At 39.5% G+C, this 60,948-nt stretch overlaps 4 protein-coding genes across 6 annotated transcripts; 1 reads left to right on the top strand and 3 right to left on the bottom strand.

Moving 5' to 3' along the window:
• The first annotated feature begins 1,237 nt into the window (after nt 1-1,237).
• On the top strand, nt 1,238-23,747 carry zgc:112980 (uncharacterized protein LOC503706 homolog). The gene is made up of 19 exons (XM_055221623.1): nt 1,238-1,325; nt 2,255-2,379; nt 5,221-5,329; nt 5,464-5,557; nt 5,949-6,099; nt 7,583-7,691; nt 8,557-8,682; nt 9,256-9,318; nt 10,650-10,772; nt 11,114-11,272; nt 12,705-12,758; nt 13,219-13,436; nt 15,449-15,528; nt 18,862-18,951; nt 19,831-19,911; nt 20,591-20,695; nt 21,788-21,890; nt 22,572-22,650; nt 23,726-23,747. Exons 2-19 carry the CDS (start codon nt 2,262-2,264, stop codon nt 23,745-23,747), a joined length of 1,884 nt encoding a protein of 627 aa, XP_055077598.1. The 5' UTR covers nt 1,238-1,325; nt 2,255-2,261.
• A 1,824-nt stretch (nt 23,748-25,571) lies between these two features.
• On the bottom strand, nt 25,572-39,476 carry LOC117376714 (guanine nucleotide exchange protein SMCR8-like). 2 transcript variants are annotated; one of them, XM_055223990.1, is made up of 8 exons: nt 39,285-39,476; nt 38,668-38,897; nt 35,742-36,154; nt 33,901-34,397; nt 32,245-32,478; nt 30,044-30,367; nt 28,572-29,055; nt 25,572-27,429 (listed from the first exon to the last, which is right to left on the bottom strand). In XM_055223990.1, the coding sequence occupies exons 2-8, from the start codon at nt 38,854-38,856 to the stop codon at nt 27,039-27,041; spliced, it is 2,532 nt and encodes an 843-aa protein (XP_055079965.1). In that variant the 5' UTR covers nt 38,857-38,897; nt 39,285-39,476; the 3' UTR covers nt 25,572-27,038. The 2 variants fall into 2 exon arrangements, with proteins under 2 accessions (XP_055079965.1, XP_055079960.1); XM_055223985.1 differs by having other exon boundaries at nt 39,222-39,456.
• A 1,736-nt stretch (nt 39,477-41,212) lies between these two features.
• Nucleotides 41,213-46,369, bottom strand: LOC117374924 (uncharacterized). Its single transcript, XM_033971151.2, has 3 exons — nt 46,304-46,369; nt 43,812-43,955; nt 41,213-43,442 (listed from the first exon to the last, which is right to left on the bottom strand). The coding sequence occupies exon 3, from the start codon at nt 43,436-43,438 to the stop codon at nt 41,963-41,965; it is 1,476 nt and encodes a 491-aa protein (XP_033827042.1). The 5' UTR covers nt 43,439-43,442; nt 43,812-43,955; nt 46,304-46,369; the 3' UTR covers nt 41,213-41,962.
• A 3,189-nt stretch (nt 46,370-49,558) lies between these two features.
• alkbh5 (alkB homolog 5, RNA demethylase) lies at nt 49,559-59,855 on the bottom strand. 2 transcript variants are annotated; one of them, XM_055225152.1, is made up of 6 exons: nt 59,476-59,855; nt 57,684-57,982; nt 53,805-54,247; nt 50,750-50,830; nt 50,520-50,630; nt 49,559-50,148 (listed from the first exon to the last, which is right to left on the bottom strand). In XM_055225152.1, the coding sequence occupies exons 2-6, from the start codon at nt 57,960-57,962 to the stop codon at nt 49,995-49,997; spliced, it is 1,068 nt and encodes a 355-aa protein (XP_055081127.1). In that variant the 5' UTR covers nt 57,963-57,982; nt 59,476-59,855; the 3' UTR covers nt 49,559-49,994. The 2 variants fall into 2 exon arrangements, with proteins under 2 accessions (XP_055081127.1, XP_055081124.1); XM_055225149.1 differs by having other exon boundaries at nt 59,826-59,845.
• Between the last annotated feature and the right edge of the window lie 1,093 nt (nt 59,856-60,948).

The following is a 60,948-nucleotide window of genomic DNA, read 5'->3' as shown; positions in this document are numbered from 1 at the left end:
CAAAGGATAGACCCAGAAGTGCTAAATCATATCTGAAGGAGCAGTGCAAGAAATGCAAATGTTCAAATCCATTTTATTAAAGCTTTTGTCACTTGTGGTTACTCTTCCCACTGAGTAAGTTTACAACTAAAATAGGAGTAAATATGCTGCTATAGAAAAGTGGTTTCTTTAAAGTTTTTCACCTAAATGTAGCTGAGTACTACCCACCTCTGTATGACGTTAGTGTGGTTGCATAAAATTAGGGTTGGAAAGTAAATATGCAAGCTACTGTAAATGTGTAAAGATTCAGGTAGTAAGGTGTAATTATTTACACTGAGTACAAGTGTAATGTTTTGTAAAACAGATTTATCCTTTTAAAATGGCATTCAACTATAAATAGTACTCTAGAGGACAATATAAGATTTTTAGTCATAATTGTACACAATCCTTTCCACCACTACATAAAATTATTTTTGAAAAGAGGCCAGGAACATGCCATACCTTAAAATTGCAGTCTAGCATTGCTGAGGTGAACACTAATAGTCAAAACTGAGTAAAGTTTGGACAAGTCCAATAGATGTAAATTAAACCAACCATTCACATTCATATTACCATGCACTTCAAATACTGACAGCAAGACAGGTGTGAGAAGTGTGGTGCCCAGCAACGAAACAGAAGTTGTGGGAGCTGGAATACAACTGCCTCTGCATCATAAATGGGCAAACCCAGGTCACTTCCCAGCATCCTCTGTCCTCTCTTCACTCATATACTTTAAACCAATGGTGAAGTGAAAATCCTATATATGAACAAAAACAGATGAACATCCAAATAAGCAAGCTAAAAGTATAATGTACTCTGAGAAGTTCAATTTCATGAGCAAAACTAAAAAGGACAGGAGCATGTTGTCAGTCACCCCGAGACCAGCAGATGTCAGCAAACTGAATGCTTTGTTGTTGTTGTTGTTGTCCAAATGTTTTTATTAGGAACGAAGGCAAAAAGACAAACTACAATGAACTCTACAGTTTAGTTGTGCTTATTTTGTTTTTCTTCAAATGCACAAGCAAAATGCAATAAAATTTTACAAAATAGAAGCGCATGGATATGGAAATATCTACCATGTGTGCAAAAAATAAAATAAATAAATGAACATCCCTATTATTATTATTATTATTATTATTATTATTATTATTATTATTATTATTATTATTATTATTATTATTATTATTATTATAGACACGGAAGTCACGAGGAAAATTCTTACGTCATTTCCGGTGTGGGTTACGGCTCCGCGCGCGAAACATGTCCACTGTTTACTTTGATGTTACTGAAGTTTTTTAGCTTTAAAGGTAAGTCTTTATTATAGAGATGTTTAATTTTCAGTAATTAGTGAGTTGTAATAATTTTGCGTGTCATGTTGTTGTGTTTAGCGAGGTTTTTTTTTTTAAACGACTGCCTTGTAAAACTTACCTTTGGGCTGACTGAAATAACATCTTTTCCTTCTTTATATTGACAACAATTTGTTTAAGTTTAATGTAGCTTGTGTTATTGATTTAGTTCTCACTTAAAAATATAGGCCCAACCTAGGTTTAAATCATATTTAAAACAAATCAGAATAAATCAGTCAAAATTACGTGAATCGAAGCCTAAACTAAAACGGGACTAGACCAGAATTAAACCAGGATTAAGCAGTAAGACATTTAAAAAGTTGTCATCTGTGTATTTCTAATCACTTTTATTTTGAAATATGGACGTGAAATTCCTACAATGTCACTTACTTTTTGTGCAGGTTATTATAACAATGTAGTAACCTATGCAAAAAAGTCAAAGGCACAGGTAACGTTTTGGGGAATAAGAAATCCATCACCATTTTATCTCTACGGAAATGTTACTGCTTTGCTTTGAATGTTCCGCAGTATGGCAATAAGGTGTTTTCTGTTGTTCAAAATACCATGAACAACTCCCTTTCTTTTACAATGAGTGAGATTGCCTCTCCAAAGGTCTGACCTGTAACTTGACAGTCTCCATTGAGTTAAAGCTGTACTCATTGTTTGTGTAGTTTTCTTTGCTCACTAAAGTGTTATTGGTCTATCTCTACTCTTTACCTAAAAGAATTCTTGACCTTCCACACTCCAACGCAGCATCTTCACAGCACGGAGAACCATGGGAGAAAGGAGCCTTCTAGACCAGACCGCAGCTCCACAGCTCTGGAATTTCTCGCCTCAGCAAACACACATCCCTATGCCTCTGTAATGCTTTTTCCTTGTCTCTGTCGAAGTAGACGTATGATGTGCAGCACAGTGGACAATGCAGAGGTCATCATTCTGAGTGATGATGATGAGCCAGAGGAAGAAGAGGCGTCTGTGCTGTTTGTGGAGGTGGAGCCTGTCAACAAGAATATAGGTAACGCCTAATTCCTATTCCTTGTGTTTGATTGTTATTGTGATTTGAATAATCATAAGTGACAAATGTGCGTATGACAGGTTAGACTTTTCACTTCACTAAAACATAGTTAATGATGATGGGACTTTGCACTTTTATGGGATCCAAATCTGTTGGATCTATTCATGTCAAAGAGCCATTCAAAAGACTGGCTCCTCCTCCTTTGTTTATCTGACAGAAGCCAATGTGAGAACTAATTTTATTTACAAACTAATCACAGAGAAAAATGACCAAGGCTAAGATTTGTTTAAAATGATTCAACCTGAGAGTGTGTTCACCAAACGAAATTATGCATAATCTAAATAAATGTTACACTACAATAATAATAATAATTTAAAAAGCTAACTGTTATTAAGATGCCAAATATGTTTTTTGTGCACAGTGCTCTCACTCCTGTCACCTGCTCTGCTTCTGTGCTGATTCTTGTGTTGGTTCAGTGTTAATCAGTACAAAAACTAGAAAGAAAAAGGCTCAACTCTTTTTCAAAAATGTGATCCTGCTCCAGCTGTTCATGTTAAAGAACTGTTCAAAAGAGCCCACTCAATCCCAAATGTCACATTACTAATAGTTAACATAATTTTCAAACTTTGCAAAAAGAGTCTTCTTCTGAATTCTGTAGTCTAACAGTTTTGTTGAAGTTCATAATTTTACTGAGTGTTACCTAGCAACCATAAAGCTTGTCTAATTCGCACAATAGTCATGATTTTGATATGACTTTTATTTTGTCAAATGAGTGATTAAAGGGCCCATATTACTCCATCTTCTGATCTATGTTACAATTTTGCCTCCTCATCAAAAATATACCTGGACTTTTGTTTATATGTGTGTATGTTAAACACACAAATCCTGCAAATTTAGGAGAATTCATCTTTCAAACAGAGAATATTTTGTTCCACCTTGTGATGTCACATGGTAAAACAGGAACTTCTACACTGTGTTTTTAAATTCCATGCACTGTTATGGCCTTCTTTACCATAAATCTTTACTGTTAACGATCTCTTTAACCCAATCTTCGTAATACCATCTGTTGTTATGTATGGGTGTATCTCTTGTTTGGTAGCCCTTGGAGCCTACGGGAAGATGTGTCCAGTGGCCTCGAGCCACTTGAACTAGACAAAACTGGTACTATTGTTTTGATGACACTGTATGCATGTTCATTTGTCAGCTGAGGGCGACACAACACCTCGATAGGGACAACAGCTCTTTGATGATTGAGCGCACAATTGATTTAATAAACCAGACTCTTTGATTCAAGACAATTTCTCTGTTGATTTTATATTAAGTTTTTTACTACTAAAAATTCCACAACAGCACCATCACTAGAATAATGTGGATAATTGGAAACCTGGAATTGACAATCTCTACTAACCAACTACCGCTTCATGACAAGGTGGAACAGACAATTCAAAGCTTTGGAGATGTAGACAGGCTAATTATTATTCAAACATTTGTTAATGAAACAAAACACAACTCCAGGTATGTTTTTGATGTAACAACATTCTAATGTGGCTTAAAGCTCACAAGAATCGATTTTGCACAATGTAAGACCTTTTAACAGGGAGAAGATTCCTTTTTATAATTCAGCATTACTTCTTGTATGTGTGTGTGTGTTTAACTTTGTTTTTTCTAGTTATCTTCACAAATTGCCTCTGAACTAATGTAAAACAATGATACATATTCATCATATAGGGCTGGGAAAAATGTATTAAATCAGTTTTGGCTCATTCATAAAAGACTTCCCCAATGGTCAATAGTTTAAATATGCAGTTTTAGTAGGTGTTATGCAAAATCGACTTTTTGGAGCTTTCTGCCATGTTGTAATGTTGTTTCCTCATCTCAAACATGCCTGAAGTGGTTTTATCCATGCATGTTTGAGTAATTTAATGATCTCTCTCAGGCACTATTCCAACCCCCCTTGTTGGTCAGCTTTAAGATTCTGTCCAATGCTCAGCCAACAAGCCTATGTCACCCATGCTCCCACATATATATATATATGTGTGGGATATATATATATTATATATATATATATATATATATATATATATATATATATATATATATATATATATATATATATATATATATATATATATATATATATATATATATATATATATATATATATATATATATATATATATATATATATATATATATATATATATATATATATATATTTTTTTTTACAATATCAATAATTGTGTCAGCCAGTCGTGCGATATTCATACTTTTTCTGTATATTGTGCAACCCTAATCAGAGTTGGGTAGTACTCTATTACATTTACTCAGTTGCATTTACTTGAGTAACTTTTTAAAGAAATTTTACTTTTCAAAGCACTTTCCTAGCAGAATACTTTTACTTGTACTTGAGTAATATTTTCATTGTAATAACAGTAGTGAGTAAAAGTTATGGTTCCTCTTCCGTCTGTGAGTAATTCTACAAGTGACAAAAGCTTTTTGTTGACAATATGAAATGATTTTAACGTTAGTGTTTTTTGCACCGCTCCTTTAGATATGATTTAGTTTGTCTTATTTTTGGGTCTATCCTTTGATAATATCAGATTGTGTGCATGTTTTTATGTTTTGTCCTTCAAATTATGTAAGCTTCAAATTATAAATCAGATGTTACGTTTGAAAATTACTCTGAAGTGGCTCTTACTTGAGTACCGTAATTTCTTGGACCACTACTTTGAACTTCTACTTGAATTGTATTTTTTTGAGGTAATGTTAGTCTTAAAATTTTTGGTTACTCTACCCACCTCTGGCCCTACAAACAATACTCAAACTCCTCCTTTATTTCAGACAGTGTATTATCCAGCAGTGCCATGGAGGAGGACATGGTGGTGACATTCTCTCGCTGTGCTGACGTACTGCCCCACGCTCGCTATGACTGCCCCATACAGCCCTTTATGTACGTGCACGCACACACACAAACAGTATCTATCTAGTTTCAATTGTTTTAGTATCAATTAGTACCCAATTTCCGATACTTTTGACAACTCTACTGTATATGAACCTGTTTGTGTGTTTGGCTGTGGAGTTCAGGGCGACAGAGTGTGAGATCAGCACTCCCATAGACAACAACCAACTCATGTGTGAACAGTGTTTCTGCTACATCTGCGACAAGCCAGCCTCACAGGTGGGTCTATTTAGCGCAAAACCTGTTGTATTCTGAAGTCTTAAAGGTTCTTTGAAATTCTGATATTCTTTGAGTTGGTTTTTGGTGTAAAATGTTGGAGTGGTACCAGCTATGTCTATGTAAAGCAATACTCGCTCAGGAGTATGCCATATTTTGTGTATGAAAACAATAGCTTTCAATGTTTTTGATTGTCAGTTGACTAGGGGTTGGCAATATTGACAAAAATGATTGTCTTGGTTTTATTTAATTTTTATTATCTAGATGACATTGATGATAGATAATATTTTAACAATACATCAATTGTGATAATATCCATTATTCAATACCTCCTGCTTGTACATGAATTGACACATTTGAGAGGGACAGAGACTAAAGTGATTGTGTGTCCCAGTGTAAGGTGTGGACTTACAGTGGAGTGTGTCACTGCAATAGCCACAAGAGAAGCACCTTCTGGAACAATCAGAGGAACAGCAGCCTGCTCGGAGGTCTGCAGAGCTTTAACCTGACGCTATGTGAAATCGACTCACATCTCAGGCACGCAGGTACCAACTCAGGAATATCTCAAGCACGCACGTACCACCTCAAGAACACCTCAAGCACGCACGTACCACCTCAAGAACACCTCAAGCACACGGGTACCACCTCAAGAACACCTCAAGCATGCACATACCACTTTAACGACACCTCAAGCACACAGGTGCCACCCCAGGACCACCTCAGGCACACGGGTACTACCACGGGAACACCTCAAGCACACGGGTACTAGCTCAGGACCACCTCAGGCACACAGATACCACTTCAGTAGGCCTGTCATGATAGAAAACACAATGAAACATGATGTATTGCTACAGAGAAATGTTATGATAAAATATAATGTTGAAACTACTTTATGCCACTGACACAAAGCAGGATAATCCCAGTAAACTTATTTTATACTGAATACACCGTATCATTAAAAGGCTTGAGCTGCTACAAATAAATAGCAGATTGAACCAATAATTAGCCATAGAATAATTTATTTAACCTTTAGAGCTCAAAACTTACTGTATTACAAATAACAAAAATCTCCCCATTATTGCAAAGAAATTGTACACGCGATAAATATTGAGCCTCAAAATGTATTGTTCCATCTGTCATGTATTGATATTGTAATTACAAGCCTACACCTCAGGCATGCAGGCACTGCTCTCGTAAGCTGCAGTCTTAGTGTTGACATGGACTGTGTCTATCTGATTTGAGTTAATCCACCCATAATTTCACATCTATGAAACATTTCACATCTATGAAACTCTGAGAGAAGACCCCTGGTCCAGACTATTCACTACCAGCCAAAAGTTTGGACACACTTTTTCCTTTACCGTATTTTCCGGAGTATAAGTGGCACCAGCCAAAAAATGCATAATAATGAAGAAAAAAACCCTATATATTTCACATATAAATTGCATCTGAGTACAAGTCTCACCCCCAGCCAAACTATGAAAAAAGTGTGACTTATAGTCGAGAAAATACAGTATGTTTCTTCTTTATTTACGTGACTGTAGATTCTCACTGAAGGCATCAAAACTATGAATGACACATATGGAATCTAGTAAGCAAAAAATACACTCAAAATAACTCAAAACTTGTTATAGATTTTTAATAATAGCCACCCTTTTTCACTTTTAGGAATTCTTGACTCTGACAAGGCACACCTGTGAAGTGAAAATCATTTCAGGAGACTTTATCATAAAGCTCACTGGGAGAAGTTCAAGGGTTTTCCACATTGCTAACAAAGCAAAGGTGGATACTTTGAGTATTTGAATATAAAATATAAACAATATTTGAGTTATCTAACTCCTTGCTACATAATTCCATACATCTTGCTTCACATATTTGATGTCTTCTGTGTATATAAAACACTGAACAAGATGATGTGTCCAGACTTGACTGGTAGTGTACGCCTTTGTAAAGTAAAACATGTGGTGAGCTGGCAGCCATCACATCACGCTTTTTTACCTCTTGCTTAATTGACGGGTTTCTTTTCAGAAATATTGCTGCAGAGGTTCAAAAAAGAGCTGACTGTAAGATTCTCTGCCTATTTGAGCGGAAAACCAGCAGAAGAATACAGCCCCACAGCACAAGGCCGGGTCCATGAGTAAGTATCAGTGCCATTGTTATAAATCAGAATCAGAAGACTTTTATTGCCATAGTCTGTGAACACAGTTCACAAACTAGGAACTTGCTTTGGTGAAAAAGTGCAACATAAACACACTGAATAAATACAAATACAAATACAAATAAGGGCATGCACAAAGTTAAAAAGATATGCTTAAAAAATTGAATGAAATACTTAAAGGGAGAAAATATATACAACAGCAGCATCAAAACAACAGTGTAAACATGGCTTATTAAAGTGACCGGTGTTATTAAGTGTCCAGTTTAGTGCAGATATTATAAAGTGTTCATGAGACAAACAGCAGAGGGGAAGAAACTGTTCTTATGGCGAGAGGTTCTGGTCCCAATGGACCGTAGCCTCCTGCCAGAGGGAAGTGGCTCAAATAGTCCATGTCCAGGGTGAGAAGTGTCAGCTGCTATACGGCCTGCTCGCCCCCGAGTCCTGGAGACGTACAGGTCCTGTAGAGATGGAAGGCTGCAGCCAATCACCTTCTCAGCAGAGCGCACAATGCGCTGCAGTCTCTGTCTGTCCCTGGCAGTGGCCCCAGCGAACCACACAATGATGGAGGAGGTGAGGATGGACTCAAAGATGGAAGTGTAAAACTGCACCATCATCTGGACCGGCAGCTTGAGTTTCCTCAGCTGCCGTAGGTGGAACATCCTCTGCTGGGCTTTCTTAATGAGGGTGCTGATGGTCGGCTCCCACTTGAGATCCTGGGTGATGCAGGTGCCCAGGAAGCGGAAAGAGTCCACAGTGGTGATGGGGTGAAGGGAGATGCAGTGTCTTTTGTAACACTAATGTTCAGATGTACAGTCCTGCATGTGAGTGTATGGTTGTCTTACAGTTATACTCCGGTGTACGAGTGTGTTGGCTCCTTCCTGGACCTGGCAGAGAGACAGGACAACAGAGCGGGGGCCATCATGCAGCTGGGGGCCGCAGAGGCCTTTGTGTCTCACTACTTTGTGTCTGGGTACTGCTCTCTCCATATACACAACCAGTCAGAAGTTTGGGCACGCCTTCTTATTCATCTGCCTTTCTACATTTTATATACATATGAAAGACATCAAATATATGGTTTAACATATATGAAATTACGTAGCAAAGAAAAACATTTAAATAACAAATATTTTTTTATATTTTATATCCAAATTCCTCAAAATAACCACCTTTTGCTTTGTAAGACAGTGCTTCAAACCCCTGGTCTTCTCTCAATGAGTTTCACAATGAAGTCTCCTGAAATGGTTTTCACTTCACAGCTGTGCTCTTGTGGTCTAGAAATGCCAAGTGTCCAAAGCAGTGATCAAAGCAAAGGGTGACTAGTTAAAAAAAAACATTAATATCTAAGTCTTTTATTTTAGGGTTATTCTATTCCATATGTGTTTGTTCATAGTTTTGATGCCTTCAGTGAGAATCTACTATGTAAATAATCATGAAAATAAAGAAAAAGAAAAAGTGCGTCCAAACTTTTGACTGGTAGTGTATATTCTCACAGACCACTATAGCTTAGATAAGTGACTCTAACATAGTTTTGTCATGTCCACAGCACATTTGCACTACAGACTCCTATGTCTAATGCTGCTGTAGCAAGAACAGAACTAATTAACAGGTATGCAATTTCTCTCATAGGACTCTGAAATTTTAGTATCATAGCAACACTACTGCAGACAAACTTAATAAAAACAATCTTTCTTTAGACAATAGAATGTGATTTTCATTATTAAATCATAGTAGTTTATTTTATATTCCCATGTGTCCTTATATCTGTTTTAATACCTCAGGTGTCCAGTTAGGTTCCATAGTGGTCCATGGGCATATACTAGTCTATGTGTCTTATACTTCTGATACAGTTCAAGATTTATCTAAAGCTATTTAGAAATGGTTAATTTCTGTCCTGTGAATTTGACTTTCTTAGTATTAATACCTGCTCAAGTGAATCTAATTTTGATTCTAGTTTTAGTATCTGATTTTGGATACTTTTGACAACTCTAGTCTACAGTCTGATCCTCTATATACGGTTGTGTCTCTTGCCTCTATATAAAGGTTGGAGCTATAGTGAATTTTTATTTTAATTATTTATTTATCAATTTTTTTTTTTTTTTTTTTTTCAAATTTCAAATATTTAATACCTATAAAAAAGGGGGGCTTATTTAAAGAAGACATATTGTGCTTGTGTCTGCTATATAGTTATAATCTATGACACCTATGGATCATTATGCTGTAATTTGCACATTTTGAATCACAATATTCATCTAAAATGACTTAATAAAAGAAACAAGTCCGCTGACTTCCTTGTTAGAAAACTGCAGTGCCCAATGGGAGCTGACGTCTGCGTAAACATTGTCTCAGCTGCCGGCACCTTCTATGGATTGCTGCACATCATTTTTTTTTTCATTTGTACCAAAATGACTATGTAACGCTGCCAAATCCTACACATATCACCGCTTAAGAAAATAAAATTGGAGACTGAAGTACAGAGCAGTCGGCGTGTGCACCAGGGGCAGTGGAAACGGGTAGATTGACAATATGCCATCTTGAAAATAAGCAATTAAAGATTGCACAAACAATCACAAAATACTCCAAATACAACTTTGAGAGGGTAAATGAGAAGAGAAAACAACTATAACATGGTTAAAAAGCTCTAAAAAGTCGATCTTGCAGAATAGGTCCACTTAAAAACAAGCTTGTCATGAACTCTTTCAAACGTTGACGTTTAGTGCAGTACTTCCTTGAACCTCGAGCGAGACATTTACAGGCAACTTTCAGAACATTTCAAACTGATTGGTAAAAGAGAATTGGATTTATGTCTTAAGTATGAGCCTCCAAAAATACAGACATCCAGGTTTGTGACAATAGTGCTTGTGTTGTTGACTCACAGCTGCTTGTCAGTCTGCCCATGGGGGTAGAGCACATTCTAAACGTGAACTCTTATTATTTCAGAGTGATCTTGTCATTACAAAGACAAATCGTGATGGGCGAGTTCACAACAGAATTCATCCACAAACTACAGGAGTTCTACAAGAAGCTGTCTCTGCCCGCTGAGCTCAAGAGCCTCAAGACCAGGTGTGTGTGAGGCACTTCTTACTGTAGTGTGTCTGTACTCTGACTGACCTACTCCTCTCTCTCTTCTCCATCCTTTCTTCCTGGTATCCTCTCTTCTCTCTGCTCTCCCCTCTTCTCCCCCAACTTGTTCCTCCCTCTCTCTCCTTTCCTCTCCTCTCTTTCTCTCTCCTCTCAATACACTCCCATCTTCTCTCTACTCTTTTTTCCCCTCTTCTCCCTCCTCTCTCCTCTGTCCTATCCTCTCCTCTCTTCTTTTTTCTCTCTTTCCTCTCTCTCCTATGTGTCTCTACCCTATCTTTTCTTTCTCTACACTCCCCTCCCATTCTCTCTCCCCTCTGCAGCCTGTCTGTCCGGCCCTGGGACGATGTGTTGCTGGGCTCTGTGCTCAGGGGACAGAACGTGTGTGGCTTTCGTAAAGACCGAAAAGGCAAAAAGGATGTCCTCCTGGAGCACATTTATGTGGTGCAGTTGAGGACGGAGAGACTGCAGCACGAAGGCAGGTAGGAGCAGCTCAAGAAGGCAAGGCAAGTTTATTTGTATAGCACGATTCGTACACAAAGTAATTCAAAGTGCTTTACAGAATAAGAAAGACATTAAAATCGCACAAATCAAAACATAAATAATTACCATAAAATTAACATTAAAACAGAAGTGTGCAGAATAAAAACCTTACAGTCATGTGCACAGCTAAACAGAACTTTTTTTTTTTTGAGCCTGGATTTAAACATTGTCAAAGTCTCACATCTTCAGGAAGACTGTTCCAGGTTTTAGCTGCATAAAACTGAAACTTTGATTCCCCATGTTTAGTCCTGACTCTGGGCACCAGCAGGAGGTCTGTCCCTGCAGTCCTCAGAGTGTGGGCGCGAAGGTTTTTCTTCTTTATAGGGGGGCATGATAGAAAATAATTGAGAAGCACTGCTCTATACAAATCATCACTACTGTAGGCCTTTACTTATAGTCAGCCAAAATTTGTATTATTCCACTAATCATTAGCAGTGTTTCCTATTAATTTTTATCATTATAGTTAAAAAAAGATGTACAAAAAAAAAAAAAATGATACAAATTGAAGTTTATGCTTCCATTGTTGTCATAAACATAAAGAAGTAACCATATTTAATTTGTAATCACTGCTTTTTTGATCAGAGGCAATAAATGACATTTATACTCCAAAAAATGTAAATAAAATAAAAATGATTCAAATATAGATCACTTGTGCCATCATAGTCTTAGTATAAACCTGCTGGAAACACAACATAAAAAATAAAAATAAATAATAGATAATAAGGATTTATATGGGACAACAGCAGAAAGGAGTAGTGAGTGAGTTAGCTGATGATTTAGTATTTTGTAGTATATAAAAAAAGGCAGATTTAACTCGAGATTCACAAGTTCAATATGTCTTTATAAACATTGTTAATGTATACTTTTTTTGCATGAACTCCGGTGCAGGTGTATAGTAGGGATGCACCAATGCACTGGTATCGAATATTGGCTTTCAAGATATCGGTTCAGCTGATACTGCATTTTGGTGGATACATTTTTTACCTTATGCTGTTTATGTTTAAAGTAAATGTTAAGGATTATATTTTCAATCTCTGCTCTAGTATTGCCTGATATTAGGTAGTGGCAGATACTTAAAGCCAAAGTATCAACATTGGTATCAGAACAGAAAAAACTGGATCGGTGCATCCCTAGTGTGTAGTCTTGATAGTAAAGTTTGGGTCAGACACATAGAGATGCATAATAGTATTGGCAGTTTTAGTCGACTAATCCAACCAATGGACATGAAATCCCCAGATTTGAGTGGCTGTAGTCGACTTAAGTACCAGGTAAGACCCCATGGAGGCATTTAGTTCTCTGCAGTTATTTAGGTAATACATAGTCCATGGTAATCATGCCACTTGGTTTGTTCTAAGGCATCTGTCTGTGCAGGTACAGAGAGCTGTGTCGCTACCTCCGGGTGGTCCAGACCGATGACCCCAAAATGTAGGTTTTCCACAGATCTACTTGCATACAACTAAGAATTCATCTTTGTAGACAGAAGATCTTTATTACATATTGCTCGGGATTCTTTTCTTTATTACCTTACATATGCCTCTGCAGGGCTCAATAGTAATGACGCATTGGCCAATAAATTAGCATTTTTATTGTTGATCGAGTTTCAAGTTGACACTTGTAAGTTGTCATTGTAATCTGTTGATTTGATTACTGTGTACAATGATTATCAAAGCCTATACATAAAATTAATATAATTACTTTGACTTAAAATATAATTTTGTTTCTATTATCTTATGAAATTGTACAATCATATTTTCAACTAACACTTTACAAAGCACAGTCGCAGGTACAAGTTATCCAAAATGTTCTCTGAGTGTGTGAATGTCTGCCATTCCATCACTCTCCCTTCAGTATGTTTTTTACCAGCATGTGTGTGTCCTGTGTCCAGTTTCCACCAAGTGCTGGACCTGGTGCCCTTCTTCCTGTGTGTTGACGGACAGCTCCACTCTGCCCTCCAGAACCTCTTGATCTCACAGACCTCCAGCCTCTCACCCCGGCTCTTCCTGTCCTACCTGTACATCTTTAAAATGGCTATGGCTCCGATGCAGGTCCTGCGTGTGCACGCTGATCTCTGCTCCCCCAATGCTGCCTGGAAACCTATCCCAGGTCATAAAGAGCCTATAGTTTAAGACTGAGCTGGAGGGCAGGTTTCTATGGTTGTTTACCTATTAACTGTCAAAATGCAGATAATTCAAGATTGGTTATGGTTAAATTCGCTATACCTTTTTATGGTCTTAAAATCTGAAAAACTGAACTAGTTCAGTAGCCTGTGCTGCTACAGTTTTATAGATGGTATTACAACCAAGCCGGGGTTGCCAGTGCCTTAATGTGCAGATAGAGGACACATACAAGTTTTTCTCATTCTCAGTACATGGACAGGCCTCATGTGAAACCTTAGAACCTCCAGAATTCACTCACTGAGCTGCAGAGGTCGCACTAACACTGATTAATGATTGGCTGCAGGTGCTGTTGTTTACATAGTGATGATTCAGATCAGAGAGAATCCTGGAGTTCAGTATTGAAACTGGCAGCCCAAATGAGAGACTCATGTGATTCTCATTATGCTTCTAATTGGATAATCGTCTTTTTAGCTGCATGTAGGTGTTTATATTTCATAATGCCTTCACTTATAAATGTAACATGTTAATTTACACCCAAATATTTTTAAACTTTCAAAAAAATGTATATAGTTTTGTACTGTCCATCAGTTAAGCATTAGTAATCTAATCTTTATGCTAAAAATACCATGTTAATGGTGTCCAAATGGTGTAGCAGTGAAGCTGGATGATAATGGGCCAACAAGCTTTGTTGCGTGTTTGTGCGTAAACATTTAAAATGCAATGACATTTAATATGTTCTAAACATTTATTATTCAATTTCATTGTTTTAAAATATTTTTACATTTAATTTGCAAACAAAATAGTATTTGGCACACCACAGTTTGAAATAGAAATCCATCACTTTGCTCCATGCTTCTTTCCTCCTCTGCAAAAAGGTTCATTACTTGGTTATAAGAGTCCTCCTTTAACAAGTCTTTCTCTCGATGGATATTGTGGCCAACGAAGAACGGCATCCTTGGTCTGTTTTGTTGCGGCTCTATGTCTTTTTAAGACAAACAATACAATACAGGCAGTTTCTTACAGCACAACCACATAGTCATTCTTTACAAGTGTACCTGTCCTTATTAAAAGTGCGAGTGTTCTGTCCAGTTGTTTGAAGTGATCCCTTAAGCTCCAGTGCAGGTCTTTCTTTTTTTTTTTTTTTTTATAATATCCCGTTTTGCTTGGAATTCCAGTTTGGAAACATTTTTGAGCCTTAGATCTAGATCTGTCTTCCCTTGTTTCACCCATCATTGCACTCGACTCTAGCTAGTTTGTCGTTGGTGCTTTTTTTTTTTTTGCAGAACAATACAAATATCAAAGCTCAACCCCTTCAGTAAGGCCCAGGCATTGTGAGAGGCTAGCCTCACCTCGGAATATTTCAATGTGTCTTAAATCACATCAACACGGCTAAAAATACACTCACACTAAATCACATTTTATTAAGCCATAGGAACTTAATATATTAGATGAAGTGTATAAAAATATATTTTCAATTAGATAGAGAGCCTGTCTGAAATCAATCTAGCTTTGGTCAGTTATTCATTGATTAAAATGTCACTTTGCCCTCGAGGTGCAGCTCGCCTAACCTCTTGCCTCGTTTGCCTATTCAATCACCTAATACCCACATTGGCATAGATAAAATATAGATAATCAATCTTTATAGCACAAATGAACACCTGCCTCCCCTGCCCGCCTGTTGCTGGTAAAACTTGTTTAATTTGAACATGTCATATCATATCTGGGGATACAGATAGGTCAGGTTTAATGGAATTTTAAATCTAAATTTTGCGTACACATCATTTTAAATAATCTTTCAGCACCGGTTTGAGGAATCTTAAACATTGTCTTCATGCCATCAGTATTCCTTTTCCAAATCACATCCCTTAAATGATCCCTCTCTGCTGCTCCTGATTTGTGAGCGGGGTCAGTAGAACTTTTAACTATCTATAAACCCACCATGTATCCATATTTCCTGTGCTTAGACTCCTGTCACTAAATCGTGTTGTTGTCGTGCAGGTGCAGTTCCTCTAAAGCGCCTGGACTTGGTGAAGTTTGCTCTCAAAGCTCAGGCCTACTGCTCTGACATTATCAATGATGTAAGCCTATTACATTTTTTTTCATACTTAAAGGAGCTGTACCTGATTTTTACTTTCTTAAAATGTGAAAAGCAGAACTAGTTCATTTTAAAAAGTTTGCAGTGGTCCATAGTTATTCCTCACTTACCTTTTGCATTCTGGGTATCCAAATTATTCACTGTGATGAGTTTATAGGTGCTTTTCTCAATGTTGAGAGAGCAAAGCAGAGTTTTACCTTCATTGTAAAGCTACCAGCAACAAGCATGCTAACCATGCACTTCCTGATTATCGGATAAGAATACACTTTCTAATTAGATGCACAGCAGTAGACATATTTTGAACTCAAGATACAATATATCTGTACTGGGGCAGAAATTTACTGGGCCTTAAGTGTATATCTGAAAATGCATTTTTTTTTGCTAAAAAGACAACAGATCTCACCTGTAACTTGGCTTGAAAGCACCATCTGCTTGTCTCCTTGGAGATGGATACGTTTAATGCCCCACTGTGGAATTTTCTGAACAAAACAATAACATCTCAGTGAGATAAGCAGCATTATTGACCCTCCAGAAATTGTGATGCCACAATAGTATTTTACGGAACAAAATTGAGATCCTGTTTATTTTAGTTGAAAGTGTCATAAACACAATATATCAAACAACAACTATCACAAAGTTTACCATTTTGTCTGTCAGCAAATTTCATCACATTTCCTATTTATTTATTTATTTATTTATCTATTTGATTGCATGTTATTGAACAAACATGATTCAACATTAACGTAAACATGCTGGATTATAGCCAAAGGCTAATTTCCATCCTCTGTCCCAAAGGCTGGGGTACTGAAAGGGTCAACATAAAAATTGCACATTCCACATGCTGCAGTTCCCATTATTCCACCACACAAAATATTGCACATTCCATTCATTGCACAGTCCCCATTTTTTCAGTCAGTCTGGCCCATTCAAAACATTTACATTCTATTCCCACCACCTTCATATTTTGCCCATACATGCAAATATGTCTCTATAGAAAAGTTAAAATCTACGACGGAATATAAGGGTCACTTAAATTAAAAAAATATGCGGGTGCTATGAGAATAAAGTCGTAGCATTTCGACATTAAAGTCGTAATATTATGAGAATAAAGTCGTATTTTTATGAGAATATAGGCTGCTGTTCGTGAATGCGTTATAAAGAATTTGGAGCATTTTGTTAAGATATAGCAATTTCTTCCAAATCTGTCTGGTTCCTCCGACTAAACAAACTCAAATGCTGGCAGTGTCCCTTCAAAGTACTTATACTGATGATAGTGTGGTGATGGTGGGCTAAAAGACACAGTATTTCATCCTGCGTAAACCCCAGTTGAAAGTTTATCTGAACAAAATGCTCCAAATTCTCCAAAACACACAACGCACTGGTCACTCATTCACACACAGCAGCCTATACTATACTATGAAATTACAACTTTATTCTCATAATATTATGACTTTTTCTCATAGTATTACGACTTTTTTCTCGTAATGGTATGACTTTTTTTCTCGTAGCGCCATTTTTTTTTTTTTTTCAATTGACCCATATACTCCGTCGTGAAAATCACATTGCCTCTATAGATGATGCATGTTTGGTTTGACCATAACCAGTTTTTCATTTGTGCTTTAAAGGAACTGTACATGGGACATTCTCTCAGGGAGACTATTCCACAGGTTCCCACCTCGGACAGATAATACATTCTGACCAAAGGTGGTCTGTCTGTGAGAGATCAGCAGGTCTCCTCTGGCGGTGGCTCGTGTAGTCCTTACTAAATTGTCTTTATATTTAATGTACTCCTTTAACGGTGATGGTGCAAGGGAGTGTAGGATCTTATAAATTAGGCAAACCCTTTTGAGATTGACCATGTGGTTAAAGTCCAGTAGTCTATGCTTTTTCAGAACGTGACAGTGGTGGTGGGAAATTATTTTTTATCAAGTATTTTTAGGCCTCTTTATAGAGGTTTTCAATGGTATAGAGTGTTGTGCGGCAGACAAGAGACCAGACAAGAGTAGTTAAAAAATAGTCTATGTGGGAGATTATCATAGAGTAGAAATAGGTTCTAGCAGCACTCATGTTTAAGTTATTCCAGATGTCACAGAAATTCTGATTATTGAATTGAATTACCTGTGATACTTTTTTACGTGAGTTTTGAAGGACAATGTTGGGTCTAGGATAACTCCAAGGTATTTAAAGTCTGGGACCAGATGAACTTCTACTCCGTTAAGACATTTGATTGCTTTAGTTTAGTATGAAGTTTTGAGACTATTTTTGTGGTGTTTAACCAGAGTCAAGAGTCCTTAACCAGTTATGCACAGACGCCAAGGCAGCTGTGAGTTCATCATCAGCTTGCTGAATGTTTTTGGCTTGAGTGTAGAAGATTGCATCTTCTGCATACATCTGTGACAATACCTAAAAGTTAAGTTGTTACTTATTCATTCAACCATCAGTGGTTTTAAGTAGGGACAAAATAGTTGATTAGTTTATAAGCTCCATTGTAAACAAACTTATTAACACACATTATGCCAAATTGACTGTTTTGAGCTTTTAACCATGTTGTACCTTGTTCCCTCATCCAACACGTACCTGTAGTTGTATTTTGCTTCATTCATGCTTGTTTCATGAATCTTTACTGTCTGAACAAAACACAAAGTCTGAACAAAACACTTCCAGTATTGTTACATCAGAGGTAGTTTGCATAGTTTTTTAAATCTATGAATCATTGCCAGATTTGTTTTAAGCATTTCTGCCTTCAAACCGCATTCATGACCTTTTGTCGGGGCATTTTTGTTATTAGCCAAGATAAGATTGGTAACTGCTGACCATGGATAGAGCCTTGCACCAGGTAAGAGTATGAGGTGCGCCCAAGATTTTGACTTTCTCAGTCACATCGCCTCTTGCTCCCCGCATTAAGTCACTTGCCCTTCAGAGTACTATCACAATCGGCTTGCATTTCACTACTGCACATCTCATTAGGTTTGTGAAGTTGTAGTGTGTTGTTTAGTATCATGATTTTGTGTATTTATGGAAAATGGCAGTCCGTGGGCATGGGCTTATGGGTCTTGTATGGGCCTGTACAATTGCTAAATTACTCAAATATATATGGATGACATCTAAAACATCTTCAGGCATGTTTTTGATGATGATGATGGTAGAAAGCGCCAGAAGTAATTTTTTCACAATACACCCAATTTAAGATTATTTGTCTTCTTTAAAGCATTGGCTCACCCATACTGCCCTTCTTTGATTTTTACCATAGAACATCACATCATAAACAGCCTATGTAAAATTGTCTTATCTTTCTGCCTTTGTGTGTATGTGCCAGAGTCAGTGCTGGATCAGCGTGCTCTCGTTGGCCAGTTCTCCTGCTGGATTGGTGGGTGGTCTTCTGGAGCCCAGTGCAGAGTACCTCCTTGTACGTATCACCATGAGGGTACTCTCTCTATTCTGGTCCTCCAAGTCCTCTTGGCCCTCACTCACTGCATTTACATACACAGAGAAATTAGTGTGCTAAACTGCCCCAAAACCTGGCAGACCACTCTTTTCCCAGTTTACTGCATGTCAAACATCTAAATAGGTGTGAAGTGAGGCTGCGAGGCATTCAGGTGCTTTTAGTAAGTTAGCATTAGCACTAAAACTTTGCAGCTACACTAACTAATAAAAACACCTGTCATACATATAACCAACCACACTTTTGGCAGAAATAGATAAGCAACATCTCATTTATGTTGATAATTTGCTACGAGCTGCATTAATCACAAGTTATTTGCTCTGCAGCACAAATGTAGCCTACATTGAACATTAAGTTTCGGTTTCTCTTGAGTGGAGAGGCCATAGCTTGTCATAGCTGCCGATCTAAAATGAGTGCGTTCAGACTAAGGAATTGGACTACGCTGTTATCCGAGTACGTACTGGCTTCTTCAGATGTGTTGTCCGGTTTACTGAGATTCAATTCAATTCAATTCATTTATTTTTGTAACGCCCAAAATCACAACAACAGTTGTCTCGAAGGGCGTTCATGTTTTGGTTGATGGGGGAAACCGGAGTACCCGGAGGAAACCCATCCAGACACGGGGAGAAACATGAAAAACTCCACACAGAAAGGCCTGGTGACCCGGGGATCGAACCAACCTTCTTGCTGTGAGACATGAGTGATGCCACTCAGTCACCGTGCCGCCGATTCACAATTTACCTCAACCATAGTTCCCGGGTTTACATGCATTTAGAAAAATGTGTTTAATTTGGACTAGGTCTGGTGTGCATGTAAACATAGCACGTGTGCTTCATGTTGCAGGAGTCCAAAAATCTTATCAAGTCCATGGTGCTACAAAGCAAGGAGACCTGCAACTTCCACATCCCTCGCCCCTTCCAGGAGGTGAGTGTGCTGTGAAAGACGTTCTCCTGCCTTCTCTAAGCAACGAGGGCTGGGGGAATTAATACAATTTGAATCAAGATAAAGTTCAGTCACTAAATTAATTTTAACTGAGAAGTCTACAGTCAGTATTCAGCCACCAAAATCATGTGGTTTGGAAGAAATGTTTTGTTAAACATTGCAGAATTTTGATCACTGCAATTTAAGTTCAGGAAATTGAGAATAGCCATTTTTTTTTATAAAATAAAATAGATTTTGAATATTATGACCAATATGTCTGGATTAAAAAAGTTTCCAATAATATACAGGTTCATGCAACCACACAGAATATAGACTACATATATCAGGCACAGGCTACCCCTGAAATCTAATTGGGCAGCCCACACAAAGGGGCCTACACAGTATATTGAGGGTAAAAAAAATATATAATTATTACTTATAATATTGAACAAAGTTATAACAAAGAAAAAAATGACCTAAATATACAAAAGTATGAAATGTAAGGTCAGTCATCTTTAAGTGGGGTATATGTTCCATGGATTGGTGAACACAGCCAAAGCTCTGCGTTGTAACCAAAGGCCCTCAGTAGAGTGTAGTTTACGTGCTTAGGAGGAGGGAAGAGGGGTTACAGTTAGAGCCAAGCTCTCTGGATCTCACAGCTCCACTGCCCCCATGTGGACAGGTGTACCCAGACCAGGCTCTGCTGCTGCTGCTCACTGAGGCCCTGGCTCAGAGGATCCAGACCGGCCCTTTCAGCCCTGTGCTCCCTGTGCTCCGCTGCTTTCAGGTACTATACTGCAGTCGCAATTTAGCTACAAGTACACGTGTCAAGATTATTCAGTTAAAGTAGGGGTTAGGGTTAGGTATAAATCTGTCTAAATTGTCTCAGAAACTCTTTGGCTCTTTTTGACATACATTAGTGTTCTAGCCAGTACCATAGCTTTAAACAGAAACGTTAAGCTGTCACATTTAGTACACTCGGATTTCTCTGTGCAAGTAAACAACTGAATTCAAATCGTCTTACCCCCAAAATTTCTCAGACCACTCTTGTCCCAGTCTACAGCAGGTCACAGAACTGGAAAGGTGCTAAGGGGGTTTACAAGGCATTCAGATGCTTGTTGTAAATTGGCATAAGCACTAAAACTTTGCAGCTATAATTAACAATAAAAACTTTCATACATATAATTAATGATACTTTTTGATAGAAATGGATGAGCGACATCTCATTTACATTGAGAATTCGATTTTTAGACATTCTAAGAATTGCATTACTCCTGGCTGTTTTTTTACACCTGCAGTTGAACACCTTTGCTAGTCTGCACCAAATGTTAATCTGTTACATGCAGCGGGTATCCAGGTCGTACCGGCTTCTTCAGATGTGTTATTGTGATCTTTGAGGTTTGATTCACGAAACCTCAAGTGTAGTTCCCGAGAAAAATCTGTTTAAATTGGACTGGGCTAGTTATCTGGTTTTCCTAGCGTGCATGTAAACCCAAAGCCATCCCAAAGCGTCATATATATGGCATAAGGCCAAGGTCATTTATAAGGGGTGTTATGTTAGCAGTACATTTATCAGAGAAAACCTTTTCTACCTTTAATCAATAATCATTATTATTCAGATCACAAAGTAAATGTAACAAAATTAAGCCCCATAAAAAGTACACCTAAAGTAAAGTAATAATGTCACTATTTATGGTGCCTATGATTGTGAATAATCATAAAATTGTTTCTTCTCACAATAATCATAACACAAAAATGTGACATCCCTAGTTATTAGGACCAATAGCAGCTTTATTACATAAAGTCACCTCTAAAGTCAAGTACAGATATTGCAGGTCTTTCCCTTGTTGTATATTGAGTGTGCTGTGTCTGTGCCTAGAACAACATGTGGGCTTTGCACTGGCTGTGGGACAGTCTGTCGTCCTCCGAGCGCCTCAGCTCCTTCATCGCAGAGGTGACCCAGGAAATTGACCAGAGCGCAGGTCAGGGTGCGGAGAGGTGTTCATATTTTTGTTGTTATTACTTTATTTGATAAATATTTACCACAGGTACTCCTACCATAGTCTTACCTCAGGTAAATGCCAGTTTGTGAGGATAAGTTGAATGGAGAGATGTTCTGTCTATGTCAGTACACAAATTTCCATAAAAAATGAAGGAACAATTTAAATGTGCAAGGAACATTTTCTGACCAAGCCAAGATATTTAAAGTGGAACTTAACACTATTATTATCTCTACGTACGCATTTGTTGGGTGTTGTTTCCAACCAGGGAGTAAAAGTATGCTACTGTCAAACTAATGATAATAATCACAATGCCTTCATACTTGGGTGAAGTCTTGAATCAGGTTCTGTTGTCATGTTCTTAGGCAAGTGTTAAACTAATCTCCGACCCTCAGGTTTCAGGTTTGGGAACAAGTGGTCTATTAGTTTTCTCAATGGTTAGACTAACAACTGCACCACTAAGGAACACTAACTGGGATATTTGGTTACATCTTAAATACAGAAGTTCTTAGTTTTTAGTGAATTGTCATATGCATATTATGTACTTCATGTCTACCTCCCTGAGTTGTCACAATACTAAAATTAAGTTTGATTGTTTGATAGTATCTATTAGTATTGGTATCTGTTTTTTGACAAACCTACTCTCCTCTCTCTATGTTGCAGACAAGTCGCTGGGATTTCTCCACATGTTGATACCCCCCTCCAAACTAAAAACTCCAAACTCCAAACTCAACTTAGATCAGTGAGTATTTACTCAAGGGACTTGGCTACCCCTTTCTACTGTTATACCAAAAAAGTTTCATCCAGATGATTCATTAAAAAAATGCACAAGATCATCCCATATCTTGGTTATTCTAGCTAGAGGTGGGTAGTCCTCATTTACATTTACTCAGTCCCATTTACTTGAGTAACCTTTTAAAGAGATTATACTTTTTAGGTTACTTTTCTAGCAGCATACTTTTACTCCTGCTTGAGTAATATTTTTTATTGAAGTAACGGTACTCTTGGTAAAAAAAAATGTTTTGGTTACTCTTCCCGCTGTCACTTAGTCTACAAGTGACAAAAGCTTTATGCTGCCAATATGAAATAATTAGAACATTTGTGTTTCTTACACCGCTCCTCCAGATATTACGAAGTTTTTCTCATTTTTGTGTCTATCCTTTGAAAAGATGAAATTTTGTCCATTATTTGATGTTTTATCATTCCAATTACATTCACTTCAGCTATTTACATTGAAAATTCTCACAGAAGGCATCAAAACTATGAATGAACATATATGAAATGTAGTAAACAAAAATAAAATCAGGGCACAGCTCTGAAGTGAAAACCATTTCTGCGGACTTCGTTATGAAAATCATTGAGCGAAGTCCAAGGGTAGCACATATACATCAACATCATATATATACATATATATACATACATATATATATATATATATATATATATATATATATATATATATATATATATATATATATATATATATATATATACATACACACACACACACACACACACACACACTCTAGTAAGTAGTACACATTCATTAAAACAAGAAAATTATAAAGTGTGTCCAAACATATGAATATATACCGGTATTTAAAAATCTTTAATCGCAATAGAAAAGAATCCCCCAAAATTGTGCAGACTTACCAGACAGTGTTTAAAGTGTTTTTGTCTCTACACTCCTGCTAAACTATCATGCCTGTCTATGTGATGCTCTTTACCTTCTAACCTGATAAACAGCCCATATTGTAAGCTACACTTGGTGATTTTCCATAAGATTTTAAACATGTCTAATTTGTGCTTGTCTCCAGTACTTATGCAGAAGTGGAGTGAGTGCATCCCAAATAAAAGCTGATCATGGTGAGTGATAACCCCACCCCTGCTAACCTGTGTTTTGTTTGTGCTAGCTTAAAGGTTTACATTTCAGGTTTTTCAGTCTTCTTGTGTTTACGCTACTGGAGGTTAACATTGATTTAAAAGGAGCTGTATGTAAGATTTAGGTCATGTTTATGGAATTCAAAATCTTTGTGAGGTAAACATGTTCAGATCAAACATAGCTTTCACTGATAACTATTATAATGCTGATTTATTCTTAATTACAAAAACACTGGACATGATGGCCAAGTTGTTTGTTATAATTTGGTTCTCAAGACGATGATCCAATCTAAGTAGAATGAGCCTCACATGACTCTCCGGCTCATTCCAAATTTGTCAAGTCAAATAGCCCTAGTCCCTAGCCCCTAACTCCTTTACCTTTGGAACGACGTCACGGGGTCAACCATAAGAGTCCTAGGCATATGGAAGAAGGAGCTTCAGCTGGGCTTGGAGAATCCGACCCGCCTAACCAGCGACAGTGTACTTGTATGACCCTAGTGTTGGCACATGAGAAATACTGTTGAATAGAAACGCTCTGGATTAAACTTCACATACTGTATATCTGTGACTCTGAAAAGTTGAGCCACCTCCAACATCTCAATATACACTGCACCGTGATGACCCTAAAAGACCCTTTCTTTTGCACCCTTACATAAAGCTGATGTATTCGTAATGTCTGAGGCAATAAAACATTTACTGCATTACAAACTCTTCGTGCAAACCTAGGTTTAAACACGGCCACTGTATTGTGGGATGCCTTTCCCGCTGGTTAGGAAGCTCCTGAGGTTCCTATGCTAAAAGAGCTATGAAAGGAAGCGTACAGACTCCTTTTTCTAACTCCTAACTCAGCAGACTATTCGGACAGTCCTTATGGGAGACGGTGATCCACATCTGGTTTTGGCTTAAGAAGCTTGTGGCCAATTTGACAATTACGGAACGAGCCACTCATTTGGGTTGCCAGTTTCAATGCTGAAATCCAGTTGGTCTAACCCTAAATAGACTGGATGTCAGCACTGAAACTGGCAACCCAAATGAGACTCATGTGAGGCTCATTCTACTTTCTGATTAGATAATTGTCTTGAGAAGTAAAACATCAAATAAATGGGACATCATTTTTGTCATTAGGAATAAATTGGCATTACAATTGTTATCAGTTAAAGTTGTATTTGATCCTGTCTACCTCATAACTGAGGACACAGTTAGGAATGTTTATGAAATTTAAAGTCAAACACTTACATACTGTAAGCATGTTCCTTTAATCCGATCAGAAGAATCACTTGAGTTTTATTATTCCCTATACATCCAATCTAATACACATCGGGCATTATTGCTGTCCCTAGTACGTGCACGGAGATCTCAGGGGCAGTCCCGTTTTGATCTGAGTGCTTGACTCTGAACGCCACATTTAAACATAGATTATGAATATTCAGTAGCTGGGCATGGACATCTTCTTCCTTCTGGCACTCTTCTACCCTCCCGGCGCCCCACTGGCGCAGCGTTATCTGTAACAGATTGACCTGGGAGGACATGCTACACAATCTATCTATTGTCACAGTATGTTCTTTTCTATGCGATAGGGCAAGGATGGAGTGTGTTTGTGCAGTGTTGCGTGAAAGTCCTAAACCTCCTTTTAGTCTAATCTTTGATATTATGAGCAATGACGTTTACGTCCTTCAATACAGTTCTTTTACATTAGTGTCTAAAATGTGTCATTGTTGTAATCATCTTTACTAAAACTCAAGTCTTTAAATTGGTTTCACCAAATGAGACAAGATGAGATTTGAATTCAATCACTTTATTTATCCCCCAGGGGCAATTAAAAAGGTACAAAGAGTAGCAGAGTTGATTATTTTCTGACATCATTTAAAAGTGCGGTAAAGTTCAAAATTTTGGGCTTGCATTTTTGTTGTCATACATTCAGCACTGCTTTTTTAAAGAAGACCTATTGTGCTTGCGTTCGCTACATAGTTATAATCCATGACACCCGTGGACCATTGTTATAAATTTGGACATTTAAAAATCACAATGTCATCTAAAATGACATCACAAAAAAAGCAAGTGTAGTGCCCAATGGGAGCCGACGTAAATGTCATCACAACAAAGTCACTCTACTGCTACACTCATGGATATACACATCACACTAGCCAGTTTTTTCATTTGTACCAAAATCACTACCAGACACTTCCAAATCCTACACATTTCACAGATTAAGAAAATAAAATTGGACAACTAAGCATAGAGCAGTGGGTGTTTATCGCTGGTGATGAAAACGAGAGTTGATTGGTAAAAAGGCATCTTGAAAATAAGATTTAAGATTCCTCAAACACGCACAAATCCAAATGCAGCTTCGGGTGAGTAAATGGTGAGTGGAAACAACTATAACATGGGAAAAAGCTCTGAAAAGTCGATTTTGCATAATAGGTCTACTCACCTTTTCATCTCGACATAGTTACTCTCAGGTTTTTATTTTTTTGTCGTAAATTTTGAAATACAAACTTCTACACCCATTTTTATTCCTTTATTCACACAAATGATGGTTGCTTTGCCCACAGATGTCCAGCAGAGGTCTCCAGAGAGGTGGAGGCCTGCTCAGATCTAGCTGCTGCTGCTAATGGAGTTCCTGTTTGTCACTTTAATGTTATTCAAAGCTTATTTTTATTTTGTTTGAGAGTTTCTATGCCAATCATTTGAAATCTTATGGTGAAAGTTAAATAAAATCAGCAATGCGTTCTTAATAAAAAGGTGCAAAGTGTATTATTGAGCAGCATGTTTAATTAGTTTGATCACGAGTGCACAGCAGTAAAGTGAGAGTGGCTCCTGTTTGCAGAGCATCCAGTTGGTTCATAATGACATCTTGAAACAGCAAAACCTGCATTTCCAGTCACTACATTTCAGCGAGTTTGTTTTGATAAACCCTGAGAATGTTTCAAGGTCAAATGTTTCAAACCTGCTACACAAAACAGAACAAATCAGTTGGATTAAAAGGAAGTGCGCAGTTAAACCGAAGAGAAGCCACAACCTGAAGGTATATTCTGTCTATGTCCATGAGTTGTTCGATGTGCAAACAGTCTGTTTAAAAACGTTACAGCAGTTAAGAATAAACCCTATCTCAGCTGTGACACATGTAAGGTTCACTCATCACACCAAGTGAACCTTTAGATTTTAATGAAGACCATAATAAATCATAGTTAAAAGGAGTAAAATCCTAAATATTGCACTGTTCACAGTAAAAATGACATGTCCCAGGCTCTAGGGGGCAGCAGTGTTCCTGTGCAGCTGTGTGGAGCAGTAGGTGAAGCCTAACACTGGGGGGCCATACCCAGCATGGTGCTGGGCCATGAGGTCAGACAGGAAGTGCAGTACTCTGCGGTCACAGTCTGTCAGGAGGGGACGCTCTCTGTAAGGAGGACAGAAGGCGTAGAGCAGAGCCTGGTTCTGCAGCGCGCTCAGTTCACTCTCCAGGTGCAGCAGGTATGTCAGGCCTTTGCTAAAGCCACACTGAGCTTCTGCCAGCCTACCAATCAGAACGCCTGAATAGGCCGGGGCCCTCAGGCTCCTCTGGTCCAGGTCCAGCACTGAAAGGTAGCGGCTGTAGCGGTTCAGAGAGGCCACCACCCCAGCGCAGGCACTGCCTGATGTCCTAGACACATACACAACACTGGTTACTATGGGAACATCATCATCACACTATTATACAGACCACTGGTTACTATTTTATATATCAATATCTCTCTATCTTTATAAAAAATGACATGAGGCCCCTTCTTCCCCCAAAGTCACTACCCCTGGCTCTAGCAACAGTTTAGATTGACAGTGTTGTTAAGTGCTGGCTCCCAGCGGTGGAAGGGGCATTGCTCCGGATTGGCTCTTTGGTTGACATGATACTCGCGGTCGGAATTCCTTATATGGCTCCAAATTCGCCCCATAACTGCTAGCCACGATTAGTTTCTTTTGACTGGAGCTGAATTCTATGAGAGACATCACTCACTTAGGTCTACTTGATATAGTATATTCTGACCACGAGCATCATTGCAACCAAAGAGCAAAATATGAAACTCTGCTTCAGATTCGATCCTGTAACAGCGAACCTCGATGAGGTTCTTTTGACTGGAGCCGAACACTATGGGCGACGCGACACTCAGTCCAGTTCTTTACACAATCTATGAAAGGTTTTTATTCTGCACTCTTTTGTTTTAATGGTAATTTCGTGATGATTATTTGTGATTATTTATGTTTTGATTTCTGTGATTTTAATGTCTTTCTTATTCTATAAAGCACTTTGAAGTATTTTGTGTATTGTGAATTGTGCTATACAAATAAACTTGCCTTGTCTACTTTTACTTTTGGACACATTAGACATTGGTAGTTCTGGTTTTATAAGGTGCACTATGTAGGTTTTCGGGTGGAGGGTTCACCACTTGCTTGTCTCTGTGCCATACTGTGGAACCTTCAAGGCAAAGCAATGACAAGCAGGTGAAGCAGGCCAGTTACAGGTTAGATCTGTGAAGAGGTGACCCTGCTCACTATAGAAGTTTAATACCTTATTGTTGAACATTCCAGCAAAGTAATAACATCCCTCACCAGAAGTTACATAGTGCACTCTTAAAGTAGGAGGAGTTTTGACTGTTTCTCCTGTCTCTCACAAACCCCATGGGACATCTCTAGTGTTTATGTGTATGAATATGTCCAACTTTAAAACAGGACACCCAATCAGCTCTCAGACAAAAGTGTAATACAGCAGCGATGGGTGCTACCTGTTATGAGTGATGTTATGGGTGCTACCTGTGAATGCCGATGAGCCTCCAGGTGAGCAGATCAGTGAGCTGCAGAGAGCTGGTCAGACTGGGCAGGATGGTGCGCTCGTCTGGACCGGGTGCAGGCACAAACAGCCTCAGCCCATCCACCACCTTCTTCACCAGAGCCTCCTCCTCCCCTAGCACCACTAGGGGGCGCCCTGACAGCAGACAATAGAGTGCGGGCTGGCAGAAGGAGTGCTGTTTGAGAAAGCGCAGAGCCCGCAGACCCGCCTTCCTGCGCCTCCTGAGCCTCCTCCTCAACCCCTGTGCGGAGGACAGCCCAGATCGAGGGGGCTCAGAGGAGCCTGTGGCGCTGGTGCTGTCCGAGCGCTCGTCAAGGCTGAGCAGCCGGGCCGGAGTGCTGCCCTGGGACCAACGAGTGACCGCTGACAAGGAGGGGACATGAAGAGAGTGCACCAAGGACAGAGGGCCAGGGGTTGGCCAGTCTGAGGGGTCCAGAGGGGGCTCTGCTGTGGGACAGACACAGATGGGGGAGTTGAAGTAGGCTTTCAGCACAAAGCGTTAGAGATTTAGTTTTGCCTGCAGACTAGAGGTAGGACTTGTGGAAAAATAAATGTATATATTTTTGGAGAGTTTTGAGGATGCTCTTTAATACAAACTAAAAAATGTAAAAATTCAATCTTAAACAAGGTTATAAACACTCAATATCACTGACCCCCACCAATGCAGAGATAGTATTGTGTAACAGACGGACAAAATTCAACCTTTTTAGATGTTTTTATGTTTGAAATGAATGGAGTATGCGCTCTTACTGGCTTAAAAGAGTACTTTAAGTGAACCATAACCCCCATATTAACACATTTTGCTCATTCATTAGATTTTCACTAAGATACTGTGGCACTAATGTGGCACTAGCACTGATAAATGATTGTTGTCACTGGGGATTAGGTGGTGATAATTCAGATGAGAGAGAGTCATTTTAGCTTTAAACCAACTGGATATAGTGATGAGTAGGATCTGGCAACTCATTCTGCTTTCTGATTGGATAATTGACTTCAAAACCAAAACACAGCGTTAACATCATTTATGTTTTGTGATTAAGAATACAATAGTTTTCTGTAAAATCAATATTTCATTTGAACACATAACACTTCTTTAGTATGGCATTAACCTTATCAGTCTTGCAGTTTTTCAGATGCAAAGTCATCAGGGACTTTTTTTTACTTTGGTCACTACTTTTTACTTTTACTCGAGTAACAGTATTTTACAATATGACATTAATCTTATCTTTGCTGCATGGGAATAAAATTTGACAGCGTGGAAAATTTGCTTTATTAGACAAGGGCTCATCATTCCAAAAATTTGCTCTGTAACTTGTCTGGTAGTGGCCAGCACTGCTCGTCTCCATGGAGGTAGACAGCTTTAATGCCATACTGCGAAACACTACACACAGCATGTGAAAATTTACATAGTGCAACTTTAAAATACAGTACCTACCTGCTGCTGTCCCTTGTTCCACCCGCACATGTGTGTTCTTTAGTCGGACTACAGGTTGTTGTGGTGGTTCTGGTAGGGACACAGGGAGGGGCTCAGGGAGTACCTCTGGAAGTACCTCAGGGAGTGCCCCATCGTTGAGCAGAGGGGAGTGCTCGGCCTCCTCGGTGATGGCACTCAGGTCTTCGGGGATAATGGAGTCCGTAGTGCTCAGGACTTCGATGCTGTCCTCACTGTTCGCTCTGCGGGCGTATGCTCTGACCCGCCTCACACCCACATCTACAGTTACACACTTGGCTGAGGACTCCCCCATCAGGGCTGGAGGCTCTGTGCGCACAAGGAAGAGAACACTAAGGAATAGGTTTGGAATGTTTTGTTGTCATAAACCGCAGTGAATTCCTCACCTTTGTTTTATTTCAAGTGCAAGATATTCTTTGTTTTGTCAAATGACTATTTCATATTAATCCTACTTTAATTATCTGCCAAATGTGATTTTGAATTATCCATTATTGGATACATTAACAATATGCACAACCATATCATGTCCATATCATGTAACCATAACCATATCATGACAACAATGTAAAATAAATCAGTAGTATTGCATATGTTCATGGTAAAGGTCCAGGTACACTTCACTTTTCGTTTTAAAAAAGGCATTACAATTAAACGTGAGTTGCCAGTGTCTTAATGTGCGGATTGAGGACACATACAAGTTTTTCTCAGTATATGGACAGGCCATGCCTCATGTGAAAGCTCAGAACCTCCAGAATTTACTCACTGAGTTGCAGAGGCTGCACTAGCACTGATTCATGATTAGCTGCAGGTGCTGGTATTTCAGTAACAACGATACAGATTAGAGAGTCCTTTTAGGTTTAAACCAACTGGATTTCGGCATTGAAACTGGCAACACAAATGAGACTCATGTGAGGCTCATTCTGCTTTCTGACAGGATAATACCCTTGAGAACCAAAACACTAAATTATAACAAATACACGGGGCATCATGTCCAATGTTTTATAATCCCGAATTACATTACAATAGTTATCAGTAAAAACTATATTTGATTTGAACATGTTTAGCTCGTAACTGGGGACACAGATGGGTGTTCCCAGTTAAATTTAAAACACAAATTAGAGTTCCTTTAAGGTCTGCATCAACAAATTTGACGTATGCTTATAGGGCTGCTGGGACATTTTATAATATTAAAACATATGTGGCTATTTTTAAAGAATCACAAGTAAGTACACAGTCAGGTTTGGGGATAAGGGGTAGGCAGAAATAGAAATTTTCCGAGCATTTAAGCCTCAAATGCAGAACAATACAGGATGGATAAGTCAAACATGCGTGAATAAACTAGTAAACAAGTGAGTTTATAACATGGTTAAAAGCTTTGCATGATATATCTCGTTTAAAAACACTTGGCTGGCACTTTATTTAAGCTAGAGTTGTATGTTAAGAGCACCAATTTATGACATCAGCTGGTGGAAGAGTGTATTTGAAGCTCTAAAGGATTACCGGTAAATGATTTGATTGATGGAAATTGGTTTTGGGGCTAAACATTTTATTCTTATTAGTGGGAAACCTTTCCTAAGTTTTTTGTAGTAATTTAACAAGACGAGCTCATTATTAACATCTAATTGTACACGCTTTTCTTACTTAAGCGTTTCATTGCGTTCTTTATTTAATGCAGCTCATCTCTGACTAGAATTTGACTGGGATTATCCTGCTTATCCTGATTATTCATGGCCATATTTTAAGAAACAATACGTGGTACTTCAAAGGGTTGTCAAAAGTATCAAAATTAGATTTGAGCAGATATCAATCCTAAAAAAGTCACATTCAGAAGACAGAAATGAACCTTTCCTGAATAGCTTTAGAATGATCTTGAGCTGTATCAGAACAAGTATAAAACCACATAGACTAGTATAAGCCCATGGACCATTATGGAACCTACCTGGATGATTCAGATCTAAGACTACATGGCAATATAATAGAAAGTGCTGCTTTTTAATGTTGGAAATGACATTCTATTGTCTAAAGAAAAAGTGTTTTTTATTATCATTGTGGTATCAGAACTGTTATTGAGTACTGAGTCCATTTCTTAATCCTGAAATAGGGTTTGAAATTTTTGTATTGTAACAACACGACTAAGAAAGCCTTCTCAAGTTAAAGAAAAAGTTATGCTTTTAACTAAATAGTACCTTTGCTCTCACAGCCACCGATGGTCTGCTGTGTACGGAAGGACCTCTCTGTCCCCAGTACCTCAATGCTGTCACTGCTGCTCACACTCCCCGTCATCTCCATGGAAACGGCAAGGTCAGGGGTCACTGTGTGTCGGCGCTCTGCCTCCATCTTTATGGGGATCTCCTCCACACAGGAGAAGAAGGACTCCAGGCTGAGCGGGTCAGCATCAGGAGGCTCTGAGCTGCGTGGAGCTGTTCACAGCCCACCACAGGGGGGCAGTCATCAGTTGCATACATTTTATTTTTTATTTCATTTTATTAGACATTGTAATGATACTTTGTAGATGGTTAGCATCACAGCCCCAGGGAATGTTGATGAAATCAGCTGCAAATTATAAATCAAGTACTACATCCCAACAGTTTTTCCTTTTGTTCATAATTATTATTATTAAGTCATATTTCCCTTTTGGATTTTTTTGTTACTTTTATTTAAATAAAAGGTGACACAAGGAGATATTCATGCGCCTAGTTTGATAATAATGCATTGGATTTATATAGCGCAATTCATGACACCCAAAGACAGTGTGGAGTGAGTGAATAATCCATTGTAAACTAACACTGCTACACTACATGTCAAAAGTTTGAACACACTTTCATTTGTTTCACCTCCATTTCCATGAATTTATATTGTAGATTCTCATTGAAGGCATCAAACCTATGAATGAACACATAAGGAATGCAGTTTAAAAAATAAATAAATAAACTCCAAACTTGTTTTAGATGTTTAAAAATGGCCATCCTTTGCTTGGATCACTACTTTGGACACTTGACAAGGCACAGATGTGAAGTGAAAGCCATTTCAGAAAACGTCATCATAAAGCTCATTGAGAGAAGGCCAAGGGTTTGCAGAGCTCTCTACAAAGCAAAGTGTGGCAAATTATTTTTTTTAAATGAAAGTCTAAAAAGATATTTGAGTTATTTAACTTTTTTATTTGCTATTTAATTTCATATCTCTTGCACCATATATTTGATGTGTGTATCTAAAATGTAGAAAGTAGTAAACATAAAGAAAAAAATACACTGAATGAGAAGTATGTCCAAACTTTTTCCTATTTGGACGTAATATCTGATTTACACTACCAGTTATTTTCCCAATTGATTTTAGTGGTGTAGTAGCAGTAACACTTTCTTTCTCTTGTGAGATTAATAAGTTGGATCACTACAAACAGGCTTAATAGAAGTTTATTTAAAAAGCCTTTCTTGCCATTTTTTATACACATTATTATTAAAATCCACACTTTGGTATTTTTTTGTTTAACTTCATTATGAAGCTCGTTGAGAGAAGGGCAAGAGTTTGCAGGGCTGCTGACAAAGCAAATGGTGCCTACTTGAGAAAATTCTAAATAAAATCTAAAAAGATATTTATTTGAGTCATTTCACTTTTTTGCTACATAATACACAAAAAAACATTGAGCAAGTGTGTCCAAGCTTTTGGTAGTGTACACTATTGTAACCACAGTTGCCCTGGAACAGACTGACAGATGTGAGGCTGCCAATCTGCGCCATTGGTCCCTCTGGCCAACACTCATGCACGCAATCGCAAGACACAACAGCAATTCCTTATTTACTTATGGATCCATCAAAAATCAAGATATTCTTTTTTTCTCTACCCACCTGCGGCATTGCTCTTCTCCCTCTCCTCCTCCTCCTCCTCCTCCTCACCATCGCTTGCCCACAGCTCAAACAGAAAGTGGGTGAGTGGTAGTCTTTTAGAGAGTGAGCCGAGGACACAGGACGTCCTTAGCACACCCCGGTCCCCGCGCAGCCTCGTCTCCGTGTCCGCCAGCTGCTCCTTCATCAGCGTCAGGAAGTATGGGTTACACAGCTCGGGCAGGGTCTTGAGCTGGTGCTGGGGACGGGGCGAGGGTGCGGGATCACAGGGGTCAGAGGTCAGGGGGGAAGAGTCCGGGAGGGAGTCGGCGGGGTCGTAGGGCAGGAAGTCGGGCTGCTTGAGCTTCCTGTTGGGGTAGGAGGTGACCTGGCGCAGAAGCTCGCGGTGGGTGTGGATGGACAGTTCCACGTTCTCCAGCTCCGTGGGTTCTCCAGTCAGATGGTTCTCTACGGGGCCTGGGGAAAGAGCCGTCTCCTGCTTCAGAGACAGACGCTTGAACCTGAAGATGATACCGGCAATAAGACAGAAGTTTATTTTGTGTGCGGGCCAAATATTTCCATTAAAAGGGCCTATATTACACCATTTTCTGATCTGTTATAATGTAGTTTCCTCATCGCAAACATACCCAGAGTCATACACATATTTTTAACACACAAACCCTGCATATTTAGCTCTTCTCTCAGACACAAAACTCTCAGTCTCTACTGAAACTGCTTTTAAAAGTACAAGCTGTATTTTAAGCTTTGGAGATTTAGCCAGAAAAATAATAAAGTTACTCAAACATGTGTGAATGAAACTAAACACTGATGTAGTTGAGGACCTTTAAAAACACAATCAAGACTTATTTTTTGTTTAACTTGTACCTTATTTTTGACTCAATATGATGTATAAAAATATAGCAAGTGTTGCATTTCTACACCATAAAAATTTAATGATGTCTTCAGCTGACATTAGTAAGTAGGGAAACCTAACTGCTGACTGTACAAGTGTCTGCGCTGACTGTACATGTTTTTGCCCTAGCACCTGCAGCCAATCATTCATCAGAGCTAGTGCAGTCTCTGGTAGTTACAGCTCAGTAAGAATGTGGCATGATTTGCCCATATACAAGAGAATGTGTCTACTGGCTACCATTATGCCTTTAATGGGTCCAAGCACTGGCAGCCCAGGTTCAGTTATGGCAAGGCCGAATTCATATTTTAATTCCGCTTCATTTATAAGACCATAAAGGTGATAATTTTTCATTTGGAACAATATTGTAAATGTTTAGTTTATCATAAGTCTATTTTACGGTCGCGAAAAACTTTAAAGTCTATTTTCTGAGCCACAGGAGCCAGTGCAGAGACCTGAGCACAGGACTTATGTGCTCGTACTTCCTGGTTCTAATCAGGACCCGAGCAGCAGCGTTCTGGATGTACTTCTTAACACTTGTTTGGAGAGGCCAGTGAGCAGACCGTTAGAGTAGTCTAACCTACTGGAGACAAAGTAGTAAGGATTGAACAACAACCAAAATATTGTGATATCGTATCGTCAAAATAATATTGTGGGTCATCACAATATATCAAATTACAAGTCTCTTTGCTTAAATAAAGTGTTATGGTACAGCCTGAGCTAAAGAACCAAGGGAACTACATACACCAAGATCCTTTGCTCTGTTTAACTGTTATTACGAAAGTAGAATTATGACAGAACCAAAGGCTTGTCAAGACATTTTAAAAAGGAAAAAGATGTATACCATGAAAATATCGTACCAAGTAGTCAGTAGTTTGAGGTTCATGATATTAATATCAATAATAAATAATAATAAATATTTACTATTATAGCGTGACTGATCAGTTGCACTTACTCAAGCTCTTGGAGTTTCCTCTGCAGCTCCATGGAGAAGGCCTGCCTGTTGCCCGTCTTCAGACTGTCTGAGGCTCTGGAGAAGCCGCTGGAGAGCTCGCAGAAGTTGTCCATGAGCTTGGCTTGGTCGGAGCACACGTAGGCCATGCAGAAGGGCCGCACCATCCCCCGCGCCTCCAGGTCCAACAGGGTCACGTGGTGGACGTAGGCATAGGTGTCCTCTGCTGAGTCCCCCAGCACCACGCGGGAGTCCTCACTGAAATTTAGCCTGGGGCCGGGGCCCAAGTGTGGGGCCGGAGCGGGGCCGGACGCCTGGTAGTCCACCGACATGATGCGTACAGAGAAGTGGTTCAGGTCAAAAGAGCCCATGAGCCTGGGGTCGTCCGGGATGGTGAGCACAGGAGACGGGCCCACCTGGGGATGGAGCACAGGGATAAAGAGACTCTGTGGAATATTCATCTTTGAATAGAACACTTAGGTTTGATTTAATTAATTCAAACTAAATATGTAAATGCCTGTAATGTAAGGGGAGGCAATACTATAGACCAAAAACTTCTTCAAAGGATATAAGCACCAGCTGTTGTTTTATATGAAACTTTTGTGGTGGGGGGGGCTGCCATCTGCTGGTCTCCATGAAAATGTTGCTTAGCCTGGGATATGTATTATGTGTGTACATTTTATTAAACTACATGTTTTACTGCTCAAAAGTAACGTCAAATTCTGATATTGGAGCATAGCAAATATTAAAATAGCGTCACAAACTGAAATAGTCTTCACGTGAAAATTATTGGGCTCTTTACTCAATTCTACTCTGCCCCTTCGGTCCCATTTTAGTATACATGTTTTATTGCTTAAAAATATCTTGGAATGGCATTCTTACTGTGAGCGGAGTCACTCCTCCACAGATCTGCCCTGTAGCTTGACCTGGTGACATCTCCTGCTATCTCCATGGAGATAGATACATTTAATGCCATACAGTGGGGCATTCTAAGCAAAGCAACATCTCCAAAAACATTTCTCTAGAAATATTATAGTACATGTTTAAATGCTCATTATCAGGTAGAATGGATTGTATGTACTGACTGGTGAGAGCAAACTCTCCACAGAGGAAATGGAGTGTGAAAGTAAGACTAAAATAAGGAAGCACACATCTGATTCATGTCCAGGAAATAAAGCCATCACGAGGGCTTCCATTTCATCTTTAATATGTTCATTGAAAACTTGACGTTTTGCTGCCGCTACACTAATGACCCCTGCTCATAGCAAGAATGCACATTGTGATCTTAAGCAATAAAAACATATGATTCAATAAATGCTAGCTTAGTGACTCTCACAACAAGTACCACAAAGATTTTCTGAGTACCACCAAATCAAAATCAAGTCAATACCAGGACTATTCCATGTCGAATCTAGAGCTAAACTAGATCTAAAAGTGGACTACATAATTTCCACTGTAAGTCTAAGCAAGACATTATCCGAAGAAGAACAAAAAAGTGGATAAAATTAATTTTAAATTAGGCAAACCCTCAAAATCAAGAGCTGTCCAAGTGCCACCCAAAAGACCTAAGGTACCACCAGTGGTACATGAACCACTGTTTGTGAAACTCTGTTAGATAGATCAGTTTAATGACATACTGTGTACAGTGTCTTCAGAGAGAATGTAGAGAACGATCCATAGTATGGCATTAAACTTGTCTATCTCCTTGGTCAAGGTGCAGGTCAGGTCTGTGGTTAAGATCTCATAGTTGGAAGGCTGTATTTTCCAAGGCCAATTTTTTCAATTTTTTTTCCAATTTTATCTACAATAAAAAGTGACATTGTGTACCTTTAAATGCCAGAACAATAGTTGCATGGAGACATAATATGTAGCCTTTACAGTGAGTTTTTCCTTCCTACAGTAAGACATTATTTTACTATCAAGGACTAAAGGTTCCAAGCATATTTTCACTGACACAGACCTTGTTTATGTGAATGTGTCTTTTTTAGTATCAATACTTGCTCAAATTAGTATCTAGTTTCGATGCATGTTTTAATATCGATTCGGTTTGATATTTTTGACAACCCTAGTCAAAGCATGAGCCATTATATTCTAAAATACCTCTATGGTGAAAAACAAGTTTAATGTCATACTGTGGAACATTCCAGCCAATGCAATAACATCTACAGCCCATGGACACCAAGAGGTGACAGACCCTCTGCTAGGAAAGTTACAGAGTGCAGCTTCTCTCAATGAGCTTCTTGATGAATGCACATGAAATGGTTTTCACTTCACAGTTGTCAAGAAAGGAACAAGAAATGTCAAAAATGCAAAGCAGTGATCAAAGCAAAGGATATCTATTTTTTTAAAGAGCCCATATTACGCTGTTTTCTGATCTATGTTATAATGTTGTCTCTTCAATAAAAACATACCTGGAGTCGTGTTTTGTTTCATTCACACATGTTTAAAATACAAACCCTGCATATTTAGGCTGACTTCTTCTCTCAAACAGAAAACACACTGTCCCACCTTGTGATGTCACATGGTAATACAGAAAAATGCTCCACTCCACCATACACTTTCACAAGAATCATTTGGATAAATTCAGCCATGGAACTGCCAATCTCTGCTGAACAAAAGGTAAAAGGTAGATGTTAACCTGAAAACTACCACTTTATGACATTACAAGGTGGAACAGAGCTTTTTTGAGTTTAATTGACCTAAAAAAAATGTTTGAGTTATTTTGAGCTCATTTTTTGTTTACTACACTCCATGTTCATTCATCGGTTTGGTAACTTCAGTGAGAATCTACAATGCAAATAACCATGGGAAGAAAAGAAGAAACATAAATGAAAAAGTGTGTCCAAAGTTTTGAGTGGTAAGCTAATTATGCTCCAGTTGTCTTGCACGTAAACAGGACTCCCGAAGCAAATCAAACACCATTACACACCTGCTCGGAGAACTCTGCCACCAGGATGAAGTCTCGGTTGAAGCGTGCGCAGGAGCTCCAGGGGTTATCCGGGCCGAGCAGCGGGACAGACAGCTCCTCGGGCAGACTCACAGCCTCCAGATCCTCCTCCGAGCCCTCCCCGAAGCCATCAGCCCCGGAGAAGGCGAGCAGGTCCGGGGAGCCGATCATGATGGTGGAGGCGCATCAGCTGAGACGGCGCTTTGGTGTGTCTTTACGCGTGTGGCACATACTACTGTCAGTGCTTTAACGTGAAAATAAACCATCTAAAACAAGTTAAACTTAGGTCGACAGATAAATAGAAGCGATGTGGAGTAAAATTTTATAAATATGTATGAAAAGACAACTTAAAACTGGAGAAAGAAGAAAGAGAAAGTGAAGCGACACCACCTCACCAAAATAGTAGACTCTGATTTACAGTTAAAAAGCAGCAATGTCGCGGTAAATAAAACAAATAAAACATAAAATAAGAACTGTTTTTTTTGCGGCGATTGTAACTGTACAACTTCAAACTGAGCGGTAAACAAGCGGCATACCAAAGTAACGGAGAAGAGAAACTAGTCCCCCGAGGGCGCGCAACGGTCACACGGTTTGCTAACCTCTGTCCCGGGATTTCTTGAGTTCCTCTGGGGAGAAAAGTCAAGCATTACTCTGAGTGCCCCCCTCGTGTTGCGTGGTCCTGTGTTTGGCCGTGGGGCTGTTTACCGCGGTGTTCAGAGAGAGGACAGACCACAGCGTTTCTGACAGGAGCTCTGGACATCTGACACTGGGTCAAGCGGCACCGTTGAGTCGCTGCGAGGTTACGCAACATCCGGTTAGCCCTTTCAAAATTAAATACGCTTCTGAGTTGGGCCCTAATGTAAACAACTCCAATGAAGTATCTATGAATTTAAATAAATAGATCCTTTAAGAAGATTGTTTTTACTAAACCTATTAATGGATTATTTTACATTTTGCTCATTGTAATTGGCAAGACTGGTTTAAAACAGTTTCAAGTGTAAGTCTACTGTGTATATGATGTTTTAATGGCATCATCTACTGCCTAGTCATTTTTGGGAAATTTTAGTGCACACTAGAAAAATTTGCAGCTTTCTGGTCAAGTTTATTTATATAGCACAGGAGTGGGCAACCCACGGCTCCAGGGCCGCGTGCAACTCTTTCATCCTTATACTGCGGCTCCACGTGGCTTGAGAAATAAATTATAAGTATTTAATTGAAGTGCATTTTATTTGTGTTAGTTCTTTTTTTAAAATTGTAGTTTAAATTGGAAGATTACTGTGATCTTGAAATATTAAAACCCTGCTCACGCCTCGCAGACACGGCTCACAGTCCTGCGTAAAGACACAGCTCTGATTTTCAGACGCTGTGCGCAGAGGTTCAGGAGCAGGAGGATCTTCTCTGACGTAGCTTTCGCCCGTCCCTCATAATGCACTAATTAGATTGTCCGTAGATACATAATGAAAATCCTGATAGGAAATCGCCACAGAAATCCATTTGATATAATGGCGAGTATATTACATCTGTGCTCGATCTGCTCTTGTCCTCAGTGATGATGTATCAACTATAACTCATCTAGTGAAAATGAGCCCAAAACAAAAGTTTTTAGAAAGGTTTTTGGCAAAGGGGAAAATGCCAACTGAGGACCCAGAAGAGGAGCCTACGACCTCCAAGAAAAAGAAAGCTAAATTTAACAGACAACACCAGGAGTCCTGCTTAAAATATGGGTTTGTCGCTACAGGTGACTCTCACACGCCGAGTCCGCTCTGTGTAATATCCGGGGAAAGCGAATGAGGCAATGGAACCTTCAGAACTGCTTTGGCACATAAATACCCTGGATTAAAAGATAAGCCTTTAGGGTTTTTTGAAAGAAATTATGGAGCAGACTGGACATAAACACACTGCAGGCGTCATTGTCTCCCATCAGTCCTCGATGGGACCACCTCATCACAAAGAAACAGAAAGGGCTCCCACTTATTCAGTGGTATAGTGAGATGTATTTTTTATGCACTTAACTGCACACTTTTGCCGTATTTATCTGCCATGTGTAGAAGGCCGGTCTGTGAAAATAAAACCTACATTATTCCAGTCCATGGTGCAAAAAAGTCAGGACTCCTGTCACAAGCATCACACTATAGTTATTTACACAAGGCGTAAAGGTAAATAAACAAAATAAAACAATTTATACATTGTCATCTTCATTTTAGATATCAAAAAATATTTGTGGCCAGTGTTTTGTTTTTTTGTTTTTTTCATGGAAACCAGGTCCAAATGGCTCTTTGGGTGTTGAAGGTAGCTGACCCCAGGTGTAATTCGTACACAATGTAATTCAAAGTGCTTTACTGAATGAAAAAAAGGCATTCAATTTGTTACAATATAACAAATCAAAACATAACTAATCACAAATAATCATCATAAAATGAAAATTAAAAGAGAAGAGCACAGAATAAAAATGTTTCAGTCATGTGCACAGCTAAACAGAACCGTTTTGAGCCTGGATTTAAACATTGTCAAAGTCTCACATCTTCATAAATGTTGAACATGTTTTTTGTCTTTTTATTTCAGTCACAACAGAACATTCAACATCAGATATTTTTGATTACAGCAAAAAATACACTTTATTTTTATTAAAGCAAACAGATTTTTGGAAAGAGCTGAACAGAAAGTAAAATCCAAAATCCAATCAAAAAGAAAAAAAAAGAAAAAAGGAAAATAATAATCTTGAGGAATTATTTACATGATTCAATTTTCACACATAACCAACTTGTTTATAAAACCTTAGATTACACACTATGACATTAAACCTATCTCCATGGACACAAGCAGGTGAGTCCACTGCACCAAGTTACAGGCCAGCAATTTTTTCACACAACTGTTGGGTTTCAGATGGCATCACAACATTCTACAGTCCAATAATATTTAACACAGATGAGAAGCAACTGAACAATTGAAAAAAATAAATTCTTGGGTAATAACTAATACAGAAGCTACTGACAGGGTCACCTTTAATCATCTAATCAGGAACATTGTTACTAAGAATCATGGGAAACCAACTCCCAGACATTTGATTCTGTCATGGGGCATTTTCAAGAATGACAAAAAAGCAAACGTTAGGCAGAGATTGGAGAACCATAAGGAAACAACTGCATGACACTATGCTAGAGCTGTTTCTTTGTCCGATAATCAGGAGGTGTGTGTTGGGAAGCTAGTTGTTGTTAGCTTTACCATAACAGCAAAATTCCGCTGTGGTCTCTGAAAGTTGTGAAAAGAGTTTATACACTCATTGCTGTGATTTAGAACGCTTTAAATGCATAAGGTAAGTGAAGATATTCAATAACATGTCTTTGTAAGGGCTGGGCCACTCTGGAGTTCTTGCTTCTTCGTTGTAATCTTTGATCATAAACCGTGCTTGGAGTCCTGGAGCAACCATCGTACCAGTGCAGTACTCATAAATCTTAAACTCACCAGAATCAGGCCGTTGTTTAAACTTAGTCACCCACTGCCACTGCTTGGATTTGTAATTACTTGTGTACTCTGTATCAGATGCATACAGTGCTACCCATGAGTTAGAAAACTTAGACTTCCACTCACTGCAGTTATCTATATACAGGCGAAAACAGCTATAACCATCTCTAACAAACAGCTGCAGTTTAGCGTAGTTTGTAATGGGAACTGCATCTGGACTTCGAAATTCTTCACCTCTGCAAATTTCTTCCTCCAATGTTAATCTACTCCAAAACCAACTGTGAGATAGAGATATTTTGTGCAACCTGACCTGAAGTCCCTCATTCAGTGGTACTATGTTCTTTAAACTTCCGCTGCTATCGTCACTTTTGTCAAACACATATACTCTATCCTTGTGATTGTTCAAAACAATTGCAGCACCGTCATTTCTGAGTTTTTCTGAAAAACCTGACCAACGAATAGTGGCATATCCATTGTCACCAGTTACCACATCAACATAAATGTCTTGTAATGCACAACTTTGCCAGTTGGACGTTGGTTCACTTCCATAACTCCGGTTCATCCTTCTATTGAATAAATTGAGTAGAAATAATAGCAGTGCTAGAGCGGCATGGTTTTGGCCTCCCCATTTCTTTACAATGTCGTTTAACTGGTTGTTATCAATGTTCCGGTTGTACTGGTCCCTCAGTTTCTTCAGTCCCACCAAGCTACTGTGGAGTGAAAACCACTGAAGTTCTCTGAGCAGCCTGGGGCTTACTTCAAAGGTGCGGGCTGGATCATATGCAGCAGTGTTCCAATTTTCATAGTGTTGGGTGAGATACACTCGATGGATACGCCACCTATATGTCTCACGGCTTAGGCAAAGAACAATGCGAGCCCTGTTCATATTAGTGTTCATACCTTTGGGATGGCAGACATATGGAGGAAGTTTCCTGAATGGGCTACATGTGTTAGGCTGTTTTATGAGTTTATAATTTCCCATAGTGTAGTAATAGCAACCTTGAGGGGTGGGGTCCAGCAAAGGGGTGCGGTCACTGTTACCATAAAAGTGGGAACCATAATCATTAGTTGGGTCAAAATTTGGATAGATATTGTTGTTAACAATATTAATGTCATTGGCGAGCAGGTAGAGCAGAGGGACGCTGTGCTCATCAGGAGTAGGCTTTTTTTCTGCATAAATCCTTTTCAGATCATTGGTGGTGTTGAGCTTTAGAAAGGTCTTAGCAGAGACACAGCTCAGTGCTGCCAGAGCAAGGAGACAGGAGATGAGGACAGCTCTGGATCTCTTCATTGTTCTGGCCACAAAATAAAACAGTGAAATTTGTCATTTAAAAAAGTACCAGCTTCTAGTTGCATGTAATTGCGAAAAGCTCCAACTGTGAACGCTCCTAATGAGGGCTTTCTGTTCTGTAGTATCTGTAGCTTTGGCTGTTCTTAGCAAATGACAAAACAATAGTACCAAACACATACATATTTGTCCTTTTAAACAAACTGTATCTAGCCTGCACTCTACAGGACTTAAAAAACGTAGGCTATATTCACAACTGAACCTGGGTTGCCAGTGCCTAAACCTGCATATGGAACACACTTAAAGGTTTTGCTCATTCTCAGTACACGTTAAAATAGCTTCATATGATAATTCCAAATAATGAAAAGGTGCTCACTGTCAGAAGTGAAGCTTGTTTGGAGACACACGTGCAGACAGCAGCAGGTTCCACACAGATGGGAGCCACTCGAGGAACTCAAGGTCTTCAATGATTTGTGGTCAAAACCCAAACAGCTGAACTGAGGACAGGCACAGGACTAATCTGTGTATGCAAAGTCAGACATTTGAGGAAAGAGATTCTGCAGAATCAGAGGTCAGGTATTAAAAGTGAAGTGCTACTATGGACTCTGGCGAATTGGGACACGGCCTTTTGTTATTTCTTTAAATGCATCGTTCTAAGTACTCTTTGACGTACCCGGACGAAAATGGGTAGTTCTCAGTTTAGCCGCCATCTTCCCGAAATGGGACAGGCCTACACCACAGAGCCTACTTCCACCGCTGTCTTTGCACATACGTTATTTTTAATTCTTTATTATTTAATAGAAGAAGAGTCAAGATGTCGCTGTCAAACCCTTTATTTCTGTTTTGATTGAATGAAGTAAGGTATTAATGTTTCTCTTTGAATATCAATAGGCAAATATAACATTCAAGGTGATTTTTTTGCCCCAATTGTAGCTACTGCATAACTTTAACTAAATGTACATTGTAAAAATGATATTGGTTACCTCTGTGTCTTTTATTACATTTTAACATTTATATTCTATAAACCAGAGAACACTGATTATTTGTACATAAAGTGGGATAAGTTTAATGATTCAGTATTTTGGCCAGGTTTAACTTGATCTGTGGCTAAACCACTTTAATCCTAGTAGAGGGCGCTGTTTATTTCATTTCATTTTATTATTGTAAGGTATTTTCTAGCAATGCAGTACTACATCAAACATGTTGATTTACTAACGCTAAGGTAAACGACACATGCCACCAGGGGGCGCAGACCTATGGAATGTGTGGGAACTCATGAAGATGTGTGCACCAGCGTGGGCCTTATGAAGACGTCTGGCGCATTCGTCGGGTGCATTGAAATGGGGCAGTTTTGTCGAGCCGGAAGTTACGTAATGACCTTCGACGCACACTTTGAACGATGCATTTAAGGGCATAACACATAACACATCTGCTAGTTTTTGGAGACGGCTCAATTTTGGAGAAGTCTAATTTTATTAACTGATCCATTCTACCAGCAGTTTGGAATAAAATAAAGAAATGTTCATAAAATGTAATTGTAAACATGATGTTAAGGTCTTATGGGGCAGACATGGGCAAACTATGGCCCGGGGGTCACACACGGCCCTTTGGGCATATTAATCCGCCTGTCGAACATGACCAAATTATATTTAAATAGGTAAGGTCAAACGTTGTTCAATTTACCTTGTTCAGTTGTTGATCTTTTGACAATTGATAAAACTGAATGTTAGTTTTTCTGCTGTGTTTATTGAACTGAAATTTAATAAATAAATTATTAATTTAATTAATGCATTTGGAAAACAATCTGTACAATGATCCTTGTATATTCACGCTTTGCTACATGTTACAGGCCAAATATATTATATATATATATGCATGTATATATATATATATATATGCATGTATATATATATATATGCATGTATATATATACATACATTTAGAACTATCCTTGTGACATTAATCTGAGCAAATACAGCACCGAGGGACTAACCCTCATTGTACAGTGGTACTTTGAGTCACATGGGTCAAATTCAGAAACCCAGCAGTGTTACTGTCCACATTTTAATACCAGAGTTGTCCCAAGCGTAAATGTCATTAAAATAATAAGTCGCTTTCAAAGACAGGGGGCAGTATGTGATCTTCACAGACCTGACTTGTCCCGATTTCTTCCTGTGGGGCGATCTTAAAGAAAAGGTTTTTGTGAATAAACCTCAGACAATAAATGACTTAAAACGTAATATCGAGCCTGAAAATGGTTTCAATGTTCTGCGAAGTGTCTTGGATGAGGCTGTTCAGTGCGAAACCAAAAATGGTGGACACTTAAAAAAAACATTATTTAAAAAACATTGGTCATTTTTACTTCCCCTAGTTTAAGTAGCCATAAGTTCAAATGTAAGTGAACCATTATAACCGTATATATATAGCCAAAAATCTCAGAAGGTTCAGTTTACCTACTTCTAAAATTTGGTGAGTATAACTTAAGTATTATAGGTGTTATTGAAGATTTAAAAGTGTCGGTGACTTTTGGGCTTTCACTTTCTTTTCAGATGACCACACACACACTCGCACATACACACCCACGAACCCAAGCACACACAACTACCTATGTAATAATCATTCCCTTAATATCACCTGCTCCCTCATCCTAAATAAACCTCCCTGAACTGTACAAGTGGAGTTTGTCTGTTCCTTCTAACCGAGGACAACTCAGTTGAAGATGGATCAGTAATCGTGTAGGCCAGACGCACACAATACAAAAGTAATAACAATAACACCAGTTATTGTAGTGATGTAATTGCAAATGCATAAAAGTAAACAGCATGTATAATTTCTATAATAGTATTAACATGTATAACATTACTTCACCTTCAAAATAGGTCTCCTGGCTTAGGCTGTGTTAAGTCCTCCACTGCAGTTCCCCTCAGATTGAAAGATAATAACAGAGTGAACGCACACATACTTCAAGACCTTGTTGGACGGGTTGGGCATTCCTTGGGCTCACTGAGCAGAGTACAGGCTGTGCTCAAACATGGAAACAGCTGCAAACATGTGGCTGTGCATGCCCATACTCTATTCAATTTTTATTTTTCACAATGGTCAATGTATGTAGGCCACATACATACACACACATGTAGCAACATACGTACATACACACTCAGCGTTTAGACGCTACATACAGAAGTATATATTGTACATATATATCTCTGTTCACATATGCATGCAGTATACAAATGATGCTGTGAAAAACGTGGAACTCCAAGAAGCTGTAAAGCTTAAACTGGTCAACACCAAATTTATTGTTTAAGGTTTTTTTTTTAAATCTGATTTAGGATCACTTTGATGTGCTGAATCTGAAAATCACATTGGTTTTGCTCAATCAGGTCAACTTTTTGAACTAAGCTACGTTTGTTTGACTTTTTTTTTTTTTTTTTTTTTTTTTTTACATGTATGGGTATTTTCACGTCACATGATGCAAATTTCTTTTATATTTCTATCAATAAACAAATTCTGAAGATTTTGCATGTGTCAACTTATGACTAATTGTTTTATTTTATATTACAGGTGAATGAAATGGCTTCAACTAGATGATCTTGCAAAAATAAGCCTGACATATTCTGCTACATCTGCGGTGAATACACCAATGTTCCTAACAGGAATCTAGTCACAAGTTTCATAAAGCGTGCTTACCATGCTTATTTTGGGATTAAACTTGGTGACCAAGATGAAGCTTGGGCGTCACACATGGTATGTAAGTCATGCACCGAGTATCTGCATCAGTGGACTAAAGGCAAGAAGAGTTGTCTGAAGTTTGGAATTCCCATGGTTTGGAGGGAGCCAACAAACCATGTCACTTACTGGTACTTCTGTGCTATTGATGTGACTGGGATCAACAGAAAGAACCGAAGCAGCCTCAAGTATCCTGAGCGTGAATCAGCACGTCGTCCTGTAGCTCACTGTGATGAAATTCCAGTACCTGTCTTTGGAGAACTTCCTGATATCAGTGACGAAGATTCTTCCATACTTCTCCTTCATCTTCTGGAGCACTGAAGTGGTGAAGAGGAAACAACAAGGCCAGGAACTATGCAGAACTTGTCACCAATATGCTGACTGCTTTCAGAAACCTTGGATGGAACTTGAGCATCAAAATGCATTACTTAGTCTCACATATGGATCGGTTTCCTGAGAGTCTGGGATCAGTGAGTGATGAGCAGGGGGAGAGATTCTATCAGGACATAAAAAAGATGGAGACCAGGTATCAGGGACGCTGGGATGCAGTCATGATGGCTGATTACTGTTGGACTCTGAAGAGAGACATCCCTGCTGCTGAGCATTCAAGATGTTTGAAGAAACAGAAGTTTGTTCAATTTACATGCACTTACCTTTATCAATGTCTATTATTCAATTTACAGAAATTAAAGTCTGTAACATTTAATTAATATATTCTGTTAAAAAATTTTTGTTTTTTTCTCCTAAAACCTTTTTTGAATGAAAAATATCAACGAAAATCAACTGATGCCACAAAAATGAAATCAATTTGGTCAGAAGATCGGATTTTTCAAAATCAAATTAGCATAAAAACCTGACCTGATTGAGAAAAATGTTTCAGTTGAAAAAACATCGACACCTTTCAAAAAAACCTTTTTTTGTAACCCATTGTTATGGAATGGAGTCCATCACCCTGTGCAAAATACCATTTGATGGCTTGACAAGTTGTTGTTTTACTTTGCCATTAGAGTTTGACATGCTGTTTCATGAAAGCACTGTAAATTGTAAGAACAGAAAAACAAAAAAATAAAAAAATAATAAAAAAAATAAACTCCCTATGTCAAAGTACAAAGCCAAAGTAAGTACTATGTACCTGCCTGAATTAAATAGGGACAGTGTACAAAGTCAAGGCATTAGGCGTTCCTCTTGATTTTCAGATTGTTAGGAAACTGTTTTTAAGTACGATAATTATTGGCCATTTCAAAAAGCAAGCTTGGAATTGAACTCTTTTCAGGGATAACAGAGTTTTGTGTTTCAAAGAGAGGGTTAACTTAACCTCCTGAGACCTGGCATCCTCATATGTGGACAACACGTTTTTGGTTTGTCTAGGCCACAGTGCAAATTATTAGATGAAGAATAACAGCACCAAGAACAGCAACAATGTAAATATATTATATACATTTTTAACAGTTTAGAATTTTTAGAATATTTTATTTAATTTTTTTTTGCACATGCGCAAGAGTGATCATTCAGTGTTTGAAGCATCGCCTCTGGTGGTGAGAAGGGATGATACAGAACTAGATATTCCTGTTTTAAATGTCAGGTACAAACTAAATATTTAGCATAGATGAAGATATTTGTTTTTAAGCTGCAGTAGCTCTTTCACATTTTAGATGTGTTTTGAGCTTTTACAGAAGACTATACACATACATGTAGAACACCCCAATGTGATGTCACTGCATAGTATCTGTAGCCTACTTTGTTGTACAATAGGCTGTTATTTGCTTTAAAGACATAAGAATGCATTACTGTCTTGGTCAGTTCCTTTATTTGCTGATATGGGAGCGCATCTAGCACAAATTAGTGCTCAACTGTGTCAGGCTTTTGCATTGGAAGCAGTGCGTTTTTTAACCACCAGATGGCGCCATCGACTGCACCACAGTGTCAACACGGTGTTGGAAATATGTTAAGCACACCTTGAGGCATCATCTACCCATCACTACCAGATACTGCAGTTTAGCAGGTCTATTTGAAACGTGGTTGCAGGAGGCACTTTAGGCGTTTAGTCCAACTTTAATTCACCAATAAATACCCATTCCTGTATTATCTAGTATGTATAAAGTTAATGACAGATTCAAAAGTACTTAAAAGTACTTTTTTTGCATCTAATTATGTCAACAAAATAAGCAAAGATTATAATTTCCTTTTGGGTATTTTTATAGAGGAAATGCAAAAACCTAAAAAGTTAAACTTTCAATATTTTCTTATTTGGTGAGGAATCTGCAGAAAAATGTCACATTATCATTATCGTTATTGTTGCAAATGCAATTAAAATAACCTACATCAACAAACAAGCTGAACACTCATTTGACAATTTTTTCATTTACATGGTAAGGATGACAACAAACGCTTCAGAATACTTCAGTTTTGGGTTTATTACCAAACGGCTAGTGCCTCATGCGTTTAGGCCACTTAGTATGAAATAAAGCTGTTTCACAAATGAAAATGCTCACCTCTGCAGTGTCTTCACAGTCCATAAGACATCAGGTTAGTGCAGCCATGGCACAGTAAAGGGAAGACTCCACTGCATTCGCACCTCAATTCAACTCTATACAACTCTGTACAAGTTAGTTTGCAGTACAACATCTATGTACAATTATTTTTTAGCCGATCTGTACATCTGAATACAAAAAATACACTTTATAGGACATTTAAGCATACGCAGCTTAAATCAAGTTATTTTGGGGTAACTAAATATACAACTTATATTCAGCTTTGTGACAAAACAAATGTTCCATCTTGTAAAAGGGGACATGATATATTTGTAAGTGTACATGAATAACAGGAAAGTTCAGTGGCGTCTGATCTTGACTTTGCGCCTGGGGCTCTCTCTGCGTTTGTCCGAATCGTGGCTACTTCTTCTGTAGTTCTCAGAGCTATGCCGAGGGGGGCGCCACTGGGACGGTCGTCGGTTCTCCTCTTTGTCCATCTCTAGAACTCTGGGTCTGTGTGGTAGAACCAAGTTTAATAGATTAATAAATTATTTTAAAATGTATATGCATACTTTTTTTTTTTTTCATTTGAACAAAAAGGAGTTAATGAGTTTTTCTTTAACGCCCATTGATCAATGCCAATTTTTGATTCAATCCTATCCTAGAAAACGATTATGGCTTTCAATTTAATGTTCATTTCAACATTATACACAAGACAAAAATAGTCTCAACTTTGTCAGTAAAAGCATGGTGTTTGGAGTAGAGGACTGGCTGTAAAAGACCCAAGCAGATTGCTGACCAACATTTAGGGGGATGTGTATATGAGTGAGTGAGAAAGTGAGAGAGAATTGTAAATGTCTGTTAGTGTTGCAACAGCATAGTACCTGTGGGCAGCATCTGGGTCAGCTCTGCGGTGGGAGCGCTTGGCTTTGAGCGGCACAGGTCTCTCAGGAGGAGAACTGTCTGAGTCTAGCCGAGGAGCATCTGGTCTGGTCCTGCCACACAACACAGAAAGACATGCTACAGTCTTAAGTGTGCAGAATGACAGTAGCAGTATCAAGTTGAAATGCAGGGAAGTAAGGTTTGTTGTGTAGATATTGCTTCTGCTGCTCACTTTCTCAGGATGATGACCGCGCGCCGCTGCTTGATGTCCTGAGGTCGGATACAGTGAGTGATGTCGTCTGCTGCATAGCCACTGAACAAAACAACAAACACATGCACTTAGCAATAGAGGCACCAGCTGCACATCACTTAACAAATACACCCATGCAGCAGGTCCAGAGCTTTTAATCACTGTAAAGGAATTACATTTCATATTGTAATCAAGCCAACACAAAATTGACAAAATTGTTGACTCCCTTTTCTTATTGTTTGTCAACACTTTAACAAGCCAGTGACTACTTTTACAAAACAAAATTAGCAACACCTTTATTTTCATGATGATTCCATAATGATCAGTAAAAAAAAGGCCCCTGCAGTATGGACCTAAATGGATAGATAAAGGAGAAATAGAATTCAGTGGTGGCGTGGCAATCAGGAGACATCTGTGAGGCAGTGTCGGGGCTTGTTTACTGGTGCCAGACAGTGTGTGGCCAAAGGAGCGGCTGAAGCTGCACTGGTGGATGCGCGCCCCTCTCGCATCTCTGCCATCTAACACAAACAGTGTGCCGTTTCTTTAATCTTTGTTTCATCGTAGGCCACAAAGCACCGCCCAGTTGTGTGTTAATTCATATGTCGCCCCAAACCATCCATTTTCTTCCGCTTATCCGGGGCCGGGTTGCGGAGGCAGCAGTCTAAGCAGGGATTCCCAGACACGTCCTCCAGCTGCTCTGGTGGGACCCCAAGGCATTCCCAGGCCAGCCGAGAGACATAGTCCCTCCAGCGTGTCCTGGGTCTTCCCCGGGGCCTCCTCCTGGTGGGACATGCCTGGAACACCTCCCTAGGAAGGTGTCCAGGAGGTATCCTGAACAGATCCAGAGCCGAGCCACCGCAGCTGGCTCCTCTCAACATGTAGGAGCAGCGTCTCTACTCCGAGCTCCTCATGTGACCGAGCTCCTCACCCCATCTGGTGCGCCCAGCCACCCTGCGGAGGGAACCCATTTCGGCCACTTGTATCTGCGATCTTCTCCTTTCGGTCATTGCCCAAAGCTCATGACCATAGGTGAGGGTAGGAACGTAGACTGACTAGTAAATCAAGACATTGGAAAAGTTCCTCCAGCATATACTACTGCTGCAAACAACAATACACTTCCCATGGCCCCTTCAAAATAAAATAATCTGCACTGAAGGGCTGCTGAAACAGCCTTATTAAGAAAAGGTTAAAAAATGCACCAGCCCAGACCTTATGCTAAATTACAACAAGCACCTGAACACCTCGTAGTCCCCGTTCACACCGATTTGGTTCTATGACCTGCTGTAGTCAGAGTGGTCTGACAGAGGCAAAGACGATATGAATTTCATTGATTAAACACAGAAAAATCCAAGTGCGTAAAAATAGTGAGCGTAACATAAAAGGAAGGATGGGCAATATATTGGTTACCGTATCGGCTGATACCGATACAGATTAGGAGATATCAGTCAATATCGATACTCGATACAGATATTCAACATGCATCATTTTTAACAAGACTAATGAGTCAAAATGTAAATAGAACAGTGTTATATGGCTGTGTGTTTACACAAACATGTAAAAAATATTTGCATGTCAGCTAAATACCGTATTTTCCGCACTCAAGGCGCACCTGAAAGCCTTTAATTTTCTCAAAAACCCATATTGCGCTTTATAATCCGATGCGCCTTATATATGGATCAATATTGGTCAATTATGACACCTGTAGTCAGGAGGCGTCGCCGAAGTAATAGAGGTAATAACCCTTTAAGGACTGAGCACACTATGGGCCAGTATAGCTCACCTAGACCTAGACTTTTATTCTTTTTTAGCCATAAAAATCATGTTAAATGAAGTATCAGAATTTACTGCATTTTTTCACACAACTACTTCTATTTTACACATCCCTCCGTATTTTTTCTTTTACGCATCAAATAAATGACTGGGAAAATCCCCGCAGCACCCGCTCTCTCATTCGACACCTTCGAGGGACAACAGAGGCAGATTACCGTAATGATGGTAAAATATTTAGATAGCCCCATGTCTCCACTTTGAGACGGCGTTTGAATTTACATGAGAGCACAACTGGGCGTGGAGTTATGCTGCTGGAAAGTCCACATCCGCGCTCGATCGGCGACGATAGGATCCGACGCTATAGGGATAATGGGGAAACGGGGAGACAGCGCCGGGCGACATACGCCACAATCTGCCAATGGATTGCAGATGCCTGGGCTGATATATCAGTCTCAACTGTGGTCCGAGTTTCAGGCAGGAATTGTCACTGTACTGCCAGACAACAGCAGCGAGACGGATAATGGCGATTTTGACGAGACGGAATCGGGCACTTTTTGCAGCTTGCCCAACTGTTCAACTCAGACACTGAAGAGGAAGAATTTGACGGATTCGTGAATGAGGAATGAACTGAAAAAGTGAGCTTTAGTGTTTCTTTCACGTGTTTACAACTTATCAAGGCTGGGAGATATTGTGAATATGGACATTAACGTTTGAACAACATTGAGTTATTGTTATTGCTTTGCACTATTTCGAGAGTTACTATATTGTGAATGCATTAACTTGTTTTGTGAGTGAACAAAGTTTTCAGAACGTTTTTTTTAAATTATTCTATTAAAGTTTGACTGACTGAATTATCTGACTCCTTTGTTGACATTCCCTTTAGCGCAGCTCCATCTCGTGGATGAGCAATACAACCCCAGATACTACAGTAGTTTCTGTTCTATGCGCCTTATAATGTGGAGTGCCCTATGTATGAAATTTGTTTTAAAATAGGCCATTCATTGAAGGTGCGCCTTATATTCCGATGCACCCTATAGTGCGGAAAATACGGTACATATTGTTAATATTTTTACAGATGTGAAAAGTTAATTTGGGATCTTTACTTCACCTGAAGATACTTTTTAGCACATTTCTATGGATTTTAAGTTAAATATTAGCCACTGCAGACAAAAAAAAAAGATTCCATATTGGCCCATCTCTAATATATAGCCCTGTATGTGGGGGGCTTTTTAGAGTAAATGTATGTACATCATATAGAATGGCCCACCTGAGCACCGTGACGCTGCCCCTCCGCACCGGCAGCACATACACCGGCTCGGACACGCGGATGGGCTTGAACTGGAAGCGGCAGCCAAAGCACAGAGCGCTGTCGCTGAAGAAGGACACGGAGACGATGGGCCGGGCGAAGATATGCAAGGGGTCCACGTGGGACACGATGCACCCGCCGGGCTGGTAGTCATTGATGACCGCACTGTTGACGAAGCCCTCTGGGATCACTCCCGATGACACCAGCCTCTTGATGACCAGCTCGTGCACCCAGTGAGGGATGTCATCCACCTGGCCTTTTCTGTAGAGCCGCTCCTGCCCCGGGCCACGCTTCTCCAGCTGGGCCCCATACGTGTAGCCCTCCCCGAAGAAGTACTTGTTACGTAGAGGTGCCCTGTCCACAGTGTGCTCCCGGTACAAGCCTGACTCCGCATTCGCTACCACCTGTAAATACAGAACCCCTTCAGCAAAAAAAGACTATGCAGTGTTTTTCGCAGGTTTATTTGAGACTATGGTGGCACAGAGAATCCTTATTGAATAATTTTCTTGAATACCATTTTTGGCGTACATCAGGTTATTACTATACATACATTATATAAGAAAAAAGTATCATTTTTGGTATAAAATTATTACTCCACTTCTTTAAGACTATGGGGGCAATAATGTGTCTGTGGGGCACCATGGTCTGCTCTATTAATGGGAAATGTTACATCATAATTCCTGTATTTCGGTTGTTTTTGTAGATGTTTTTGCAGATTTTCTGGCTGGATGACTGTTTCCAGAAAAACAGTGGACAGCATGAGCAGACTTCTCTATGGATATAGCATAAGTGACAATAAGAAGAATTAACATGTTTTAGTCCCATTTGTTGTTGCATTCATGCCCAATGCCGATACAGATTGTTTAAAATACAGGATGAACAATGGCTGATAATCTCTGCTGACATTTTTGCGCCAATATAGGGCCAATTTTGATTATTTTCCTCAAATTATGTCATTTAAATTTACTACAAACTCAGCCACAGCCTTTTTTTTTTTTTATCACAAACCTTTAAGGAGACCAGTATCACATTTAGTGTAGTTATCTACGGTATTCGTATTAAAATATTAAAAGAAAGCATTGTTTGTATACTAAATATCAGCCTGTGCTGGAGATTTAAGGCCAATAGCCAATTCACTAAAGAGTCCAGATAGCTCTACTTCTAATCATCACCTCCAGGGACATGCCCAGGACACTTCCCTAGGAAGGCGTCCAGGAGGCATCTTGAACAGATGCCCGAGCCACCTCAGGTGGCTCCTCTTGACTCAGCTGCAAACTGTCCCAGTGCCTGCTGCAGGTCCTGGCTCGATGAAACCATTAGAATATCATCATCTGCAAACACCAGAAATGCGATCCTGTGTTTCCAGAACCGAACCCCCTCCGGCCCCTGACTGTGCCTAGAAATTCTGTCCATAAATACAATGAACAGAACCGATGACAAAGGGCAGCCCTGGCAGAGTCCAACATGCACTGGGAACAGGTCTGACTTACTGCCGGCAATGCAAACGCACCTCCTGCTCCGGTCATACTGGGACCATTCAGCCTTTAGCAAAGGGCTAAAGGATTCCATACTCCCGGGGCACCCCCAAAGCTACGAGCAGCCGCATCGACAAAAGAGATGGAGAACATGGGCCACTTGGAATTCATGTCTTCAACCTCCCCCGGGATCTGGGAAAAGCTCTTCCAGAGGTGCGAGTTGAAGACCCCTTGACAGAGGGCTCCGCCAGGCATTCCCAACAGACCCTCACAGTACGCTTGGTCCTGCCAGGTCTGTCCAGCTTCCTCCTCCACCAGCGGATCCAACTCACCACCAGATGGTGATCAGTTGACAGCTCTGCCCCTCTCTTCACCGAGTGTCCAAGGCATGCGACCGGAGGTCAGGTGACATGACAAAAAAGTAAATCATCGACCTCCAACCTAGGGTGTCCCGGTGCCATGTGCACCGATTAACATCCTTTTGCTTGAACATGGTGTTCGTTATGGACAAACTGGCTAGCACAGGAGTCCAATAACAAAACACCACTGGGGTTCAGATCAGGGAGGCCGTTCTTCCCAATCTAGTACCCCCCCAATCAATCCAGTACCCCTCCCAAGGACTCAAAGAAGACCCTGCACTGCTGTTTGGCCCGTAGGCCAACACAACAGTGAGACAAGGGGAAAGGCCCGGCCACCAGGCGCTCGCTGTGGAGAACCCACCCCAGGCCTGGCTCCAGGGTGGGACCCCGGTAACGCCAATCTGGGCAATGTAACTGGCCTTGTTCCAATACATTGGTCCCCCAGAACCTGTTTGTAATGGGTGATGAATGAATGGCATGAAGCCCCCGAAAACAGGGCCCCCAGGATCATCCGGGTGCTCAAACCCCTCCACCACATTAAGGTGGTGGGTCGGTTTGTTTATAATAAGGGGTGGGAAAAACTAATTTTTCAGATGCATCATCAATTCTATTAAAATTGATGCAGACACACCAATAATCAGAATTTTAAGTTTAATTGAAACTGCCCCTTTATTTTCCCTGTATCTCTCACTCCGCCTCCTCCCTCCTGTCACTCAGAGCAACAGCCGTACATACCGCTGTGGCTGCTGCCCTGTTAGACGAGACCTCTCCACTGTCACAGAGTGACTCACAGGAATATCTCAGTTCAGGATTTGTCTGTGGCTTTATTTCATTCTCGTCTTAGTTTTCAGGAAAAGACACTCAGATGTGACACCGCGAGTTTTATCGCTCTGTTTAGCTTGTAGCATGAACGTTTTTCCCCGTTCAAGATGGTGGCCGTTTCATGTTATGCAATTGAAAAGCAGCTTTAGTGAAAACTGCGCAGATGAACTGTTCTAAACAAAGTGTTCATCTCCGCGTGTCCCTACAAAGCACAGGTGTGTGGACTTTAGTTTCTCTTATAGAAGTATGTAGTGAAGCGAAACAGATAACATGAAGAGCTGCAGCTGCAACAACCACTCTCGTCTAGTAGATGTGCTGTTATAACGTCAATATCTACCACCTGCTAAACTAGTCCCTGCAACAGAAAAAAACAAACAATGCAATTAGCCATTTAAATGAAGAAGGCAAGTGGCCACTAATTTGACTGCATAGTAAAACAAAGGAATCGTGGAATGCTACAAACTAGATTCCCTAGTTTGTAGCATTCCACTTGCATGCGTCCGGTCCCTGCCTGGCTAGTGACCCATAGTCTGCGTGACCATTTCCAGTGCAGTGTCTATGAGGTTTTAGTTTTAGCCTCATTGAAACTGCTTCACTCCTCAGTGAGTATTGAAGAAAGAGCACTTCAAATGAGGCTAAAAAGTACCTCCATCACAAGGTGGAGCAAAGCATTTTGAGTGTTGGAGATGCAGACAGCTTATAAGTCCTATATTATGCAAAATTGACTTATGAGCTTTAAGACATGTTAGAATGTTGTCACCTAATAAAAAAAAACATACCTGGAGTTGTGTTTTGTTTCATTCTAACATGTTTGAATAACCCTGAATTATTATACTCTGCATCACCAAAGCTCAAGATGCACCTTGTGATGTCATGAAGCGGTAGTTTTCAAGTTAACAGCTTCACTTTAGCTGTAGTTCAGCGGATGAAATTGATTCAAATGATTCTAGTGAAAGTGTATGGAGTTTAAAATCACAGTGAAGAACTTCCTGTATTGCCACATGCCGCAAGGTGGAACAGAGTGTTTTCTGTTTGAGAGAAGAATTAAAAGAAGCCTAAATATACAGGGTTTGTATGTTAAACAAGTGTAAATGAAACAAAACCAGGTCCAGGTACAGTCTTGAGTGTGTTTTGTGTAACATAGGACCTTTAAAAAGTAAAGACATTTAAAAAATAGTACTCACCTCATCTATTTTGTCCTCTATGTGCCTACACTCCTCGGGGGTGAAGATGCTCCTCTGTTGAATGCTGCTCTGGACGCGTCTGGCCTCTCGTTCCCGGCTCTCACTGCTGTCATCACTATGGTCATAATCATCAGAGTCTGAGTCGCGTTGTTTGCGTTTGCGGCCTCTGCGTCCGCTGCCATCACTAGTGCGGTCCCCACTCTTGTTCTTGTGCTCGTCGCGGTGTGGGGTCATGGACTTGAGCTTCTCTCGCAGGTCGGAGTAGCCACTGGCAGCCATGTCAGAACAATGTAGGATGTCTGGAAGAGAGAAGGGGAAATCATCAAAAACTACTCTGCTCATCTTTTCCTTTCAGATGTTATAGATCACGTTTGAGGTTCTTTTTTTGAAATTTTCAGGATGCGTCATAGCTGCTCGTCTCCATGGGGATGTTAATTAGGGATGCTCCAGTGTCAGTAGTTCCAATACTAATATCGATACTATGGCTTCAAATATCTGCTGATATCTGATATTAACAGATACCACCATAGGGACGGAAAATGGCACTTAATTCCTTATCACACAAGAGATCTAATTGTGTTGTGTTACTTATTTATCCTTTAAATAACTACTGAATAGCTTCATATGAATAAAAGTTCAAACATTATGAGAATTAACATTCTGGGCCAAAATCAGCCTGTAAATAGTCTTATTACATCAACTTAAAGGCCCAACCAGGGTACTGGCATGACCAAAGTCATGTAAATGATACTCGATCCAACTTATTGTTCCAGTATCGCACCAATACTCAATACCAGTAATGATATGGATGCATCGGTAGATGTTTTCTTTTTTTGAACTGACCCAAAGGTGCATAGCTCCTTGTCTCCATGGGGATATTAATGCTTTGCATGGACTGTTCCCTGATATGGCATTATACTTATATAAACAATTACATGTGCTTTTTTTATTACTGTGAGCAGGCTCAATTTCCCACAGGTCTTACCTGTGACTTACTTGTCTCCATGTAGACAGACACGTTCATTGCCATACTATGGGATATTTAAGGCACAGCAATAACATCTCCATAGAAACAAGCAGCTGGTAGATTGAAATTTAACACACATACACATGGTGAAATATATAACATTGAAGCGCATATTCATGAAATGATTAACCATAGAGAAACACCTGACTAGAGTTGTGACTTAATGTGGACTGGTGTATGCATTATATGAACCTCCTCCACCTGTAGAATAACATCAGCTTTGGTAATATAGTGGAAATAACTATACCTTTGTTTAATAAATCCTGACCTATTTCTCAATCCTTTAAAAGTTACACTTTTTCATCTCCCATTTGGAACTGGGAGTAGAGAATGCATGTTTGTACATATTCATTTTTAATGTTGCCTTTAAGCATGTTCCTGGTCTTTTACAGGCATGTATTGTCATTAATAATGTGCATAGTGTTCTAATCTATAAATAATGACTACTGAAAGGTTAATCCTGTCAGCAAAAGCACGCATGTAAAGTTCTACTATAGTTTCTGCTCTGCATGTGGCAGTCCTGGCAAAGTGTCCTGGCATGGTGTCATGGCAGGCACTTGTTCTTCCAGGAAAGGGCATGGCAGAGGCTCATCTCTGGCTGTTCTGGGCTTAGGTGAAATTTCAGGCTATGGTGCCAGCTGACCCCTTCACCCAGCACAGCACAGTATGGCTAGCATTAGCTTAGCTGCAAACACGTAGCACATCATTCAAACAAAACCACGTGCTTTTTCTGATAATGGAAGTGTTCCTGGTTAAATGTACAACCTTGTGAATAAAGGCGTGTCCGAGGCTCCGGTGTGAGCGGGCACAGAGCGGGCACAGAGCTCGGGTTCAGGGGTTAGCTGCACTAGCTGCTGCACTAGCTCCAGCACTAGCTCCTGCACTAGCACTACCCTGGCTGTGCGTCGCCGCCTGGAAATGCCAACAAACCACGCAGCACCATGTCACGTCACCACAAACTCCAAAGCGTGGCGTTGCCGACACGTTTCAGTCACGTTTATCTCACATAACTGCACAGAAGTATCGATATTTCCAAATCTGAATCCGAAGAATCCCAGAAAGAGTGGACCAAGCAGGACGCCAGAGAAGACTGAAAATAAACTCGTGGAACCTACCAGACACGCGCGCATGCGCAGTCACAAGGGTTTGTTTGGGGGAGGGTTTATCACGTGTCTATGTGTCTAAAATAGACAGATCTGAGCCCCTGCACTCATGGGTGCACCATCCTGTACCTATGCACCTATTTTAAGAAACAGTCTGCCTCCCCTACAAAGTCTGTTAAAGTCTGGATACTACTCCATATGCACGTGTTACAGTCACAGATAGATTTAAGGGAGTATGCCTGGGTCGGAATTAAGGGCTCCCCAGAAGACACTGTATATATGTCTGTATGGTATGTCATAATCCTGTAATACTTTTTGTTACATCCTTACTTTGAATAATGGCATCCTGGGTCATGTTTTTGTGCATGTTTTTTGTGTATGTTTGGTTCTGTGGTAGTTTATACTGGTGAGCACAAACTAAAGAACCTGTTTCATTCATTCATTTCGTTTCTTTGTGCTAATAACCACAAGAACTATAATTTTATGTAATTTATATTTCTGAAAAGTCAAAGTTATTAAAACATTCAGCGAATCTTGTGTTTTAGCCTCCTTTGAACTTCATTTTTTGAAATGTTTATGAAACAACTGAATGGACATTTTTTATATGAGTTATATATATAATATTTATTAAATCATTTGGAGAAAATAAACACAGTTTTAATAAAGTGAAAAAGTATGTTATACTTACAATTATATCCATGAAAGTCATTTCATTTCATCAACTATCATGAAATTACATTCTCACAAACATCGATAGGAAACTTGAGACTGAACCAGGGTTCAACTAGAACTAAACCAGAACTAAACCAGGGTTAAGACAGGGCTAAACCAGGTTTAAAAAAGGACTATCCCAGTACTAAACCAGGATTAAAGCAAGATTAAACCAGGACTAAAGCAGGATCAAACCTGTACAAAAGAAGAACTAAATCAGTACTCAAGCAGGACTAAACCAGGACTAAAGGCGGACTAAACCAGGACTAAAGGAAGACTAAACCAGGACTAAATGAGGACTAAACCGGGACTAAAGGAGGACTAAACCAGGACTAAAGCAAAACTAAACCAGGACTAAAGGAGGACTAAAGGAGGACTAAACCAGGACTAAAGGAGGCCTAAACCAGGACCCAAGCAGGACTAA

This window comes from Periophthalmus magnuspinnatus, chromosome 1 (assembly GCF_009829125.3).
Source record: "Periophthalmus magnuspinnatus isolate fPerMag1 chromosome 1, fPerMag1.2.pri, whole genome shotgun sequence".
NCBI lineage: Eukaryota > Metazoa > Chordata > Actinopteri > Gobiiformes > Gobiidae > Periophthalmus > Periophthalmus magnuspinnatus.
Note: the sequence above shows the minus strand (reverse complement) of the source record. Positions and strands in the feature narration are given on the sequence as shown.

Coding starts and splice junctions, on each gene's coding strand:
- zgc:112980 (XM_055221623.1), top strand. CDS start 2,262: ATGATGTGCAGCACAGTGGACAATGCAGAGGTCATCATTCTGAGTGAT. Junction 9,319..10,649: donor AGAACAGAACTAATTAACAG/GTATGCAATTTC, acceptor TTATTATTTCAG/AGTGATCTTGTCATTACAAA. Junction 10,773..11,113: donor CTCAAGAGCCTCAAGACCAG/GTGTGTGTGAGG, acceptor TCCCCTCTGCAG/CCTGTCTGTCCGGCCCTGGG.
- LOC117376714 (XM_055223990.1), bottom strand. CDS start 38,856: ATGATCGGCTCCCCGGACCTGCTCGCCTTCTCCGGGGCTGATGGCTTC. Junction 32,479..33,900: donor GGAGAAGAGCAATGCCGCAG/GTGGGTAGAGAA, acceptor GGCTGTGAACAG/CTCCACGCAGCTCAGAGCCT. Junction 30,368..32,244: donor CGGTGGCTGTGAGAGCAAAG/GTACTATTTAGT, acceptor TTGTGCGCACAG/AGCCTCCAGCCCTGATGGGG.
- LOC117374924 (XM_033971151.2), bottom strand. CDS start 43,438: ATGAAGAGATCCAGAGCTGTCCTCATCTCCTGTCTCCTTGCTCTGGCA.
- alkbh5 (XM_055225152.1), bottom strand. CDS start 57,962: ATGGCTGCCAGTGGCTACTCCGACCTGCGAGAGAAGCTCAAGTCCATG. Junction 54,248..57,683: donor TAGAGGACAAAATAGATGAG/GTGAGTACTATT, acceptor CTGTATTTACAG/GTGGTAGCGAATGCGGAGTC. Junction 50,149..50,519: donor GACCCAGATGCTGCCCACAG/GTACTATGCTGT, acceptor TCTACCACACAG/ACCCAGAGTTCTAGAGATGG.